The sequence below is a fragment of the Bos taurus genome, chromosome 3, assembly GCF_002263795.3.
Source record: "Bos taurus isolate L1 Dominette 01449 registration number 42190680 breed Hereford chromosome 3, ARS-UCD2.0, whole genome shotgun sequence".
Classification (NCBI taxonomy): Eukaryota; Metazoa; Chordata; class Mammalia; order Artiodactyla; family Bovidae; genus Bos; species Bos taurus.
Window position 1 is genome coordinate 66,405,891 of NC_037330.1, and position 72,089 is coordinate 66,477,979.

The window sequence follows — 72,089 nt, forward strand, 5'->3', positions numbered from 1 at the left end:
TGAGCAAAGATCTGAAGGACAAGTTGAATTGTTTTAAATGACACAGGGTAAGGTGGGATATGGTATGCACAAGTGCATGGGAGCACACAGCACAAAAGACCTGAGGAAAGAGGAAGTAAAAGCCATTTCAGAAATTGATGAAAACACATGTGACTGGAAGAGAGATGAAAGGAAGAGATTCAGGATGAGGTAGCAGAAAGAAGACATGTAGGACTTTGAAGCCCTGTTAATGATTTCAGTTGTTATTCTAAGAGCAGGAGGAAGCCATTAAATGGTTGTAAGCAGAAAAATAACATGATTAAATTTGTGGCTTTGAAATGATAGTTCTGGATGTAGCATGTAAAACAGACAGGACACAGGCAAGAGTTAATACAGGGAGACCCGTTGGAGACTATTGCAGTAACAGTGCAGGCAAGAGAACGTGCTGGCTTAGGCTTGATGACAGTAGTAAAGATGGAGAGATATATGAGGAAATTTTAGAGATATTCAGGCAGCAAGATCAAACAGGGCTTTAATCATAGACTAGAAACAGGGGTGAGGTGGTTTCCACAGCTGTTTGAATTGTGGTGCAATCTCTGGAACAATAAACACTGAGGAGGAAGCAGGCTTTGGAAGGAAGATCATAAATTTTGATTTGGATATGTTCAAATGTAAGCTCCTCCAGCATCTGAAACTTCAACAAAAGTCTAGGCTATAAACATTAATACGGGCAATGATTTATTTGCATTTTGGAAAAACCAGAACATCAGATAAGAAGAGGGTGCCTAGGATAAAGTCTTAACGAATTCCTACATTTAAAAACCAGGAGAAGGATGAGGTCAAGTAGGGTGAGCAGTTCGATTGTGCACTGGATTTAGAACAAGGAAGTGATTGGTAACGTTAGCAAAAGCTGTTTCAATGGAAGTATGGGAATGGCCAAAACAAAGATGACCTTAAAAAATGATCATATTCACTCCTTCATTATTTGTTAAAACCTATGATCTGGTCTGGAAATAAAAGGGTGAACGAAACCAAATGAGTCCTTGCCTCCATGGTGCTAACAGTCCAGTGAGACAAAATAATTGCAAGTTATTTGTTGTGTAGATTACAACAAACTGGAATATTCCTAAAGAGATGAGAATACCAGACCTCTTTACCTGCTTCCTGAGAAATCTGTATGCAGGACAAGAAGCAACAGTTAGAATCAGACATGGAACAACAGACTGGTTCAAATTTGGGAAAAGAATACATCAAGACTGTATTTTGTCACCCTGCTTATTTAACTTATATGCAGAGTACATCATGAGAAATGTCAGGCTGGATGAACCACAAGCTGGAATCAAGATTGCAGGGAGAAATATCAACAACCTCAGATATACAGATGATACCACTTTAATGGCAGAAAGTGAAGAGAAACAAAGAGTTTATTAATGAAGGTGAAAGAGAATGAAAAAGCTGTCTTAAAACTCAACATTCAAGAAACTAAGATCATGGCATCCAGTCCTACCACTTCATGGCAAATAGGGAAAATGTGGAAACAGTGTCAGATTTCATTTTCTTGGGCTCCAAAATCAATGCAGACAGTGACCGCAGCCACAAAATTAAAAGATGCTTGCTCCTTGGAAAAATAGCTATGTCAAACCTAGACAGTAAGCAGAGATGTCACTTTGCCGACAAAAGTCCATATAGTGAGAGCTATGGTTTTTCCAGTAGTCATGTATAGATGTGAGAGTTGGACCATAAAGAAACCTTAGTGCTGAAGAATTGACACTTTTGACTTTGGTGCTGGAGAAGATTCTTGAACTGCAAGGAGATCGAACCAGTCAATCCTAAAGGAAATCAACCGTGAATATTCATTGGAAAGATTGATGCTGAAGCTGAAGCTCTAATATTTGGGCCACCTGATGCAAGGAGCTGACTCATTGGAAAAGATCCTGATGCTGGGAAAAATTGAAGGCAAGAGAAGAAGGGGGTGACAGAGGATGAAATGGTTGGATAGCATCACTGACTCAATGGACATGAGTTTGAGCAAACTCGGGGAGATAGAGATGGACAGAGAAGCCTGGCATGCTGCAGTTCATGGGGTCACAAAGATTCAGACAAAACTTAGCAACTGAACAACAACAACAGCAATGTTATGTATTGGAGAGAAAACAAAAGTAAAATATATATGTAGGTACATACATAAATGGGAAGGAGGGTAAAGACAGCGGTAACAATTAAACTGAGCCATGAAGGATGAGAATGAGCTAGCTGTCCAAGGAGGTGAAAGTAGTAAGGGAAACACTGACTTCAGACACAGTGAACAATGAGCATGAAGACTCAATACATTAAAAAAGAAAAATGTCTTGTCATCAAGGAATTTCTAGAAGACGATGATGCCTAGAGTTTAAAGAGTAGCAGAAACTTAGGCTGGATCAAATCATGAGCTTTGTAAGACACAATAAAATGTTTGCATTTTACTTACTATATTGGTTTACTAGCACTGTCATAACAAAGTACCATAGACTCGATGGCTTAAAAAATAAAAGCAGAAATCTGGAACTTCCCTGGTGGTCCAGGGGTTAAGACTTTGCCTTCCAATGCAGGGGATGCAAGTTCAATTTCTGGTGAGGGAGATAAGACCCCACATGCGTCCGGGCCAAAAAACCAAAACATAAAACAGAAGCAGTATTGTAACAAATTCAATAAAGACTTTAAAAATGGTCCACATCAAAACAAGATTTATTTTCTCACAACTCTGGAAGCAAGATGTCCAAGATAAATGTTGTGGGCAAGGTTCTTCTGAGGCCTATCTTCTTGGCTTATAGATGACCAGGTTCTACTTGTATCTTTGTGGTCTTCCCTCTGTATCTGTCTCTGTTTTAATCTTTTCATATAAGGACACCAGTCATATTGTAAAAGGGCTCACTCTGGTGACTTCTCTTCATTTCGTAGATGTTCCCCAATTTATTCAACTAATACCATAACTGATGAATCCATTGACATGTGGATAATGCAATGATGAATATTGTTGCATGTGCATTTTTTCAATAATAAAATGATAGCTGAGGTATAACATAAAAACACAAAAATCATATGTGCATAGCTTGATAAACCATAAAAAAATCAATAGACTTAGGAAACATCTCCCAGCTGAAGAAAGAGAAGTATGTCAGCATCCCACAAGGCCCCCTTGAGTCCCTCCTAATCACTACCCTTTCCCTCTTCCCCAATCTTAACCATTATTTTGATTTCTAGCACCACAGGTTATTATTGTCTATTTTTGCACTTTGTATACATGGATTCCTATAATATGTATTATTTTATGTATAGATTCTTTCATTCAACATTATAAATGTGTGATTGATTCATATTGTTGTAGCATTGATTCACTAATATTTATTGCTGTATACTATTCCACTCTGTGAGAATACCATATTTTTTTCATCAATTGGAAGACCTTTTAATTTTATTTACTGAGGTATAGTTGATTTATAATATAATATGAGTTTCAGGTGATAACATAGTGATTCAAAATTTTTACCTATTATGCTCAATTTAAAGTTATAAAATATTGGCTATACTCTCTGTGCTATCCAATATATCATGTAGCTTATTTATTTTATACATAGTAGCTTTTACCTCTAATCCCTTGTCCCTATCTTGCCCCTCCTCTCTTTTCTCTCCCTAGTGATAACCACTGTTTGTTCTCTATATCTGTAAGTCTGTTTCTACCATTTGTCCAATTTTTTAGACTCCACATATAAGTGATACAACCTACAGTATTTGTCTCCCTATGGTTTATTTCACTGAGCATAATACCCTCCAGGTCCATCCTTCTTATTTCAAATAGCAAAATTTCATTCTTATTTATGGCTGAGCAGTATTATATTGTATATATATACTACATCTTCTTTATCCGTTCATCTATTGATGGACACTTAGGTTGCTTTCATATCTTGGGTATTATAAATAGTGCTGACATGAGCACTAGGGTGCATGTATCTTTTCAAATTAGTGTTTTCATTGTCTTCAAATATATACCTAGGATCACTAGACTACTATCATATGGTAGTCTATTCTTAGCTTTTTTGAGGAAATTTTACACCATTTTCCATAGTGACTGCACCAATTTACATTCCCACTAACAGTTTACAAGGATTCCCTTTTCTCCGTATCTTCTACAACATTTGTTAATTGTGGTCTTTTTAATGACAGTCATTCTGACAGTCATGAAGTGGTATTTTGTTGTGGTTTCAATTTACATTTCTCTTATTATTAGCAATGTTGAGCATCTTTTCATGTACCGTTGGCCATCTGTATGTCTCCTTTGGAGAAATGTCTATTTAGGTCTTCTACTCATTTTTAATCTGATTGGTTTTTTTGATAATGAGTTGTTTGAACTGTTTATACATTTTGGATATTAACTCCTTGTTGGTCATATCATTTGCAAAGCTTTTCTCCCATTCAGTAGTTTGTCTTTATTTTGCTGATACCTTCTTTTGTCATGAAAAAGCTTTTAAGTTTAATTAGGTCCTTATGCATGCACTTATGGTCAATTATTTGTTTATTTTTGCTTTTGTTTCCTTTGCCTTAGGAAACAGATCAAAAAAAAAGTTACTAGGCTTTATTTCAAAGACTATTCTATGTTTTATTCTCTGGGTTTTATGGTTTCAGGTCTTAGATTTAAATCTTTAATCCACTTCATGTTTATTTTTTAATATGGTATGAGTGAAAATGAAGTCACTCAGTCATGTCTGACTCTTTGCGACCCTATGGACTGTAGCCTACCAGGCTTCTCTGTCCATGGAATTTTCCAGGCAAGAATACTGGAGTGGGTTGCCATTTCCTTCTCCAGGAGATCTTCCCGACACAGGGATTGAACCTGGGTCTCCCACACTGTAGGCAGACGCTTTACCGTCTGAAAGTAGTCCAATTTGAATATTGTTCATGTGGCTCCAGGTTTCCCAACATCATTTATTGAAGAAGTTGTCTTTTCTCCATTGTATATCCTTGCCTCCTTTGTCATAGATTAACTGACCATAAGTGCATGCATTTGTTCCTGGGCCCTCTATTTTGTTTCACTGATCTATGTATCTGTTTCTGAGCCAGTTCCATACTGTTTTGATTACTGTAGCTTTGTAGTATAGTCTAAAGTCTGGAGTGTGATACCTCCAGCTTTGTTCTTTCTCAAGATTGCTTTGGTTCGCCCTAGTGACTTTATTTTAATTATCTCTCTAAAGACCCTATCCCCAAATACAGTCACATTCTGAGGTTTCAGGAGTGAGGGCTTCAACATATGGATTTTGGGGGGACACAATTCAGCCCATAAAACCTAAGCAAATAGGTATACCATTAAAGGGATTTAAGCAAGAAAATAACATAATCCAATTTATATTTTAAGAGCAGTGTGGCTACAGTATACAGAAGAGATTGGAGAAAAGAAAAGCGGTAATAGGAAGACAAGTTAGCAGATTATCTCTGTAATCCAGACCCCAAAATAGACATTGTTAACCTGGAGCCTATAGATAGGCTTGGGAGGGAGTGATCCAAAATTTCCTTGATGCTATATACAGAATCATATGAGGGTGCATATGTACCCATAACGTGATTTAGTCTCAAAGCTCTGTTACATCCAAGAATCACAGTGCAATGCCAAAAATAAATTTAAAAATTAAGAAACCCCATGTTTTACTCATATTACTTAAAGGGACTCAAACGCAATGCATAAAAGCACTTACTAAAATACCTTCCACTCTCCTGCCCATTTTAGTCCTCTTCTACAGTTAGCTATACCAAGATCTCTCTCCTCAAAACTCCCAGGGTAAAACATTCTTCCACCAACACTTCATTGCCCAGAGTGCTTTCTCTTCTCTACATCCCTGCTTCCCTTCCTCTTTAAGAACTTTATCAAGTAGATCAACATAGCTTCTATTCTGCAAAAAATTAATTTTTGAAGGAAGAGAAAGAAAAAATCACTTCACTTCACTTAAAGGCTGAGGAATCTATTTGCAAGGCAGGAAGGTGGTGAGAAAAATATCTGAACATTCCAATATTAATCATTTTTGTCTTATGCATTTTCTAACAGTCTTGGCGTTCATCATAATCTGAAAGGTTTTGTTGAATTTGTTAAGAATTATCAAAAGAACAAGGGAGAGAGCTGGAGGGGCAGGGGTAGGGAGAGCATTGTGATTCTCAGGAACTGAGCAAGGCCATGTGACTATTCTCTCACAGTCAGACTGGCCCATAAGGAGGCTACCACCATGACTATCCACTCTACCCATACTGCATCCCCAAACAACCAACTGGACCAACTGTGCACTGATAAGACTTCAAGCAAAGCTAACAGATTGGCTGAGTATTGCCTCAAAGGGCAAGTTTGTTGCAATTAAATGTATTCTGCTTTGAACATGATCCATTAGTAAACTCTGAGTAAACTGCCAATTTGGGTCATTCAAATCAGAAATAAGTGATCTTTTCATTCCAACCAATTAAAAAGTTAATAAAGATATGTAAACAGTGGTTCTATCAGACCACAAACCTGCTGTGTACACACCATAAAAAGACTCTGTGGTTAGACACAAAAGAAATGAAACACAGAGTATAAAAGATAGAAATAAAATGTGCCCTACCCTCACTTTCCTATCCCAGTTAATTTCTACCCAACCTTCAAGTCCCAGCTAAGGGTTTATCTCTTTTGTGAGCCCTTACTCCAGGCTCAAGTGAATGTCTTATCTGTTATTCCACAGAATCCTGTTAGCTCTGTCATTTTACTACCACAACATAATTAAGATTACCTGTCTTCTCTACTCAATTGTGAGCTTCTACAGATCAAGGACAAGATTTTCTTTTTTGTTTTATGAGCACCTAGCACAGTGCCTCGGAGAAGGCAATGGCACCCCACTCCAGCACTCTTGCCTGGAAAATCCCATGGATTGAGGAGCCTGGAAGGCTGTAGTGCATGGGGTCGCTAAGAGTCAAACACTACTGAGCGACTTCACTTTCACTTTTCACTTGCATGCATTGGAGAAGAAAATGGCAACCCACTCCAGTGTTCTTGCCTGGAGAATCCCAGGGATGGCAGAGCCTGGTGGGCTGCCGTCTATGGAGTCGCACAGAGTCGGACACGACTGAAGCGACTTAGCAGCAGCAGCAGCACAGTGCCTGGTACAAAGCAGGTAAATATTCACTGAGAAGGCTGGCTTCAAACTCTATGCTGTTTCTAAAAGAGAAGCAGACTGACAGTTACAAAGAACAAACTAGTGGTTACCGGTGTGGGGAGAGGCAATACAGGGACTGGGGACTTTTTTTAAAGGGGTTATTATGGGATTATATGAAATCGTGTATGTGAAACTTTGGAAAACTGTAAAGCACTATAGAATTTTTTAATCAATTAAATTAAGAAATAAAACTACACATACAAAACATTTGTGCTGTTTCTACTCTATTACTCTGCTTCCTGGAATAAAAAGATCTAAATTGTTTGCCTATCGTTTACCACCTGGGAAATTTTGCAGAGATGCTAGTTCTACACAGGAATTGGAGATATCCACAGCCCAAATTCCTGACTAAGGATTAAGTAGTTGAGCCCCATTTTCTTGAAAAGCAGTGGGAGACAAAAGCAGAAAGCTGATGGAAGCTAGTAGAGGAATTATGGAAGGGACTGTTCACCCATTCTTCAGTCATCTGTGGAAGCATGTTCTCATATTACTCAATCTTTTAAAGGGAACTTCCCAAACTGCTTCTAACCATATACCATCCAAAGTTTCCCTCTGAATCATTCAAGAGACATCCAGATGTGGGTTGAACAGCTCTAATTTATTGCAATAGTGTTTTTCTTAAGTATCACGTGTGTTACAACATCTCAATAAGGCTGTTTGCGGTTTGACCTTCTGAATCAGGATACAGAGAAGTTCCAACATCTGAGATTCATTTAATGGAAGCAAAAAAAAAAATTGAACCCTTCGATGAATCCACCTGCACTAGAATCACCTACCATGCTGTGCAAAATGCAGATTCTTGAGTCTGCCTCAGATCTCGTGAATAAGATTCTTTGAGGTTGGAGGTTAGAGATCTCCCTTCTTAATAAGCTCCTAGATAATTTCATCATCAAAACTCAGCTAAGAAATGGCATCATCAGGAAAGTCTCTTTTGGACCCTCACCCAGCTTACAAGTGACCCCAACACCTCTTATCATGCTTCCTACATTATCTGTCTCCCCTGCTACAATGGGTTCCAGGAGGGCAGAAGCTTCATCTTCAGGTTCACTGCTGATCCCCAGGGCTTTGAATAGTGTTGGTGAACTAAATAAAGGATTCTTATTTACTCTAAAATGAATAGACAGATGCTAGGGTTAAAGCTCCTATCCAGAGTATGTAAGGTTCTCTGGGATCTGGCCCCTGACTATCTCTCCAGGCTTCTCCTTCCCAACTCTTTGTTCACACTCAACACTCCAAAAACATTTGGTTTCTTTTTGTTCTTTGCACAACCCTTTTCTTCTCTATGCTTTTGCCCAATTTTTCTGTTCTTATCCTAAACCCCTATCACTATGTACAGTCTCCTCCATTCATACCATCCCCCATATGCAACTCCTTGGCACTATCTGGATTATTCCCATTCTTTCCTAAGTTTCTACTGAGGCTGCTCCCCCTTGCAGTAACTTTCCCAACATCCACAACAGTCTTTCTTCTCTGGGATCAGGGACAGCTATGCATATTTCCACCTTTACCCTTACCACACGGTTTAGTAATTACCTCTCTCTCTGTTGGTCTTCTACATGAGATTATGAATTTCTTGAGGATGTAGCCCATATCTCATTAATCTATCCATCCATTTTTATTCCAGTTCTTGGCATAGAGTAGCTGTTCTACAAATCACTGTTTAATGAAGGAATGAACAGATTGAGCAGACAGAGCCAAATCCTCAGACATAACCATTAACTGAAACAGGAACATGTGTATCTGAACACAGGCAAACTGGGAACTAGAATGGTTGATTCCATTAGGACACCAAGAGTTGAAGGCCTCTATGCAAAAAGTCATCTTATCAGATTGGCAAAAAATGTGAAAGATAGAAAGAGTCGATATGTATGGACCCTAAAAACCAGACAGAAGAAGTGGAGAATTCCAAGGTTTATTAAACAACTTACAGCCAGAAACTAACTCATAAGCCTGGATGCTGGTCAGAGCAAATTACTCGGCAAAATGGTGGCCAGGGAACACGGAGGGGGACTTCACTGGGTGGTACAGTGGTTAAGAATCCATCTTCCAATGCAGAAGACACAGGTTCAATCTCTGGTCCGGGAACTAAAATCCCACATGCCTTGAGGCAACTAAGTCTGCATCCCAAAAACCAAGCCTGCACATCACAACTAGGGAGAAACCCATGCACCACAATGAAGATCCCATGTGCCACAACTAAAATCTGATGCAGCCAAAAAGAAAGAGAGAGACAGGGGAAAAAAAAAAAAAAAACATGGAGGGAAGTAAAGAAGATGGGGTGAGAGTGGGTCCAAGAGAAAATCCATATGGTAATGAGTCAGTCATGATGCTTTCTGGGTGAGTTAGCTTTCCCCTGTGGCTCAGCTGGTAAAGAATCCACCTGCAATGCAGGAGACTGGGTTCGATCCCTGGGTTGGGAAGATCCCCTGGAGAAGGGAAAGGTATCCACTCCAGTATCCTGGCCTGGAGAATTCCATGACTGTATAGTTCATGGGGTCACAAAGAGTCAGACTTTCCAGCGACTTTCACTAGCCCTCAGCTGCTCTGGTGAGCCTGCAATAACATCTTAAAGTGACAGTGCTCCCCTAGATAGGGTCTGAAATGACTTGTCACTAAATACTAGTTTAAAGGAATGAAAATCATATTGTGGTTTTTACTAAAAGCCCAGGGTTTTCATTTCTCATTGCTGCTTCAACAAAGTACCACAAATTTAGTGGCTTAAAAATCAAAAATTCATTATCTTGCAGTTTGGGAAAAGTTTAAATGAGAGTCATACAGAGCTAAAAGTCGGGCACTAGCAGAGCTGCGCCTTCAGGAGGCTTCAGGGGATCATCTATTCCTCACTTTACCAGCTTCCAGAGGCTGCCCCCATTCTTTCGGGGCATGCTCTTTCTAGCAATGGTATCACTCTGACCTCTGCTTCCATTGTCACAGCTCCTTCTCCAACTCTTTCACTCTGACCCTCCTGCCTCCCTCTTTTAAGAACCCTTGTGGTTATACTGGGTCCATGCAGATAATCCAAGATAATTTCCCTACCCCAAGATCTTAAACCAGTTATGATCTTAACATTTGCAAAGTGTCTCCTGTCATGTAAGGGAACATATTCCCAGGATTAGGACATGAACACTTTGAGAGGACAATTATTCTACATACCACACTCATTCATAGAAAAAAAATTATTTTAAAGAATGAATCAGGTTTTGATTTTTTAAAGAAAAAACAGGAAATATACAGCTCTCAATTCCCTATCAGTGACAAGCAACAAAGAAAATGACACAAAAAACCTGTAAAGCAGAGGACAGAGGAAGGAAAATTATAATTGTGTAATAATGTAGTTTCAAAAGGTTTTTCTCAATTAAAAATTCAGATATAAATGTGACACTGTCATTCCTAAAAGAAGATAACAATTGGACACCACTCCCTGCTTTTTCATTGGTTAGCATCTTTCCTTTTCACGTCCCCTCTCTCTGTGCGCAAGGACATGCTCCTGATACAGATGGTAACTGCTAAACGTATTGATGCCAACAATACATGTAGCACAGAGAATCAATTGAAAGACATGTAAAGGTGAGATAGAAAAGGAGTCAACCCAAGGCATGAAAAGGAAAAGAGTCTTTTTTTTTCTCCACAAAGGAATGTTTTAAATGCTTTAAAAGGGACCTCTGAATTTGATTAAAATTATGAATACTCTAGGATTTTGTATTTATAAATTATTGAAAATAAAAAGTAAAATTTTTAATGTCATACATATATGATCATAATTTAAATGTACATTTCTGACCAGTTCAGACAAAGGCAAGTAACAAATTTTTTAGTAAATAGTGGCAGATGGTGCTAGTAGGAGCCAGTGCTAAGGAAATCAGGACTGCAAGGATTGTCACCAAAAGCAATGTAATTTACCCTCCTTCCAATCACAAGAAAAGGAAAGTTATTATCAGCAAATAGTTGGTAATGTTGACGGACACTCAGTATATGTCTTTAATTTGTCTAATTTTCCTCCTAGGATATAATAAAAGAGAAACAAAAGAAAAGTTCAGACTACTTGTCTAAGTCATAATTGAGGGTCCACTACAATTTTTTTAAGATAGCTTAATTTATTCCCACAAAACTATTCTCACAAAATTTTGAACATATTGAAGACTAAGTTTTGTTTAAATCAAGAAAGATGCCAGCATGTTTATCAGCACTAGAAAAGAGCTAAAAGTATAATAGAAGAGGAAGTAATACTAAGACTGGAGACACAGAGACCATGAGGGAAATGTCACTTCAACCCAAGACAAAGTTCTGAAACAGCAAAGGTAGTGTACTAGCTTCCTGTGGCTGCCACAACTAATTACCACAAACTAAATGACTAAAAACAACAGAAACATATTATTTCACAGTCTCACATTTCTGGAAGCCAGAGGTCCAAAATCAAGGTCTCCGGAGGTTCCAAAGGAGAATCCTCCCTTGTCTCTTCCAGCTCCCAGTGGCTGACATCATTTCTTGGCTTCTTTGGCTTGTGGCCACATCACACCAATCTCTGCTTCTGTGTCTACCTTTTATATTACCTTCTCCTCAGTGGATCTGTGTCCTCTCCTCTTCTGTCACAATTCTCCTTCTTCTCTCTTATAATCTCATCTTAAGATCCTTAGTTTAATTACATCTGCCATGGCTTTTTCCATATACAGTAACATTCAAAAGTTCCAGAGGTTTGGATGTGAACACATCTTTTGGGGACCACCACTCAACCCATCAACCCATCATAGGTAATAATTGTGAAGAGAGAGGTCTGAGAATTATTTGAGAGGTATAGTCAGCAGAACTTGATGATTAATTGTCTGCAGGGAATGAAGTGGAATAATGAGTTGAGAATAACTTTTAACTAAATACCGAGGAATAGAAAAGCTGGATGGAAGAACCCTTTTAAGGAAGAAGATGGCTTCTTTTTAAAATGTTGATTCTGAGGTGTCTAGATGTGCAACAGATAATAAGAGCTATGCATCTGAAACTCAAGAGAGAGAGCTGACTGGAGATAGAGATTTGGGAGCTTGTGAGCATATAAGCTGTCATTAAAAACCTCAGAGAGGATAATATTACTCAAGAAAGCAATAGGTAGCAAGAGTAATAGAAGATTGGCAATAGGCACTTAATGGTAAACAGGTATAAATAATTTCAGGAGAATATACAAGAAAAAAAATTCTGGAAATGGAGAAAAATAAGCAATGTCAAATGGAATAGAAAGAAAAAGTGAGATGAGTAAAGTACTGAAGCAGATGATAGAGGAAGATACCACGTGGGTCTCCAAATGAAAAACAGTCCAATCAGAAAAGGCCATGAACATAAAAAAGCCATGAACATTTCACGAATGCTCAGAGAACAGCAAGGTGGCCAGAGCGGTGTGGCCAGAGTGAACAAGAATATAAGTAAGAAAGAGGTTGAGAGCTAACAGGAGTCCTTTACCTTAACACAAGTAGAAATTTTCCAGCCATCTTAAGGACTATTCATTTTATTCTAAGTGAAAATGAAAAGATATCAGATGGTTTTCTGCAGAGGAAAGACATGATCTGACTTATATTTTAGCAAGATCACTTGAGAAACTGTGTGAGAACAAGAAACAAGGCTCAGGGGCTTCCCAGGTGGCTGAGTGGTAAAGAATTCACCTGCCAAGAGAAGCCTCTGCAATGAGAAGCCCACAGTGAAACCAGACAGTAGCCCCCACTCACCACAACTAGAGAAAAGCCCAAGCAGCAATGAAGACCCAGTGCAGCCAAAAATAAACAAATAAAATTATTCAAAAGAAACAAGGCTCAAAAGATATGTTGGAGACAGAATGTGAAAGCAAAGATATAAGTAGGGAAATCAGTTAGGAGGTTATTGCAAAATCTCAACAAGAGATGATGGTAGCTTGGAAAAAAAAAAAAAGTAGCTCTGAAGGTGAGATCAGTTCAGTTCAGTTCCTCAGTCATGTCTGACACTTTGCAATCCCATGGACTGCAGCATGCCAGGCTTCCCTGTCCATCACCAACTCCTGGAATTTACTCTAACTCATGTCCATAGAATCGGTGATGGCATCCAACCATCTCATCCTCATCCTCTGTCATCTCCTTCTCTTCCTGCCCTCAATCTTTTCCAGCACCAGTGTCTCTTCAAATGAGTCAGTTCTTCACATTAGGTGGCCAAAGTATTGGAGTTTCAGCTTCAGCATCAGTCCTTCCAATGAATATTCGGGACTGATTTCCTTTAGGATGGACTGGTTGGATCTCCTTGAAGTCCAAAGGACTCTCAAGAGTCTTCTCCAACACCACAGTTCAAAAGCATCAATTCTTCGGTGCTCAGCTTTCTTTATAGTACAACACTCACATCTATACAAGACTACTGGAAAAACCATAGCTTTGACTAGACGGAACTTTGTTAGCAAAGTAATGTCTCTGCTTTTTAATATGCTGTCTAGGTTGGTCGTCAGAGAAGGCAATGGCAACCCACTTCAGTACTCTTGCCTGGAAAATCCCATGGACGGAGGAGCCTGGAAGGCTGCAGTCCATGGGGTCGCTAAGAGTCAGACACGACTGAGTGACTTCACTTTCACTTTTCACTTTCATGCATTGGAGAAGGAAATGGCAACCCACTCCAGTGTTCTTGCCTGGAGAATCCCAGGGACGGGGGAGCCTGGTGGGCTGCCGTCTATGGGGTTGCACAGAGTCGGCCACAACTGAAGCAACTTAGCAGCAGCAGCAGCAGGTTGGTCATAACTTCTCTTTCAAGGACCAAGCATCTTTTAATTTCATGGCTGCAGTGACCATCTGAAGTGATTTTGGAGCCCCCCAAAATAAAGTCTCTCACTGTTTCCACTGTTTTCCCACCTATTTTCCATGAAGTGATGGGACTGGATGCCATGATCTTAGTTTTCTGAATGTTGAGTTTTAAGCCAACTTTTTCACTCTCTTCTTTCACTTTCATCAAGAGGCTCTTTAGTTCTCCTTTGCTTTGCCATAGGGGTGGTGCCATCTGCATATCTGAGGTTATTGATATTTCTCCCAGCAATCTTGATTCCAGCGTGTTTTTCCTCCAGTCCAGCATTTCTCATGATGTACTCTGCATGTAAGTTAAATAAGCAGAGTGACAGCCTTGACATACTCTTTTCCCGATTTGGAACTCATTAAGATGAAGGGATGTAATTACTGATATGCTTGAAAGTGGAGTCATAAAGATGGTTGAAAGATTAAACACAGAGTAAGAAAATGACAAACCAAAGATGATTTCAAGGATCTTAATCAAAGTTACTAGAAGCCTACTAGTCATCAGGAAGCAGTACCCCTTCTATGCATAAACATTGGTTTTACCATGCAAATGAAATCTCAAGGTAAGGTCCTTGATTCCTAGTCCGTTGATTCCTAGTCCTTTATTCCAACCAGATTGCCTATCCTAAACCTCTTCTATGTAGTAATGTTAGTGCAACCACTGTTATGATCCTTTGAGGGGCATATCAAACCGTATGTCACTGAAGTGCAAAGTGCAAAAGTGAGAGCAAGAAATAAGCCTCAAAACATATGATGAAGACAGACTGTAAAGAGCTAGAAAAGAAATTAAGCTACTTTGAAAAATCTCACTTGATTGTCTTACAGCCCACTGCACTGCACACTACAGACATGCAAATGCACACATGTTCCTCTCATAAGTAATCAGAAAACCCAGTGATTCACTCCTCAGCAAAAAAGGTCCTGGAAAACTTCTGTTACACTGAACCCACTCATGCCACATCATTGCTGAAAAATTCACACTTGGGAGGAAGGAAAATTAAGAGTGTTCTTCATGGAACTAGGAGCCAAGTGCACATGCTCAATATGCCCCCTATATCAGGAATCACAAGCTATTAATATCATGAAATAATACCAGCAAACTGAACAGGGCTGCTTCTTGAACTCTCTGGGAGTCCTATGAGACATTTTACAGGTCAGAGCTTGGCAACAGCTTGGTACTAAGGGGAAATGATGGAGGGGCAGACTCTACTTTCAGAGCCTCTCAGTCACTCAGGAAACTCCAAATTATGGGAATAAGCTATTGCATATGCAAATTGTATTCACTCTGAAATTTATTACTGTTGCTCCAACATCTTCTATTCAAAGGCAGCCAGATTATTTCCCATGGGCATATGACTCCCACCGAGTCCAGAAGAAACTGTGCCAATCTGAGAATAATACATTGGATCCTTCAGAATTTGAAAGTAGAACTAACATTTTAGTGCTGAGAATAAATATGAGCATCCCAGCATCCTTTCCCCTGGGAACACATTGTACCTGGAGGTTAGATGAGCCCACAAATGTTTGTTTAATCTACAGAGTTTCTAAAACACTATAAACAGTACTCTGGGACCTACCAACATGAGAACCTTGTTTCTGTTGATTTAAAGTGTATTTTTGGAACATTTGTTATGTACCAGGCATCTTGCTTTACTGGGGTTTCAGAGTTGCAGAACACAAAGAACAGGGTCCTTGCCCCTGAAATGCTCACAGGAATGGTACAAACAAGAAGAACATCAGATCCAGAAGAAAGCAGTCAGTGCTGTGACAATAGCATGGATAGGGTGGAGGAAGCATGGGTGTGGGTAATGGAGATGGGAAGGTGGGGACACCCAGTGCTGACATCTGAAGGAAGACAGGCTCTTTGAGGTAGATGAAAGGGCTGTGCAAAAGCATGGCAGCAAAGCCCGCTCGAAGCTTAAAGTTGGGTCATATTAATACATCTCCCCTAGAGTTGTTACCACCTCTTGCTCACATGGCCTGTAGCCCATGAGGCTTTGAGCTGTCTATGGAGGCTCTGCTGGGCTAAGGTGAGATTTCTAGCAGAAGAGGAACCACTTAGGAGGGTGAGGACTCAGAGCAACTGCCAGAAAGCATGGAGCAGGCAGGGAAGGGCTAAGAGAAATGCAACATCTCCAGGAAACAGGAATGAGACACTTTGGGAGAGAAAGTATCATCAGTTCAGTTCAGTTCAGTCGCTGAGTCATGTCTGACTCTTTGCGACCCCATGAATCACAGCACGCCAGGTCTCCCTGTCCATCACCAACTCCCGGAGTTCACCCAAACTCATGTGCATCGAGTCAGTGATGCCATCCAGCCATCTCATCCTCTGTCGTCCCCTTCTCCTCCTGCCCCTAATCCCTCCCAGCATCAGGGTCTTTTCCAATGAGTCAACTCTTTGCACGAGGTGGCCAAAGTATTGGAGTTTCAGCTTCAGCATCAATCCTTCCAATGAATACCCAGGACTGGTCTCCTTTAGGATGGACTGGTTGGATCTCCTTGCAGTCCAAGGGACTTGCAAGAGTCTTCTCCAGAACTGCAGTTCAAACGCATCAATTCTTCGGTGCTCAGCTTTCTTCACAGTCCAACTCTCACATCCATACATGACCACTGAAAAAACCATAGCCTTGAGAGTATCATAGATCCACCATTGTGGAGAAATTATTCTACTCCTCATGCTACGTAAGTCCTGGGAATATAAGGATCCATAAACTGTGTTCCAAGTGAAAAAAATTTTGAGATCTAATGGGTGGACCAATTTTAGTAATGTAAAATGGTGAACATGAGGGTATCTACTTCAGATGATTATACAAAAACTGCAGAATATAAGACATATACATAGTATTTGGCACATTCTCTATTAATATTATCAAATGCAAGTATTACTGATGTTCATGAACAGTGTACAGGATGCAAGACAAAATGGCTCATTCTAATGGGACAAAGACAGAAAGAGTTTGGAGGCTCCAATAATGAGGGTGCTTACCACACAGACTATAACAGAGTCTACAAGACATTCAGAGAGGCCTGAGACAGAGGCAAAACTGGCCTGCTGTGTGTTGGCCTCAAGCAGAAATTCAAAACCGCTCTCTGTCCCCACCTCCCAACATCCATTTTCAAAGGAGAAATACTAATACAAATCAGTTAAGTTCAATGTTTATTAAATGAAAATAATAATAGTCATTAGAATTAGTAGTAGTACTGTGTCCCAGATAAAGTGCTGAAATCTTGACAGATATTCATGTCAGTTAATCTTCACAGTTAGAACACAGGTGTGATAATGAGTCTCATTTTACACATGAGAGAGTTTCATCTTTGTAAGAGCCACACTCTTAACCTCTTCTCTGCTCTGGTACCACCTACTATAGATAACTGCTCCTTAAAAGCATCCTTGGATTAAAAGTCTCTTGCTCCTTGGAAGGAAAGCTATGACAAACCTAGACAGTATATTAAAAAGCAGAGATATCACTTTGCCAACAAAGGGCTGTATAGTCAAGTGAAAAGTATTAGTCTAAAGCTGTGGTTTTTCCAGTAGTCATGTACAGATGTGAGTTGGACCATAAAGAAGGTTGAGCACCAAAGAATTGATGCTTTTGAACTGTGGTGTTGGAGAAGACTCTTGAGAGTCCCTTGGACTGCAAAGAGATCAAACCAGTCAATCTTAAAGGAAATCAACCCTGGATATTCATCAGAAGGACTGATGCTGAAGCTGAAGGAACAATAATTTGGCTACTTGATGCAAAGAACTGACTCATTGGAAAAGACACTGATGTTGGGCAAGATTGAAGGCAGGAGGAGAAGGGGACAACAGAAGATGAGATGATTGGATGGCATCACTGATGATGAGCATGAGTTTGAGCAAACTCCAGGTAACAGTCAAAGACAGGAAAGCCTGGTGTGCTGCAGTGGGGTCATATGAGGTTGCAAAGAGTTGGACACGACTTAGCGACTGAACACCACCACCACCAAAAAAAGATATACAGGTGGCAAATAAAGCATATGAAAGAGGTTTCGTATCATATGTTACCAGGGATATATAAATTAAAATATTGATGCAATATCACTACACACCTATTAGAATGACCAACATCTGGAACAGTGACAACAACAAAGGCTGGTAAGGATGAAGAGCAACAGGAACTCTCGTGGGAATTGCTGGTGGGAAGGCAAAATGGTATAGCCATTTTGGAAGATAGCTTGGAGGTTTCTTACTAAACTAAGTATAGTCTTACCATAGAATCTGATAATTGTGCTCCTTAGTCTTATTCAAAGGAGTTAAAACCTTATGTCCACACAAAAATCTGCACAAGATATTTATAACATCTTTATTCATATTAATAATTGCCAAATTCTTGAAGCAAACAATATGTCCTTCAGTAACTGAATGGATAAATAAACTGCTACATCCAGACAGTGATTCAGTACTAAAAAATAAGTTATCAAGTCATGAAAAGGCACGAAAAAACCTTAAATGTATATTGTTAAGTGAAAGAAGTTGATCTGAAAAAGACTACCTAATTTATGATTTCAACCATATGACATCCTGGAAAAGGCAAATCTGTGGAGACAGTAAAATGATCAGAGGCTGCAAAGGACTGGGGGTGTGGAAGAACCAACAGGTGGAACACAGGAATTTTTAAGGCAGTGAAAACACTCTGCATGACATCATAATGATGGACACATCATTATACATTTGTCAAAACCTACAGAAAGTACAATACCAATAGTAAATCCTACATTAATTATGGACTTTGGGTGAATATGATGTGTAGGTCCACCAATTTTAACAAATCTACAATAACAGCAACAACCATTGTCATGAGAGATACTGATAATGGAGGTTATGCACATGTGGGGGAAGGCAGTAGAGGGAACGCTTTGCATCTCCACTCAGTTTTACTGTGAACCTAAAACAGTTCTAAAATAAATGCAATGTGATCAATAAATCTGTTTTAGTTCAAATTCACCAATAGTTTTTAAAGGCAAAGTCAAATAATAAGTCACTTTTGTCTCCCAGAGGATGAAAGGTAAGGGGAAATGAGCACTCCTATCCATTCTTAGTGAAAGTGTATATCGATGCAACATGGGGCAAGATAATTAAGCAAGTCAAATCAAAAACCTTCATAACTCCACACTTCTTGACCCAGTGATTTTATTTTTAAAAATTTATCCTAAGTAAATTATTATGCTTATGTACATAAATGCATATACAAGGATTTTAATAGTAGAAATATGTGTGCTCAGTTGCTTCAAATGAGTCTGACTCTTTGCAATCCTATGGACTGTAGCCAACCAGGCTCCTCTGTCCACAGGATTCTCCAGGCAAAAAATACTGGAGGGGGTTGCCATGCCCTTCTCCAGGGGATCTTCCTGACCCAGGAAGCAAAATGTGTACATACATACACCTGCACAATAAAATACTACGAAATCCTTAAAATTGCTGCACTGGAAGAAAATAATTGAAATGTACACTGAAGCCATAAGTGGGGAAAATATTACTAAAAGATTAACAGTGCTGTGATTATGAGGGGTTTATTTTCTTCTTTGCTTATATCTGTATTTCATAAATTTTCTACAATAAACATGTGCTGCTTTTGAATGAAAACATCCTCACTGTTTGACCCACTCTCACAAAAAAGAGTTAAAAGAATTCCTACCCTGTGTTAGGAAAGGAAAGGAAAGTGAAGGTGCTCAGTCGTGTCCAACTCTTTGCGACCCCATGAACTGTAGCCTACCAGGCTCCTCCGTCCATGAGATTTTCCAGGCAAGAATACTGGAGTGAGTTGCCATGCCCTTCTCCAGGAGATCTTCCCAACCCAGGGACTGAACCCGGGTGTCCCACACTGTAGGCGGACGCTTTACCATCTGAGCCACCAGGGAAGTCACTTGGTGGCTTCCTGACCCTGACACTTTCAGGAATCCTTGAAAGTGAAGTCAAGTGGGCCTTAGGAAGCATCACTATGAACAAAGCTAGTGGAGGTGATGGAATTCCAGTTGAGCTATTTCAAACCCTGAAAGATGATGCTGTGAAAGTGTTGCACTCAATATGCCAGCAAATTTGAAAACCTCAGCAGTGGCCACAGAACTGGAAAAGGTCAGTTTTCATTCCAATCCCAAAGAAAGGCAATGCCAAAGAATGCTCAAAGTTCCACACAATTGCACTCATCTCACATGTTAGCAAAGTAATGCTCAAAATTCTCCAAGCCAGGCTTTAACAGTATGTGAACCATGAACTTCCAGATGTTTAAGCTGGATTTAGAAAAGGCAGAGGAACCAGAGATCAAATTTCCAACATCCATTGGATCATCAAAGAAGCAAGAGAGTTCCAGAAAAACATCTATTTCTGCTTTATTAACTATGCCAAAGCCTTTGCCTGTGTGGATCACAATAAACTGGAAAATTCTTAAAGAGATAGGAATACCAGACCACATGACCTGCATCCTGAGAAATCCGTATGCAGGTCAAGAAGCAACAGTTAGAACTGGACATAGAACAACAGACTGGCTCCAAATTTTGGGGAAGGAGTACGTCAAAGCTGTATATTGTCACCCTGCTTATTTAACTTATATGCAGAGTACATCATGAGAAATGCCAGGCTGGATGAAGCATAAGCTGGAATCAAGATTGCTGGGATAAATATCAATTACCTGAGATATGCAGATGACACCACCCTTGTGACAGAAATTGAAGAAGGACTGAAGAGCCTCTTGATGAAAGTGAAAGAGGAGAGTGAAAAAGTTGGCTTAAAATTCAACATTCAGAAAACTAAAATCATGGCATCTGGTCCCATCACTTCATGGGAAATAGATGGGAAAACAATGGAAACAGTGAGAGACTTTATTTTGGGGGGCTCCAAAATCACTGCAGATGGTGGCTGCAGCCATGGAATTAAAAGACGCTTGCTCCTTGGAAGAAAAGTTATGACCAACCAAGACAGCATATTAAAAAGCAGAGACATTACTTTGCCAACAGAGGTCCATCTAGTTAAAGCTATGGTTTTTCCTGTGGTCATGTATGGACGTGAGAGTTGGACTGTAAAGAAAGCTACGTGGTGAAGAATTGATGTTTTTGAACTGTGGTGTTAGATAAGACTCTTGAGAGTCCCTTGGACTGCAAGGAGATCCAGCCAGTCCATCCTAATGGAAAGCAGTCCCGAATAATTCACTGGAAGGACTGATGCTGAAGCTGAAGCTTCAATACTATGGCCACCTGATTCAAAGAACTGACTCATTTGAAAAGACCCTGATGCTGGGAAAGACTGAAGGCAGAAGGAGAAGGGGACAACAGAGGATGAGATGGTTGGATAGCATCACCAACTCATAGGACATGAGTTTGAGTAGGCTCTGGGAGTTGGTGATGGACAGGGAAGCCTGCCATGCTGCAGTCCATGGGGTCACAAAGAGTCTGACATAACTGAGTGACTGAACTAAACTGAACTGATAAAATGGATTGCCCTCTCCCATGAGGGTAGATACAATCCAATTCCTTGCAGAGCTGAACAGAACAAAATGAGGAGGAAAGAAAGATTTGCCCCCTTCCTGCCTGCCTTCTTAAACTGGGACATCTGTCTTCCCCTTCCCTTGGACTGAGATTTTCACCACTGACTCCTCTCATTCTCAGTCCTTTGGACTCAGACTGGAATTATACCACCAGCTCTCCCGGGCCTCCAGCTTGCAGATGGCAGATCATGAGCCAATTCATGGTAATTAATCTCATAGGTGGATGATAGATAGACAGAAAGACAGACAGACAGATTGTACTAGTTATGTTTCTCAGGAGAACCTGACTAATACAAACACTAAGCAGCAAAGCAATATTTCAGCCCAGGACTGCTAGATCTCAGTCATTGCTCTTCTCACTACATCCAGCTGCCTTTAAGACTACTGCATCTGTGACCAGCCAACAACACTTGTCTACAGAAGTGAAAGCACTGGCTCCTAACCACTATTGGTTACACTCCTAACAATTTTTAGTGTCTAAAATCTAAAAGTTGCTGAAGCAAGGTAATAAAATAATAAATTTTTAGAAATATTCATATGAAAAATAGGCTTCTATGGGACCATTATGGAGTCACTATAAGCTGCACAGAATCAAGAGTTAAATGAGGTTTCTTCCTCTGAAAACTTCATTAACACAATCATTCAGAGACAGAAAAAATCCATCAAAATCCCATGATGTTAACTGTAATTTGGTACACTTGAGTGGAGAAAGAATCTATATGCTTCGGTTCTTCAAAAATGCTGATATACCGACAAGCATTCTACCCACTGCTTCACAGTCTTGTTTCCCACCTACACTTATAAGCATGCAAGTACCACAAGTCACAAAGTTGCTGTTTTTTAAAACTTCCTTGGTGCATAAGACCAGTGGTCTGTCCTGGAAGGCTTCAGCTGACAGTGATACCCTGTTATACTGTACAGATTGTCCTTCACATTACCAGTCTCAGAAGCTTTGGGACCCAAATCATTGGCCTCCCTCAATAACCTTATTAGGGCCTCTCTGCTATATTCATATATTCAATTTTGAAATAATGACTTTTACAATTTATCATTGAATGAGCAGCATTATCCCTAAATAATTTTTTCCAAGCTATATATAAAGGGTTTCTTTTTGTTAAGTGTCAAGAGTACTGGAGAAAAAGTCTGTATATTATGTTAACCATTACTTCAAACTTCAACCTTAGCTTTAATCTTCCTGGAGTCATCAACCAAAAGAAATTATCATTATAATATACCCTGCCAGGCACATCTATGTTGCTTCTTAAACTGCTTACAGCAAATGGCATAAGATACATTATCTAGTCAACTTTATATTGGAATTCTAAAACTTATTACAGAAAAATTTATAAATGGGAAAGAAGAGCAAAAAAACAAGTATTCTTTATTAATTTACCAAAAATCACTCATGTTGTTCCAAATCTTTACAAAAACCTTTCTCAAAAATGTCTACCAAATCAAACTATGAAAGACTCTTTGTTTTTTTTTAATTAATTTATTTATTTTACTTTACAATATTGAATTGGTTTTGCCATACATTGACTTGAATCCACCATGAGTGTACATGTGTTCCCCATCCTGAACCCCCCTCCCACCTCCCTGCCCATACCATCCCTCTGGTGGTGCCATACCACCAGTGCAGCAGCCCCGAGCACCCTGTATCATACATTAAACCTGGACTGATTCATTTCACATATGATATTATACATGTTTCAATGCCATTCTCCCAAATCATCCTGCGCTCGCCCTCTTCCACAGAGTCCAAAAGACTGTTCTATACATCTGTGTCTCTTTTGCTGTCTCGCATACAGGGTTACCATTACCTTCTTTCTAAACTCCATATATAGGCGTTAGTATACTGTATTGGTGTTTTCGTTTCTGCTTACTTCACTCTTTATAATAGGCTCCAGTTTCATCCACCTCATTAGAACTGATTCAAATGTATTCTTTTTAATGGCTGAGTAATATTCCATTGTGTATATGTACCACAGCTTTCTTATCCATTCATCTGCTGATGGACATCTAGGTTGCTTCCATGTCCTGGCTATTACAAACAGTGCTGCGATGAACATTGGGGTACACGTGTCTCTTTCGATTCTGGTGTCCTCAGTGTGTATGCCCAGCAATGGGATTGCTGGGTCATATGGCAGTTCTAGTTCCAGATTTTTAAGGAATCCCCACACTGTTCTCTGTAGTGGCTGTACTAGTTTGCATTTCCACCAACGGTGTAAGAGGGTTCCCTTTTATCCACACCCTCTCCAGCATTTATTGCTTATAGACTTTTAGATAGCAGCCATTCTGACTGCCATGAAATGGTACCTCATTGTGGTTTTGATTTGCATTTCTCTGATTATGAGTGATGTTGAGCATCTTTTCCTGTGTTTGTTAGCCATCTGTATGTCTTCTTTGCAGAAATGTCTGTTTAGTTCTTTGGCCCACTTTTTGACTGGGTCATTTATTTTTCTGGAATTGAGCTGCAGGAGTTGCTTATATATTTTTGAGATTAATTCTTTGTCCGTTGCTTCGTTTGCTATTATTTTCTCCCGTTCTGAATGCAGTCTTTTCACCTGGCTTATAGTTTCCTTTGTTGTGCAGAAACTTTTAATTAGGTCCCATTTGTTTATTTTCGCTTTTATTTCCAATATTCTTGGACGTGGGTCATAGAGGATCTTGCTGTGGTTTATGTCAGAGAGTGTTTTGCCTATGTTTTCCTCTAGGAGTTTAATTGTTTCTGGTCTTACATTTAGCTCTTTAATCCATTTTGAGTTTATCTTTGTGTATGGTGTTAGAAAGTGTTCTAGTTTCATCCTTTTACAAGTGGTTGACCAGTTTTCCCAGCATCACTTGTTAAAGAGATTATCTTTTCTCCATTGTATATTCTTGCCTCTTTTGTCAAAGATAAGGTGTCCATAGGTGCATGGATTTATCTCTGGGCTTTCTATTTTGTTCCATTGATCTATATTTCTGTCTTTGTGCCAGTATACTGTCTTGATGACTGTGGCTTTGTAGTAGAGACTGAAGTCAGGCAGGTTGATTCTTCCAGTTCCATTCTTCTTTCTCAAGATTGCTTTGGCTATTCGAGGTTTTCTGTATTTCCATACAAATTGTGAAATTATTTTTTCTAGTTCTCTGAAAAATACGATTGGTAGCTTGATAGGGATTGCATTGAATCTATAGATTGTTTTGGGTAGTACACTCATTTTCACTATATTGATTCTTCCAATCCATGAACACGGTATATTTCTCCATCTATTTGTGTCCTCTTTGATTTCTTTCACCAGTGTTTTATAGTTTATATATATATATATATATATATATATATATATATATAGAGATAGAGAGAGAGAGAGAGAGAGAGAGGGAGGGAGGGAGAGAGAGAGAGAGAGGGAGAGAGACAGAGAGAGAGACAGAGAGAGACAGAAGGCAATGGCACCTCACTCCAGTACTCTTGCCTGGAAAATCCCATAGACGGAGGAGCCTGGTGGGCTGCAGTCCATGGGGTCACTAAGAGTCGGACACGACTGAGCGACTTCACTTTCACTTTTCACTTTCATGCATTGGAGAAGGAAATGGCAACCCACTCCAGTGTTCTTGCCTGGAGAATCCCAGGGACGGGGGAGCCTGGTGGGCTGCCGTCTATGGGGTCTCACAGAGTCGGACACGACTGAAGCGACTTAGCAGCAGCATATATAGGTATTTTGTTTTTTTAAGTAGGTATAATCCTAAGTATTTTATTCTTTTTGGTGCAATGGTGAATGGAATTGTTTCCTTAATTTCTCTTTCTGTTTTCTCATTGTTAGTATATAGGAATCCAAGGATTTCTGTGTGTTAATTTTATATCCTGCAACTTTACTATATTCATTGATTAACTCTAGTAATTTTCTGGTAGAGTCTTTAGGGTTTTCTGTATAGAGGATCATGTCATCTGCAAACAGTGAGAGTTTTACTTCCTCTTTTCCAATCTGGATTCCTTTTACTTCTTTTTCTGCTCTGATTGCTATGGCCAAAACTTCCAAAACTATGTTGAATAGTAGTGGTGAGAGTGGGCACCCTTGTCTTGTTCCTGACTTTAGGGGAAATGATTTCAATTTTTCACCATTGAGGATAATGTTTGCTGAGGGTTTGTCATATATAGCTTTTATTATGTTGAGGTGTGTTCCTTCTATTTCTGTTTTCTGGAGGGTTTTTATCATAAATGGACGTTGAATTTTGTCAAAGGCTTTCTCTGCATCTATTGAGATAATCATATGGCTTTTATTTTTCAATTTGTTAATGTGGTGTATTACATTGATTGATTTGTGGATATTGAAGAATCCTTGCATCCCTGGGATAAAACCCACTTGGTCATAATGTATGATCTTTTTAATATGTTGTTGGATTCTGTTTACTAGAATTTTGTTAAGGATTTTTGCATCTATGTCCATCAGTCATATTGGCCTATAGTGTTCTTTTTTTGTGGCATCTTTGTCAGGTTTTGGTATTAGGGTGATGGTGACCTCATAGAATGAGTTTGGAAGTTTACCTTCCTCTGAAATTTTCTGGAAGACTTTGAGTAGGATAGGTGTTAGTTCTTCTCTAAATTTTTGGTAGAATTCAGCTATGAAGCCGTTTGGTCCTGGGCTTTTGTTTGTTGGAAGATTTCTAATTACATTTTCAATTTCTATGCTTGTGATGGGTCTGTTAAGATTTTCTATTTCTTCCTGGTTCAATTTTGGAAAGTTGTACTTTTCTATGAATTTGTCCATTTCTTCCAGTTTGTCCATTTTATTTGCATACAGTTGCTGATAATAGTCTCTTATGATCCTTTGTATTTCTGTGTTGTCTGTTGTGATCTCTCCATTTTCATTTATAATTTTGTTGATTTGATTTTTCTCCCTTTGTTTCTTGATGAGTCTGGCTAATGGTTTGTCAATTTTATTTATCTTCTCAAAGAACCAGCTTTTGGTTTTGTTGATTTTTGCTATGGTCTCTTTTGTTTCTTTTGCATTTATTTCTGTCCTAATTTTTAAGATTTCTTTCCTTCTACTAACCCTGGGGTTCATAATTTCTTCCTTTTCAAGTTGCTTTCAGTGTAGAGTTAGGTTATTTATTTGACTTTTTTCTTGTTTCTTGAGGTAAGCCTGTATTGCTATGAACCTTCCCCTTAGTACTGCTTTTACAGTGTCCCATAGGTTTTGGGTTGTTGTGTTTTCACTTTCATTTGTTTCTATGCATATTTTGATTTCTTTTTTGATTTCTTCTGTGATTTGTTGGTTATTCAGCAGCGTGTTGTTCAGCCTCCATATGTTGGGATTTTTAATAGTTTTTCTCCTGTAATTGACATCTAATCTTACTGCATTGTGGTCAGAAAAGATGCTTGGAATGATTTCAAATTTTTTGAATTTACCAAGGCTAGATTGATGGCCCAGGATGTGATCTATCCTGGAGAAAGTTCTGTGTGCACTTGAGAAAAAGGTGAAATTCATTGTTTTGGGGTGAAATGTCCCTGACAGAATGTGGTCCACTGAAGAAGGGAATGGCAAACCACTTCAGTATTCTTGTCTTGAGAACCCCATGAACAGTATGAAAAGACAAAATGATAGGGTACTGAAAGAGGAACTCCCCAGGTCGGTAGGTGCCCAATATGCTACTGGAGATCAGTGGAGAAATAACTCCAGAAAGAATGAAGGGATGGAGCCAAAGCAAAAACAATACCCGGTTGTGGATGTGACTGGTTATAGAAACAAGGTCCGATGCTGTAAAGAGCAATATTGCATAGGAACCTTGAATGTTAGGTCCATGAATCAAGGCAAATTGGAAGCAGTCAAACAGGAGATGGCAAGCATGAACGTCGACATTCTAGGAATCAGCGAACTAAATTGGACTGGAATGTGTGAACTCAGAACACCATTGTATCTACTACTGTGGGCAGGAATCCCTCAGAAGAAATGGAGTAGCCATCATGGTCAACAAAAGAGTCTGAAATGCAGTACTTGGATGCAATCTCAAAAAATGACAGAATGATCTCTGTTCGTTTCCAAGGCAAACCATTCAATATCACAGTAATCCAAGTCTATGCCCCAACCAGTAATGCTGAAGAAGCTGAAGTTGAACAGTTCTATGAAGACCTATAAGACCTTTTAGAACTAACACCCCAAACAGATGTCCTTTTCATTATAGGGGACTGGAATGCAAAAGTAGGAAGTCAAGAAACACCTGGGGTAACAGGCAAATTTGGCCTTGGAGTATGGAATGAAGCAGAGCAAAGGCTAATAGAGTTTTGCCAAGAGAATGCACTGGTCATGGCAAACACCCTCTTCCAACAACACAAGAGAAGACTCTACACATGGACATCACCAGACAGTCAACACCAAAATCAGATTGATTATATTCTTTGCAGCCAAAGATGGAGAAGCTCTATACAGTCAACAAAAACAAGACTGGGAGCTGACTGTGGCTCAGATCATGAACTCCTTATTGCCAAATTCACACTTAAATTGAAGAAAGTAGGGAAAACCACTACACCATTCAGGTATGACATAAATCAAATTCCTTATGATTATACAGTGGAAGTGAGAAATAGATTTAAGGGACTAGATCTGATAGAGTGCCTGATGAACTGTGGTCGGAGGTTCGTGACATTGTACAGGAGGCAGGGATCAAGACCATCCCCATGGAAAAGAAATGCAAAAAAGCAAAATGGCTGTCTGTGGAGGCCTTACAAATAGCTGTGAAAAGAAGAGAAGTGAAAAACAAAGGAGAACGGGAAAGATATAAGGATCTGAATGCAGAGTTCCAAAGAATAGCAAGAAGAGATAAGAAAGTCTTCCTCAGTGATCAATGCAAAGAAATAGAGGAAAACAACAGAATGGGAAAGACTAGAGATCTCTTCAAGAAAATTAGAGATACCAAGGGAACATTTCATGCAAAGATGGGCACAATAAAGGACATAAATGGTATGGACCTAACAGAAGGAGAAGATATTAAGAAGAGGTGGCAAGAATACACAGAGGAATTGTACAAAAAAGATCTTCACAACCAAGATAATCATGATGATGTGATCATTCACCTAGAGCCAAATATCCTGGAATGTGAAGTCAAGTGGGCCTTAGAAAGCATTACTACGAACAAAGCTAGTGGAGGTGATGAAATTCCAGTTGAGCTATTTCAAATCCTGGAAGATGATGCCGTGAAAGTGCTGCACTCAATATGCCAGCAAATTTGGAAAACTCAGCAGTGGCCACAAGACTGAAAAATGTCAGTTTTTATTCCAATCCCAAAGAAAGGCAATGCCAAAGAATGCTCAAACTACTACACAATTGCACTCATCTCACACACTAGTAAAGTAATGCTCAAAATTCTCCAAGCCAGGCTTCAGCAATACATGAACTGTGAACTTTCAGATGTTCAAGCTAGTTTTAGAAAAGGCAGAGGAACCAGAGATCAAATTGCCAACATCCTCTGGATCATCAAAAAAGCAAGAGAGTTCCAGAAAAACATCTATTTCTGCTTTATTGACTATGCCAAAGCCTTTGCCTGTGTGGATCACAATAAACTGTGGAAAATTCTGAAAGAGATGGGAATACCAGACCACCTGACCTGCCTCTTGAGAAACCTATATGCAGGTCAGGAAGCAACAGTTAGAACTGGACTTGGAACAACAGACTGTTTCCAAATAGGAAAAGAAGTATGTCAAGGCTGTCATTGTCACCCTGCTTATTTAACTCATATGCAGAGTACATCATGAGAAACGCTGGGCTGGAAGAAGCACAAGCTGGAATCAAGATTGTGGGGAGAAATATCAATAACCTCAGATATGCAGATGACACCACCCTTATGGCAGAAAGTGAAGAGGAACTAAAAAGCCTCTTGTTGAAAGTGAAAGAGGAGAGTGAAAAAGTTGGCTTAAAGGTCAACATTGAGAAAACGAAGATCATGGCATCTGGTCCCATCACTTCATGGGAAATAGATGGGCAAACAGTGGAAACAGTGTCAGACTTTATTTTTGGGGGGCCCCAAAATCACTGTAGATGGTGATTGCAGCCATGAAATTAAAAGACGCTTACTCCTTGGAAGGAAAGTTATGACCAACCTAGATAGCATATTCAAAAGCAGAGACATTACTTTGCCAACAAAGGTCCATCTCATTAAGGCTATGGTTTTTCCAGTGTTCATGTATGGATGTGAGAGTTGGACTGTGAAGAAAGCTGAGCACTGAAGAATTGATGCTTTTGAACTGTGGGGTTGGAGAAGACTCTTGAGAGTCCCTTGGACTGCAAGGAGATCCAACCAGTCCATTCTAAAGGAGATCAGCCCTGGGTGTTCATTGGAAGTACTGATGCTAAAGCTGATACTCCAATACTTTGGCCACCTCATGTGAAGAGATGACTCATTGGAAAAGACCCTGATGCTGGGAGGGATTGGGGGCAGGAGGAGAAGGGGATGACAGAGGATGAGATGGCTGGATGGCATCACCGACTCAATGGACATGAGTTTGCGTGATCTCTGGGAGTTGTTGATGGACAGGGAGGCCTGGTGTGCTGCACTTCATGGGGTGCTGCAATTCATGGGGTTGCAAAGAGTCAGACACGACTGAGAGATTGAACTGAACTGAACTGATGATCCCGTTGCCATTTACTGTTTGGGGCTCAAGTTTATACACCCTTTCTGTGTTTCCTGTCTAGAGAAGATCCTTTAGCATTTGTTGGAGAGCTGGTTTGGTGGTGCTGAATTCTCTCAGCTTTTGCTTGTCTGTAAAGCTTTTGATTTCTCCTTCATATTTGAATGAGATCCTTGCTGAGTACAGTAATCTGGGCTGTAGGTTATTTTCTTTCATCACTTTAAGTATGTCCTGCCAGTCCCTTCTGGCCTGAAGAGTTTCCACTGAAAGATCAGCTGTTATCCTTATGGGAATCCCCTTGTGTGTTATTTGTTGTTTTTCCCTTGATGCTTTTAGTATTTGTTCTCTGTGTTTGATCTTTGTTAATTTGATTAATACGTGTCTTGGGGTGTTTCACCTTAGGTTTATCCTGTTTGGGACTCTGGGTTTCTTGGACTTGAGTGATTATTTCCTTCCCCATTTTAGGGAAGTTTTCAACTATTATCTCCTCGAGTATTTTCTCATGGTATTTCTTTTTGTCTTCTTCTTCTGGGACTCCTATAGTTCGAATGTTGGGGCATTTAACATTGTCCCAGAGGTCTCTGAGGTTGTCCTCATTTCTTTTAATTCTTTTTTCTTTTTTTCTCTCTGTTTCATTTATTTCTACCATTCTATCTTCTGCCTCACTTATCCTATCTTCTGCCTCCGTTATTCTACTGTTAGTTCCCTCCAGAGTGTTTTTGATCTCAGTTATTGCAGTATTCATTATTGATTGACTCTTTTTTATTTCTTCTAGGTCCTTGTTAAACCTTTCTTGCACCTACCTTCTCAGTCTTTGTCTCCAGGCTATTTATCTGTAACTCCATTTTGTTTTCAAGATTTTGGATCATTTTCACTATCATTATTTGGGATTCTTTATCAGGTAGATTCCCTATCTCTTCCTCTTTTGTTTGGTTTGGTGGGCATTTATCCTGTTCCTTTACCTGCTGGGTATTCCTCTGCCTTTTCATCTTGTTTATATTGCTGTGTTTGGGGTGGACATTCTGTATTCTGGCAGTTGGTGGTCCTCTTTATTGTGGAGGTTCCTCACTGTGGGTGAGGCTGGACGGGTGGCTTGTCAAGGTTTTCTGGTTAGGGAAGCTTGTGTCGGTGTTCTGGTGGGTGGAGCTGTATTTCTTCTTTCTGGAGTGTAATGAAGTGTCCAGTAATGAGATGTCAATGGGTTTGGTGTGACTTTGGTCAGCCTGTACATTGAGGCTCAGGGTTATGTTCCTGTGTTGCTGGAGAATTTGCATGGTATGTCTTGCTCTGGAGCTTGTTGGCCCTTGGGTAGTGCTTGGTTTCAGTGTAGGTATGGAGGAATTTGATGTGAGCTCCTTTCTATTAATGTTCCCTGGATTCAGGAGTTCTCTTGTGTTCAGAATTTGGACTTAAGCCTCCTGCCTCTGGTTTTCAGTCTTACTCTTACAGTGGCCTCAAGACTTCTCCATCTATACAGCACTGATGATAAAACATCTAGGTTAATGATGAAAAGTTTCTCCACAGTGAGGGACACTCGGAGAGGTACACAGAGTTACATGGAGAAGAGAAGAGGGAGGAGGGAGATAAAGGTGACCAGGGGGAATCAAAAGGGGCTAGAGCAAGCTAGCCAGTAATCACTTCCCTATGTGCTCTCCACAGTCTGGATCCCTCAGAGATGTTTACAGAGTTACACGGAGAAGAGAAGAGGAAGGAAGGAGACAGAGGTGGCCAGGAGGATAAAAGGGGGAATCAAAAGGAGAGAGATAGATCCAGCCAGTAATCAGTTCCCTAAGTGTTCTCCACAGCCCAGAACACACAAAGAGATTCACCGAGTTGGGTAGAAAAGAAAATGGGGAGGGGGGAGATAGAGGTGACCTGGTAGAGAAAAAGGAGAGTCAAAAGGGGGAGAGAGCAATCAGGCCAGTGATCTCGCTCCCAAGTAAAAATGGGTATTGAAGATTGGGTTCTTAAAGGTACAAAGTTGAAAACAAATACCAAAAAGCAAAGATTAAAAATCTTGAGTAGAGGTTAGATTCTCAAAAATACAATATTAAGGGGAAAAAAAAAAAAAACACCACAAAGTCACAGAAATTATAAAATATATATATACAAAGTTTGCTTTAAAAATAGGGTCTTTCCTTCTTTTTTTCTTTTTTTACAAGGTAATAGTAGGTTATAAGGAGAAGGCAATGGCACCCCACTCCAGTACTCTTGCCTGGAAAATCCCAAGGATGGAGGAGCCTGGAAGGCTGAAGTCCATGGGGTTGCTGAGGGTCGGACATGACTGAACAACTTCCCTTTCACTTTCCACTTTCATGCATTGGAGAAGGAAATGGCAACCCACTCCAGTGTTCTTGCCTGGAGAATCCCTGGGATGGGGGAGCCTGGTGGGCTGCCGTCTATGGGGTCGCACAGAGTCAGACACGACTGAAATGACTTAGCAGTAGGTTATAAAAATGAAAAAGGAGTAATGGGGACTTTTTTAAGTTATAAAAAATGATAATAGTAAAAATAAATCTAAGACTTTCTCTGGAGCTGTTGTGGACAGTGTGGGGTCTGTTCATTTTCAGATAGTTCCTTGGTCTGGCTTGTACTTCTCACGGTCTATAGGCCCCTTCCTATGCAGTCAGTGCTACCTACAGGGTTTTAATCTATTGCACCTGTCACCTCCAAACCAGTTCCCTCTGTTTATTTTAGCTTCTTCTGTTTGCTTGTCTCTTCACTGTCTAATTTCCGCCCTGACACAAGGGGAGCAGTGGTGGTCATTTTTTTTTTAGGCTCACTTGTTCAGTCGTGCTTTGGGGAGGGAGGAGCACTGCAAACAAATATCACTGGCATGTGTTCACAGTGATTCAGCCGCACTGGGTTTGCCCCCGTTCACGGCATGTGTGCTTTTCCAGTCTACACTGCTCAGATTCTAGGTTGCTTTGCCGGAAACTGTCTGATGCGGGCCCTGGTTTGCATGCACTTCCCAGGTCTAAGCCACTCAGGTTCAGGTTCTCAGGTACTTCACAAAGGCGCAGATTTGGTTGGGCCTGCATTTTGCGCCCATCCCAGGTCCAAGCAGCTCAGGTGACCAGGTCCCTGGCGTGCATAGTTGCCCCCAGTTGAAGGCTGCAACTTATCCCCTCCCTTGTCCCAGCTGCTAGGTTTTCTGGGTGTACAATGGGTATGCCTTCTCAGGTGTCCTGTGTGTCTCTTCTGGGAAGCTGATCTCTGGCTGTGACTCTCCTGGCGGATGTTGACCATCCAGAATCCCAAGAAGTCTTGGTTAGCAACGAAGTCTGCTTGGAGTTTGGTATAGGATGCCTCTCTGGGGCCACGATTGCCCCCTTCCAGCTCTGGCTGCCCTCGCCTGCCTGTCTCTGGTGGAGGATGGGCTAGTCCTTAGCCAGCTAGCTCTGCTCAGTCCTTTGTTCTGTGAGCGTGCCTGGCGGTGGTGATAGCTATCCCACAGTCTGGGTTGCTATCTCAAGCTAGGTCCCTCAGATTGCCCTCAGGGCATTCAGGCCTTATCCTTATCCTAAGCAATGCGGCCCGCTCCTCCCTGTCCCTCCCCCCGCTTGCTAGTGGGGAATGGGAGCCTCTGGGCTGTTGCACCGCTGGGAGTTGCTGTTAAGCACGTAATCTGTGGGTTTTAATTATTTATTTATTTTTCCTCCCAGTTATTTTGCCTTCTGAGATTCCAAGGCTCGCCACAGACCCACCGAAGAGAGTGCTTCCTGGTGTTTGGAAACTTCTCTCTTTTTTAAGACTCCCTTCCTGGGACGGATCTCCGTCCCTACCTCTTTTGTCTCTCTTTTTATCTTTTATATTTTGTCCTACCTTCTTTCGAAGACAATGGGCTGCTTTTCTGGGTGCCTGATGTCCTCTGCCAGCATTCAGAAGTTGTTCTGTGGAATTTGTTTGGCGTTCAAATGTTCTTTTGATGAATTTGTGGGGGAGAAAGTGGTCTCCCCATCCTATTCCTCCACCATCTTAGGACCGCCTCCAAGACTCTGACTTTGAAACAGACATCTTTCTCTCATTCTAGCTTTATGCAAAGAGAGAAATGGATGAATTATAATGTAAGAATATCTATGAACTATACTTTCTTGTTGTTGTTTAGTCGCTAAGTCATGTCTGACTCTTTTGTGACCCCATGGACTGCAGCCCACCAGGCTCCTCTGCCCATGGGATTTCCCAGGCAAGAATACTGGAGTGGGTTGCCATTTCCTTCTCCACATTGCTAGGTGAATTCTTTAATAAATGCTTTAAGGTGTGCCAGTGGTAAAGAATTCTCTTGTCATTGCAGGAGATGCAGGTTCCAACCCTGGGTCAGGAAGATCCCCTGGAAAAAGAAATGGCAACCCACTCCAGTACTCTTGCCTGGAAAATTCCCTGGACAGAGGGGCCTGGTGGGCTACAATCCATGGGGTCACAAAGAGTCGGACATGACTGAGCACATGCCCACAGAGCATGCAGTTTACTGATTTACCTTGAGTTTAGAAAATGATACATAGTAAGGAGTATAATTGTGTCCCATTTATTGTGGATTAGATATGGTTTTTTAAAAAAATAGTCATCTGATACTGGAAACTAGGCCCATTGTCAGGAGTCTAACATGCTCTTTACTGTAAAATAAGGAAAATTCATTATTTCAATTTTCTTCTTCCCTTTATCATAATAGCAATCTATATTCAGCCATATTGCCTATACTAGTTCTATTTTCTTTTTCCGGGATCCCAGCCCATAGGAGTTAACTGGGTTCCCCTCAAAAAGAGGATATTCTAACAATAAAACAAAATTATCTCACCTCTGTAGAAACTCTTTTTTTAAAGTTATAGTCAGTAATATTGCATTAACTTTGTATGATGACTAATGATAATACGACATGGTGGTGATCATTTTGCAATGTATACAAATATCAAATCACTATGCTGTACACCTGAAACTAATACAACACAGTATATCAATTATACCTCAATAAAAACTATTTTTAAAAGGTTGAAGAATTTTCCAATAAGTATAAAAGATACCAGCAGCTGCTCTATTTCATAAGACAATATTCTTATGACAAAACTTGGGTAACAACAGCCCGGGAAACGTCTACAGTGATTGTCTCTCTGAAATAAACATCTGTGTCGATGGGAAATGAAGACACACACACATCTGTATTCAGAATTCAAACACAATTCCCAAGTGAAGTGTAAGAATTTCACTGATTTTTATGGGAAAGAAAAGAAAAATCTTCTACACTTTGTAAAAATTTTATATAACAGCAACCAAATTCAACTACACAAGACCATATCCTTCATCTGTGTTTGGGGGAACAATTAGGAAAATTAAAACTGTGTTGTTGTTTTTTTTAATAAGCTGAGTATGTCCAACAGTCTCTACCTCAACCCTATGATCCTCCTGTCCCGTTGATGCTAGCCTGCTATTTGTCTATGATGACGGTTTCTTTCCTAGTCTAGTCATTGATTTTTCCATTCTACAAAACACTTAGTCATGAATGTTATGTTTACAGGCTCTGTTGCAGAAGCATTTCTGTAGACCACAGGCAGCAGGGGCTGTCAGTCATGTGCCACTACCTTGAAAAAATACATGTTCCTCCCTTGTATTCCCATTCTCCCTTCCAAGCGTAGCTCACAATGGAAAGATTACTTCACTGGTCTTAAAAACACACTAGAGCAATCCCACTTGCTAAAGGAACCACACCCTGCTTGTCACAAAAGAGAGAATACTAGGGAAACACAAACATGAGAAAATGATATATGTGAGCTCATCCTGTCTCCTTTTGAATGTCAGCCCCCTGAGGGCAGGAAACATTTCTTCTTGGGGCTCCTTATGGAACCAAGTGTCCTCTATAGACAAGTGAATTTATAAAAGAAACTGAGGATGAAACCCAAGAGGCTTTTCTTACTGTTTACTCTCCATTGTTTATTTTTTGTCTCTATGTAAAACCAAATTTTTAAAAAGAAAAGGATAAAGGAGTAAGGATAAGTGAAGGAGAAAGCCTAAAGGAGTAGTGTAGCACTTTATATACACATCTGCCAACTTCAGAGACAGCCCACAAGATGGGCACTATTACACCCATCTCAAACGAAGAACTTGAGGTTCATAAGGTGGTATGTAACTTGCCATACCACACAACTAATAGTTGGCAGAGCCACGTTTCAAGCTCTGATGAGTACCCAGAACTCAGGGTTTGTGTACTGCCAGGTAAGCGCAGAACGTTTGACAATCAGCTGAGCTAATAGTCTGAATGAGAAAAACACACTACCATGATCCTAAAATCTGACAAAAAAAAAAAAAACAGTAAAGTTAAAAAATTTATCTTGGGGACTTCCCTGGTAGTCCAATAGGTAAGACTCTGCATTCCCAATGCAGAGAGCTTGGGATCAATGCCTGGTTAGGGAATTAGATCCCCCATGTCCAACTAAGAGTCTAAATGCTGCAACTAAGAAGCCCATTTAGAAAACTAAAGAAACTTAGAAAACTAAGATCATGGCATCTGGTCCCATCACTTCATGGCAAATAGATGGGGAAACAATGGAACAGTGTCAGACTGTATTTTGGGGAGCTCCAAAATCACTGCAGATGGTGACTACAGCCATGAAATTAAAAGATGCTTACTCCTTGAAAGAAAAGTTATGACCAACCCAGACAGAATATTAAAAAGCAGAGACATTACTTTGCCAACAAAGGTCTGTTTAGTCAAAGCTATGGTTTTTCCAGTAGTTATGTATGGATGTAAGAGTTGGACTATAAAGAAAGCTGAGAGCCAAAGAATTGATGCTTTTGAACTGTGGTGTTGGATAAGACTCTTGAGAGTCCTTTGGACTTCAAGGAGATCCAACCAGTCCATCCTAAAGGAAATCAGTCCTGAATATTCATCAGAAGGACTGATGCTGAAGCTGAATCTCCAATACTTTGCCCAGCTGATGCAAAGAGCTGACTCATTTGAAGAGACCCTGATGCTGGGAAAGACTGAAGGCGGAAAGAGAAGGGGACAACAGAGGATGAGATGGTTGGATGGCATCACCGACTTGATGGACATGAGTTTGAGTAAACTCCAGGAGTTGGACAGGGAACCCTGGCATGCTGCAGTCCATGGGGTCGCAAAGGGTTGGACACTACTGAGCAACTGAACTGAACTAAACTGAATAACCAAAACAGATACATATTAAAACAACAAAAATATATCTCCACCAGAAAGCAAGCTTAGGAAAGCATCTATAAAATTTCTACTTTTAAGAAACATAACTTCATGATGAGTCCTCTGTAACAAAGTAGCTACAGAACGCTTACATAATGAGGCAACTTGTCTTATGGGATTACTACCTACAAAGGAGCTAAGAGTTGGGTACCACACTCTCAATACTTTCCTATAGCTAAGTAGCAAACTGCTACAAATTCAGCAGCTTTAAAAAAATACCACTTATATGAGGGAGGGGATATGTGTATACATACAGCTGATTCACTTTGTTGTACAGCAGAAACACATTTTTTCAATTAAAAAATAAGAGTAATTTTTCAGAAGTACCACTTACTAGCACACAGTTTCGTAAAAATCCAGCATGGCATGGCTAGGTTTTCTATTTTCAGTGTTACAAGGCTGTGATTAAGATGTTGGCCACCTTTTCCGGGAGCAAATCCGGTTCCAAACCCATTGTTGTTGCCAGAATTCAGTTCCTTGCAGTTGTAGGACTGAAGTCCCTATTTTCTAGGTAGCGGATGCAAACCTGGGAAGATTCTGCATTTAAAGTGGCTACATGCGGTGGTTTTCAGCTGGGAGGGGGCGGGGGGGAGGCGTTGGGGTGCGCCGATGCTGGCCTGGGACACTGGACCCCAGCCCTTCTCCCCTTGAGTAAGAGTCCAAGCAAGCCCCCAGCGAGCCTAGGGCCTTCAGCCATGGGTTCTCTGCTTGCAAAGGATGCCTACCTGCAGAGCCTGGCCAGAAAGGTCTGCTCCCAGTTCAACCCAAGCCACAGAAGCACAAGTCTGCTGGCAAAACTCGAGTCTCAGAAACCGTTAGGCCCCCCAGAAAGGAAGAAAGAACAGGAGAAAGCATGGGAGGAGAAGGCTGCGGAGCCAACGACACGGGCCCCTGCAGAAAAGTCTCAGACCAGGAAGACGGCCTCAGCCACTGCAGACGGCCTGGCCCAAGAGCCGGACTCAGTCTGCCTTGGATGTCCTGTGACAGCGCCTGTGTGAGAAAATACAGAAGGCCGGGGCAGCGCCAAAGAGCTGGCTCCCCGGCTTTGAAGAAAAGATGGCGGAGAAAGCAGGAGCAGGACCCAAAGAGGAGCAGAAGGAAGGAGAGCAAAGGCGAAGGCAGCCCAGGCCTAGGTGGGAACTGAGGCCACAGAGACACCCGTGCCTGGGTTGCTCTTCAATAAGGTGGAGGTGACCGAGGAGTAGCCCGCCAGCAAGAAGCAGGGCTGGAAGTAGAGGCAAAAACCGAAGGGGAACCTCACGCCGCTGATGAGCAGGAACTACTGGCAGCGCCCGCAGGCGCCACGGGCCAGGCTGGAAGGGCTGTGGGACCTGGACACGGGCAAGGCCGGGGAATTAAAGGGGAAAAGCGGTAAAAAGATCCATGATGCCAAACGCCTGTTACTGGAGGCCCCAAGACATCAGGTGCATGTGGGCGAAGCGCCCTGGAGAAGATGCCCAGTAGCCAGGACGGGCCAAGGCGGGGCAACGCCTAGACAAGGCCCCCAAGAAAGGCCGATTCTGTCCTGGAGCAGACCGGCCTGGCTTGAGGGCCAGGCAGCCAGATCCAGTCCCTCCACGACCCCAGCCTTGACCCAGGCCGAAAGTGGGCATTTGCCCTGCTTGCCTCTCCCACTTGTGGAGAGGGCTCAGGCTGCACGTGTAAAAGCACCTTCAGATCTGGGGGAGGGGTGACCCAGATCCGGCTTCCAGCCTCCTCTGGTGAGGTAGAAGGCTCCCTGAAAGTTGCGGGGTGGAGGATAGGAAGCAGTGAGGAGAGAGTGGGCACGTGGGAGGCACTTCCCTGGCCCAGTTTTCCTCTCCCGTGTCCATAGGATCAGCAGCCTTTGTGACTGCTCTGTCAGTCCAAAATTCGGTTGGAAAGGACAAAAATCAACTCCTATAAGGCAGAGCTGAAGATGGAATTGACCGGTGGGTAACTGTGAGTAGGTAGGATCATCCTCAGGTGTGCCTGGAAGTGAATTATTCTATTTGTGGGCTTTCCTAGTGGCTCAGTGGTAAAGAATCCACCTGCCAATACAGGAGCCAATGCAGGAAGCCTGGTTTCCACCCCTGGGTTGGGAAGATCCCCTGGAGAAGGTAATGGCTACCCACTCCAGTATTTTCGCCTAGAGAATTCCAGGGACAGAGGAGTCTGATGGGCCACAGTCCGTGGCATCACAAAAGAGATGAGCAATTTAGTGAGTAAAACACAACATACAACAGAACCACATTTATCTGTAAGTTGGGTAAAAATTAAAATTTAAGACAAGCATACACATTAAAAATATCCTAAGATAACTACTACAAGACAGAAACAATGTTACCAAACAATGAAGAAAAATGGAGTGGGATGGACGATATCAGTCTAGAAGAGAGGAAGAGTAGAACCTAGAACTAACTGAGGATTAGTTCTAAGAGGATGCAGAGTATGAGGGCAGAGTTAAGTCCAATCCCACAGGCAATCAGAATGAATGCAGGACAAAACTCGGATGAATTTTATGGTATGTGGATTATATTTCAATAAAACTGTTAATCAAGAAAATAAAATAAAATGGTTATGTGATTAGGTCAGGGCTACCTGAATAATCTCTTTCCAGTCACATGCATCATATAGCATGACCTAACATGCACAGAGTTGGACACAACTGAAGCGACTTAGCAGCAGCAGCAACATGACCTAAGCACAGGAGTAAAATCCATCAAACTCCCAGTCTGGGGAACTAAGCAGAGGAGGAGGTAGGAAATCTTGGAGGCTTTCCTAGCACTCTGGTAGGAAGTGATATAGACTGAAAATATATGGCACACGTGATACATTGAACAAAAGAAACTAACACGAAAGAGTAAATGCTGTTTGATTCCATTTTTATGAAGTTCATAATAGGCAAAACTAGTCTGTGCTGCCAGAAATCAAGATAGTGGTGACCCTATTGGTCAAGGAGGGATGGAAATAATAGCGCAGGGGAAGAAAGACTTACTCATTCAATAACTACACATTGAACACACCTACCAGAGGCTAAGTTAAGGGGATTCCATGGCAATCAAAATAAGCCTCTGTCTTCATGGAGCTTTAAAAATCTATCAGGGAAGACAGAGACCATTAGAAAAATATCTACCATAACTTGTGATAAGCATCACACTGGGGGAAGTGGGAGGTCCTCTGAAAGCGTATGGCAAGGGGACCTAAATAGTTTAAGGGCTCCAAAAATGACTTTTAAATGGAGACCTGAATTAAGCAGGCAAATAAGGGAGTAATGGTTAACATGGTGACTTTGGTTGACTGTGAACTGATTACTTACCTGTAAGATGTGACTAAGAAAGGCCACGTGGTCTGCCTCTCCATCGTTGTGAGAATGGTCTCAAGGCGAGTAGAAACACCAGTCCTGCTCTAAACTGCACTGGTCAAGCAGTTCCCTTCTTGCTATGACATTTTGTGCTCTGGATATTCTTCCATAAAATGAACATTGACAAGATAGAGTTACTTGAAAAATAACCACCACATTGACACAGGAGCCTGAGTCCCTGTGAAAAGGAATACAGAAGAATACACAGTGGCTTCTGGCTCAGGCTCTGGAATCAGACTGCCTGAATTGTCATCCTGTCTTCACCACCAGCCACATGTCCATGGTCATTTACTGTCTGTAAGCCTCCACTTCATCAACTCTAAAGTAGGGGCAGTATTGCTACAGTGCTAAGAAATCTTTAGAGGATAGCTTTTTTAAAGAAAACAGAGGGACTATACAGATGTCTTAAGGTGGAAGAAGCATAGTTGTACAGCACAGTGCTGATAGATTGTAAATGCATGCAAGAAAGAACTCTCTGGCCACACTTTCAGACTCACTAGCCATACGTACTTGTCGCAGCCCAAACACAGAGAGCTCTTAAATGCTGTGCATTTGCACATCTCAGTCCTTTCTTCTGGCACATTTTACCCACCTTTGTTTGCCTGAAGAGCTTCTTTTCATCCTTCAAGTCTCAATTCACATGTTGCCCCATGGGGGAAGATTATCTTGACTGCACAAGCCAGAAATGAATGATCACTTGTCCATGCTCTCATAGCACTCTGAATATCTCTAAAGTAACATATATCAGGTTATACCAAAATTGCTTATTCATATATTTATCTCCTCTTTATGAGCCTCTTGAGAGATGAGACCATACACAGAACTTGGCACATAATAGACAGCAAAAAGAGAACTGTTCTCTGAATGAATTGAATGAATGAATACTGATACCTTAAGAGGCAGCGAATTCCTGCCACCAGGTATATTTAAGCAAAGAAGAGACATTTGTTTAGCAAAAATGTACAGAAATGATTGAAGCATCTGATACTGAACCAGCTAACCACTAAGCAGGACCCTCGAGTCCTTGGGGTTAGGTAAAGAAAACTGAGAATCACAAAAGCACAGAGAAGGAGCAGATGTATATTTGAGGAACAGCAAGAGGCTCAGTTTGGGTGAAAGAGAACAGGATGGAGATAGGACTGTAGTAAAAAAAAAAAAAAAAAAACCAAGGTGATACACCCCAAATGGCAAAGGAACATCATTTAATAGGGGTACTGTCTAAGAGGAGTGGGGAGACTTCCCTGGTGGTCCAGAGGTTAAGAATTCACCTGTCAATGCAGAAGACACAGCTTCAATTCTGGGTAGAGTAAGATCCCACATGCCACAGGGCAATTAATTACTGAACTGAGCTGAACAATTAACACCACAACTACTGAAGCCCGTGTGCCCTAGAGCCCGTGCTCCACAACAAGAGACACCATTGCAATGAGAAGTGCAAGCAATGCAGCTAAAGAGTGGCCCCCGCTCACTGCAATTGGAGGGAACCCATACACAGTAATGAAGACCCAGTGAAGCCTTAAATAAATATCTTTTTAAAAAGAGGAGTAGGCAAGGTAAGGTATCCCTCATGGAATGATAACGCCTACAGGGCCTAACAAGAGCAGGCTGCAGTTCCACAAGCACAACAGAAAAAGAAGAGGAGCTAACAGAACCCTGTGAAAGGGAGGTGTTGGGGTGCCTCCATTTGAGTCTTGGCCTAAGTAGAGGAATGGGATTTAGTCACTGTCAAAATCAGGGATGTACAGGAAGAGCGGGGAGGAATAAATATCCAGGCACTTCATCTCCCTCTGCTGTCACCCTCCAGCACCCTGCCAGTGCCTGTCAATGGCCACATCCAATGACAAGCCAGACAGCAAGGGAACTGGGGAAGGTAATCCACAGAAGGCAGCCTCCTGAATCCCAGAGCAGGACAGAGAGAGAAGCAGACTAGTGATTTTGGTGGGTAAAGCCAGAGGGGTCACCAGGTGATGCATTTTACCCAGTGAATAGGAAATAGCTCCACCCTATTTCTTGTTTTCTGTTCAGAATGAGACTTTTTTTAATTAATATTTTCCTGAAATAAAAGAGTTGTGACTGTCTGAGTCCTTCACTGTTTCCTGATACACAATGCAACAAAGCTTATTAGGTTGAGATTTACTTTTTTCTCCACTGCCTAATTAGAAGCTTAGCACCTCTAAGAGGACTATTTACAAAGCATTATCGCTGAACACATGGAGCCTTTAAAGATTTTTGACTCTCACAAACTCCTTGCCAGACTTTTCAAAATTAAGGTGTAGAAGGAAAGAATATCTGAGAAAGGAAAAGGCTGAGTCACCACATACCTTCACTTGCTTATGGCATTATGTACATCATCAGCAACAGGATTCAGCAAACCCTGACACTTCCTATTTTCAGACTGAAGGAGCAAATGATACAAAGCAGCAACACCATGTGTGTGAGAGTATGCTCCCCCCACCCACCTGTGCTTACACACACACACACACACACACTTATTCTTTCTAACCTGTCATAAAGCAATCCTCTTTTCATGATTAGAGGCTGCATTCATGTTTAACTTCTGAAAATGAATCAAGTGTTCTTGAAAGTCTTGCCTGATTCTCCCACTCCACCAATACATCCACTCCCAAGGACAGCAGGAATACCAATTGGTCAACACATGGGCTTTTGCTTAGACTCAGGGCTGTGGTGCAGACAGATGCCCTCTGTGGAAAACAGCGAGGCCAATAAAGGCCAATGAGGTAAGAAACCACATGTACCCCTCAAACAGTAAATAACATTGTGTGGGTTTAATAAATCATTCTGTTATGAATCCAGTACACAGTATTTATCTTGCTACAAATATGTTTTGTTTCCTGACATCTTTTAAAAGAACAGTTTGATGACAGCAAACACTTTCTTTAATCTTCCTGATAGTTGCACCCAGAGCTGTTTTTGATACTGAGAACTGCACAAATAAATTGCCCACATCATATCCTGGTGCAATCTAAATCTCTGATTTAACTATGCTGTTTTCTTGTCTTTCAAATAGACACGCTACAGCCGCTTTCCCAGTGAAGTCCAGTGCAAAGAGGGAGAGGTGTGCCAAAGAGGCCTGAGAGATGGACGTTTCCTCAGTGTGGGTAAGAGAACAGGCTGGAGGCAGGGGAGGGCGGCTGGAGCCCTGTGGATCCACACGCTGTGACCATCATTCAGGTAACTGCTCTTTCTTCGTCTTCTGAGGGGGTGGTTCTTGGCTGCTGGCTTAACTTTCAGAAAGTACCCTCCTTCTCCAGGCTTCCTGGATCAACTTCTACTTTTGCATCTTCTTTTCATTAGTAAAAGGGAAAGGAGTCACCACTGGAAAGCTCTGAGATTCAGAGGAAGTGAGTAAACAGCATTTTTATTTTTCCTTCAATGGAATATAAGTTCCTCAAGAGGAGAAGAAGAGTACAGGTAATTATATATAATTATATCTTATCAGTGTATTACCAATCAGAGGAGTGTAAGGTTTCTTATCAAATCAGATTTGCTGAGAAAAAAGATATGAGGGGTCTGGACTTTTTTGTTTTTCCAACAGAACCTTGTTTTGGTTTGGTTTTGTGTGTGTGTGTGTGTGTGTGTTTATTTCAAGGAGACATGATTTTCCTGGCTGTGACATGTAATGCTCCATTTTACCAGACTGCATTAAGCAGTTCAGCTTATGACTATAAACAGTCTCTGGCTTTTGTCATTAGGATGAGTTGTTCAAATGTAAGGTACTCAAAGATAATGTCCTCAAGCCATTTAAGCCAAGTTCTTTTATTCTTCATTCGAGTAAACATGTCTTGGATAACTTCTACGAGTTCTGGCATGGACAAGAGTCATTTGAGTCATATTCCAAGTCGAGATGGGTACTAATCCCCTCTTATTACCCTACCAATTAATAATGTCACAGGCTAGAGACACAGCTGGCCAGGGTCTCACCTATATGATCTGTATCAGGGAAAGCTAACTGGCATTAAGGCATGTGGGAGAAACCATAAAGCACAGCATTTATACACAGTGATGCTGAACCTGGTCCGGGTTCAGTTCCCACATCTGCCACCTTTTAGGTCAAATAGGATAAACAATTTAACCTGAGAGTAATAAATACAAAGGACTTAGATGAAGACTTAGCATGTGGTAAATACTATACTAAATGTTAGTTACTTTTAGGACCCTGGCTTTAACCAGGCTCTGTCACCATCAAGAGGCATCATTAGGGATCAAGGCCTAGCCTTCCTCCTACTGAAGTGGCCGAGTCATTCCCTACCTTTTGCACCAGTCCCTGCTGATGCTGCTCTTGACAGCAGTGCCACCGCCGTGACATGAATGTCCTTCACCACCGTCCTCTCCAGCCTCTCAGTGCTGTCCCACCACTCTCCTGGGCTGACCCTGTTGCTCTCACAAATATAAGGAAAGATTCTCTCTCCACTCTTGTTACATCCCTGCTGCTGCTGCTGCTAAGTCACTTCAGTCGTGTCCAACTCTGTGCGACCCCAAAGACGGCAGCCCACCAGGCTCCCCCGTCCCTGAGATTCTCCAGGCAAGAACACTAGATTGCTAAATGTGACCCTGCTCTCTTTTTTTAGTAAATCTCCTGTAAAGGGTAGTTTCACCTTTTTAGTCTCCTGTAGGACAGTCTTTCAAATAACATGATAAAAGCTACCCCCTGAGTTGTCAGAAAACATTTGGGTGACAACTCCAATAACCTATTCAAAAAGTTCTTTCCCAGTGATTATAAAGCACTGTTCCAAGCAAGGAGTTAAATCATCTTGGTCTGTGCCTATATGTCAGTATCATTACACTTTATGTTTGCTGCCCCACAGCAACACACACACACACACAGTCTTGCATCATACCTTACTGGATATTTTTAGGACTTCCCTGGTGGCTCAGAGGTTAAAGCGTCTGCCTGCAATGCGGGAGACCTAGGTTTGATCCCTGGGTCGGCAAGATCCCCTGAAGGAAATGGCAACCCACTCTAGTATTCTGGCTGGGAGAATCCCATGGATGGAGGAGCCTGGTAGGCTACAGTCCATGGGGTCGCAGAGTCGGACACGACTGATCTACTTCACTTTCACTTTCTAAGGACTGATCAACAAATTATCTTTACAATATTCTCAGGGAACCTATCAAGTTCACATGCAAAAGAGATCTGAAGCATGTTTGGGACATGCTGAGGCTCTTGATATTATAGATTGGTTGGTATTATATATTAGCCCCTTTCTGAGGCTATATATTAGGTTTCCTCAACTCTATTTTTCTTTCCTGATGTTTCCATATTAGTGTTTCTTAAACTGTGATCAAGGGACCATTGACATCAAAGTCATCTGACTTATTAAAAACTTAATTTCCCCACATCAGCTGAGCCAGGGTCTCTGGGAGGAAGGCTCAAATGCTTGAAGTTCTACAAGCTGTTCCTTCTATGCACTCTAAATAAAGTTTGAGAACTTCTGTTCTACATCATTTTGAAATACACATTGTTTTGAAACAAGCATTATGTATCTATCTTACCAGTTACATTGCTGGAAGTATTACAGTGATCTTTAACATAAAACCTTATATTCCATCCTTTGTTATTTAAAATATGCTCTTGCTATTGCCAAGGTAAAGAATATCTGCAAGGCAGGACAGCCACTGGTCTCAGGAATCAATGAAATCAAATCAGTTTGCTTTCTTTAAGATAAAAAAATTGGCATAAATATAAAACAAAGCCCGTAATAGGAACTCCAAACAGCCTAGGGGTAGCCTAGTTGTTGGTGGATAAGCTTTTCAGTCAGTGAGACTAGGGTTCAAATTCCAGTAAGGATACTAACTAGCTGTGTGACCTTTACTTTTCTTAATCAGTCTGTTTTGATTTTCTCACCTGTAAAATTTTAGATAATACTGATAATATTAGATTTATTACTGGTAATATTTATTATCTGATAATATTTATTTACTGATAATATTTATTACTGATAATATTACTATTATTACGATAATAATAGATTTGTTGTAAGAATGAAGTGAGAAAAAGGTAGGTAAGGCACTTGGTATAGTACATAATAAACGTGTTAGAGCAGTTATCATTTCCAAATGAGAATTATTCCTGATGGATTCTGAAATAAAGCAGACAGCTCTCATCTGAATAAAATCTTCAAGATGGTTAGTGAACTACTGGCCAGATGCTATCTTTCCTCTTTTCCAGATATCTAGAAACCTCAAAAGTGTCTTTTGCAAAGCACCAAAGAGCAGGACAAACAAGGCAAAAGAGTCAGATATCCTACCAGACAACTCCAGCCCTAGAGAAGAGTCTAAGGAAAGCATGGCAAAACCAGAGTATAAGATGGAGCTTTCAAAGGTGGGGCAGATTCACTCAACAAAATAGTTCTAGGACACGTGTCAGGCTCAGTTCCAAGCTGAGAATACAGCATAAAACAAAACAGACAAAAGCTTTTCCCTTGTGGGGTTCATACTCTAGTGAAGGGAAGCACACAATAAACAACTCAATTAATAAAATATACAATATGTCTGATAGTGAAATGTGCTTTGAGAAAAATCAAGCAAAAAATGGGAATAGGGACTTCCCTAAGGATCCAGTGGTTAGGACTCTGCACTTGCACTGCTGAGAGAGAACTAAGATCCCACAAGCCTCACAGTGTGGCCAAAATAAACTAAATGTGGCACTACAAAAAACAGGAATAAGCAGAACCAGGGTAGATAATAGTTAGTCATGGTAAAGCAGAAAGACCTATGTATTACCCCCTCAATGTCATCTCCCTTTGCCCTAAATCCACACGTGAAAGGTGACCACTTCATTAATTAATACTCAGCAACTATTTTCTGAAAAAAGGATATGCCTCAAGAGGAAACCAAAATCTTTGAAAATAAAGCAACCTTTACATACCTGTTTCAGCTGGGTAGAATTAGTATCTGGCACATTTAAACACTCAATAAATCATTGTTGCAGAAATCAGTGGCTCAGCAAATAAGTGGAAGGATTACCACCTTTCAGGAAGGATGATTCCAGCTCCATCCACAGAGCCAGGCTGCTCTCTGTAATGATCACAACCTCCATAATAAGCAACAAAAACATGAACCTGATTGCTCACTAATCCTTGGTATTCTCCCAAGCACTTTATATGGATTATCTCATTGGAACCTTTCAACAATACTGGAGATTCAGGGGAGGAATTGCCCAGTACAGGCCTGTGGACACCATCTCTGTTGAGTAGTGTCCTTCCTGTTGAGAAGTGCAAATCCTTCTCAGTCAGTAAGTCAGGTCCTAAGTAGACTTCAGAGCAATGATTATGATTATCAATCAATAAGGATTATCAAATTATCAAACACAGGTGTTCCCATTTTCCAACCCAGCTGCCAGTGTCTTCTCAGCAAATCACTGTTTCTGATAACCATCCAGTCCAGACTAGAACTTTTTAATGTCTTTTCTCTTTCAGTCATTCTACTGGTATTATCCAGCATTCACTATATACAAAGCTCGAGATGCAGTCAGAGGTCCCTGCCCTCCAGAAATCTACAATCAGATCCTGAAAGAAGGCTCAACCCCGTAGAGCAGTGGTCCCCAACCTCCGGGATCTAATGCCTGAAGATGTGAGATGGAGCTGATATAATAATAATAGAAATAAAGTACACAATAAATGTAATGCACTTGAATCACCCCAAAACTATCCCCCCCACCTGCAGTCAGAGGAAACCAGTTCCTGGTATCAAAATAATTGGGGCCACTGCTTTAGTAGAAGGAAACAAAGCAAAGTAATGTGTTTGCCCTGGGGTGCATACAACAGGTGTAAGAGGGGACTGAAGACTTTGATTTATACCTTCGGAGGCTAATTCAGATTTGTGGTATGGAGAACCATTGGAAGAACCAAGGACAGAGATATCTGTGAGTCAGAAAGTGTGGTCACATGCCTCAGAGAGACAAGCTAGGTATGCTTTGGATACACCAAAGACCCAAAACAGGGCCACAGCTTGAACACATGGGCAGCTTCTTTCCAAGGAAAGCCAGTCACTGACAAGGCCAGAAGAGTCTGTGCCTGCCCTGCTGGACCCCACTGTGAAGATTTAAAGCTGAAAATCAGTGCTGAATTACAGGTCACAGCAACCAAACACCCAAACCATAATTAAGAAAGGGAGAATTGGATTTACCAGGAAAAACAAATTGCCTACGAAGGTAGTGCTGTAAGCAGTTCTGGGAACAAACAGTGCCCAGTTTATTTTTTTCAGTGTTTTAAAAGGAAAGAGACAACAATTAGAGAGGAAGTAGAGGTAACAGTGCAGAGGCACAGAGGAGCAGGGCTAAAAGGAGGGCCCTTAGGACCCTGCGCCACACGTGGTCCAAGTTGGATGCCAATCTAGTTCTCTTGCTTCTCTGCTTAAACCCACCAGAAGCCTCCCTGCTGCTGCTGCTGCTAAGTCACTTCAGTCGTGTCCGACTCTGTGCGACCCCAGAGACGGCAGCCCACCAGGCTCCCCCCGTCCCTGGGATTCTCCAGGCAAGAACACTGGAGTGAGTTGCCATTTCCTTCTCCAATGCATGAAAGTGAAAAGTCAAAGTGAAGTTGCTCAGTCGAGTCCGACTCTTAGTGACCCCATGGACTGCAGCCTGCCAGGCTCCTCCATCCATGGGATTTTCCAGGCAAGAGTACTGGAGTGGGTTGCCACTGCCTTCTGACTAAGCGACTATAAAAGTATTAGAGGGAACAATTGCGAGAGTTCACACCAGGCCATGAATACTGCCCACTCTCATTAGTCTTTATCACCACTGGGAAGAACAAGCAGGAGAAGGTGAAATGGTGAAAACAACAAGTTGGGAGGTTCTAATAAAAGTAGCTTCCTAGTCTAATAGTAGTGACAGATGAACTGAAAAGTGAAAGTGAAGTCGCTCAGTCGTGTCCGACTCTGCGATACCATGGACTATAGTCTACCAGGCTTCTCTGTCCATGGGATTTTCCAGGCAAGAGTACTGGAGTCGGGTGGCATTGCCTTCTCCGAGAAGCCTCCCACTCTCCTTTAAACAGAGCCCCAACTCCTTCACTTGACCTTCCTCCACCAACTCCTTCAAAGACTTGCAAAACGTAGTGCTTCCCTTGGCTTTATCTCACCATTCCCGTCTCCCCTTCATCTATTCTGAACTGCCCTCAAGTCTTCCCTTGTGTTTCTATCCCAGCTTTCATTAGGTCATCACATGGAACACATTTCCCCTGTCCATCTTCATCTGACTGCCACCTACTTATTCTTCAGATCTCGGCTTAAATATCATTTACACAAAGAAGCTTTCCTTACCCTGGTTGAGGTTAGGTCCCTTTGCTCTGTTCGCGTAATTCCCAATATTTCCTCTCTCATAATATTCATCAACTTTGTAATCATTATTGATTATGAGTCTTTGCTACTAAATAGTAAACTTCATGAGTGCAGAGATTGTTGCAAGAACCATAAAACACCCATTAAATTAATCAATAGACTCAATTGAAGCAAAATTTATTAGGGGACTTTAGGTCCTTCTTTCTCCCTGAATTGTAAATTGCAAGGGAAAAAAAGAACATAACATTAAGCAACATCTCAAAGGAGAAGAGAAAGGATAGTTCTTGCCTGTTGTGGCCCAGCAGCTTAGCTTTATGATCTCGCATACCTTTCTTCATTAGCATGTGCCCCCTACCAAGAAAAGTAATTCTATAAAATAATTTTACCCGCTTCCCAGTCCAAAAAATATTATCTTTTCTTTTAATTTATTCTCACTTCATTCATTCAACATTTATAAAGCAACTTCAGTGTGCCAAGCACTGATTCTTCCTACATTTTTGTTGTTTTCAAATTTTCACGGGTAGAGATTTAGGAGTTGGCTATAATAAAAATTCAGAAATGAGCAAGATTTTAATTTCAGGGGGTAAAAAGCTTAATAGTCAGGAATACATTTAGTATTGAGTTGCTGGCAACAGAAAAACTAGTGTGAATTGGCTTAAATCCATGACTTCATTGGCTCACAAGTCTTTTAAAGGCCAGAAGTTTAAGGCAGGTTTTTTCTCCAGAACTTCACAGAGTCCCTAGGCTTTGGCTCCTTTAGGATTCTCTGGGCCCTACCCTCTGAATGACAGCTTGCCCTTCTCAGTTTCCCTTGTAATAGCAGTTATCCCACATCTCACCTCTTCCACCTTGCCAAAAGAAAAGGAGTTCTTCACCTATTTCCCACAAATGAAAATGGAAGCCTGCTTCCCAGGATCCTCCAGCAAACAGGGGAATTTCCTCCCCATCACTGTCTTGAATCTGGCCATATAACCATCCTGGAACCAATTGCTTCACCCAGGGAATGAGATACACTGGTTGGTTTCAGCCCTACAGGATCTACCAAATATGTTGTCCATTCCACACCAGATGTGTAGCTGAGCAAAGGAAAACATATCCCTAAAGGGAAAAAAGTTTGAAGACTGTTAGAGAAATGAAGAAATAGACATTGATGAAGCAGTCAACAAGTGTTCGTTACACAGGTATGTGGTCAGGCCACCCAAGATGGCTGTTCTCTTGCTCGCTGTACATCCCCTGATCAACCAGTGCCTGCTTCACCTACACCCTACTCACCTGATCAACCTTCCCTCTTAATCATAGAGCCTAATAGGTAACTGCCTATGTGCTTGCCCCCTGCCCTGGCTGCTGATTTCCCTAGTAACTGAGGAACCAACCTGACAACTGGTAGCCTCCTTCTCCCCATAGTAGTGAAAACTGCTGCTATGTCCTGCCTGCCATCTGCTGTACATGGTGGGATACTCCAGAACCTTTTGCTTCAGATGCATAAGATTCCCTGTCCAGTAAACCATTGATGTCTCTGCTGTTGTTCTGAGTTCTTTCCTAGGTCTAACAGCCAGGGAATTACAAGGTTTACAGAGTTTTCCAGAGCAGCATTCCAGTTTCTCTATATAACACTCAAACGCTCAGAAATGTTTGACCCTTTGCGACCGCATGGACTGTAGCCTCCCAGGCTCCTCTGTCCATGGGATTTTCCAGGCAAGAATACTGGAGTGGGTAGCCATTTCCTTCCCCACCCAGGGATCGAACCTAGATCTCCTGCATTGCAGGCATATTCTTTACCAACTGAGCCACCAGGGAAGCCGGTTTCTCCACCTCACATAAAGAAATATGTCATCACTGCTGGGTAGCTTATAGAATCCTTGATTCTTAGGATTAAAAGGAATTACACATAAGAGTCCAATCTAACCCTTCATGTTATAGTAATTAAGGCTGGGAAGATTGAAGTAATTTGCCCCCAAGTTACACAATTTAGTGAGCACCATCAAAAAGAACATAACTCAGATGTTTTTATTTTTGATCTAACATTCTTCTTGAGTGTCATTACAACACAACAAAATCATACCATATGATAAGTCATTTCTGTTATTCTATAAACACTGAGTTTATTGGCAGAGAATATTTTTTGTTGGGTTTGTGTAAGGGTAGGTAGGAAAAAGTGAAAGAATGGAAAAAGAGAACAGTTTTGATGTCTTTTTAATTTTAATTCACACAAATTTCTAACACATTTATTGACTGAGAAAATATGACGCTAGGACTTTGATAATAAGAATCTTCACGGTAAGACTTCTAAGTCCTGATCCCAGGGCTGTACACCATTTGGTGAAAAGACAAATTCCAGGCTCTGCTCTCAACAATTGGTGTGTTTGAGACCTACGAAATAATGCACATTTATAATGCTTTTGATCTGAGGAAGAACTCTTCAGAGTAGAGAAAATGTTCATGCTAGTCAATAGATAAACATCACAGACCCACCTGTGCTCTGGGACCTGTGAACTTTCCTCCAGGTCACAGAACTGCATTGCATTTTCAGGGCAGACCAGCTAGCAAGGGCCAGCTGTGGGTGAGGGAAGAATAGACAAGAGAAAACCAAAAGTGCCCTCCCTGAGCCTGGAGAATCTCTTCATTAGTATTCACACACCTTCTGGATATGGAGAGCCTACTCAAAGGCAAAGAGTTTACTCAGATGGTACTTATCTTAAACCCTTATTTATCACTAGTATCTCTGCAGCAATTAGTTGTTTGTTTTTTTTTTTATTAATTGGAGGATAATTGCTTTACAACGTACAACAACATGAATCAGCCATAAATATATTACACATATATCCCCTCCCTCTTGACTCTCCCTCCAAACCCCTGCCCCCATCCCACCACTCTAGGGCATCACAGAGCACTGGGTTGAGCTCCCTGTTACACAGCAACTCCCCACTACCTATCTGTCTCACGTATGGTAATGTATATATTTCAATGCCACTCTCTCAATTCACCCCACCCTCTCCTTCCCTGGGTGTGTCCACAAGTCCGTTCTCTACATCTACATCTCTTTTCCTGCCCTGAAGATAGATTCATCAGTATGCTTTTTCTAGATTCCACACAAATGCATTAATATACAATATTTGTTTTTCTCTTTCTGGCACACTCCACTCTGTATAACAGGCTCTGGGTTCATCCACCTCAGTTCAACTGACTCAGACTCATTCCGGAGTAATATTCTATTGCATATATGTATGTCAACTACAAGTTGGCACTAGCCAAGGGCATTTGCCATCTGCTTCTGTGGAGATTGAATCCTGTGCTGCTGCAGCTGTTGACCTTTAACACCCCTAAAAGGAATTCAGTATCCTCTGTAACACTATATTTTGGTCCTTTCTTATCTCTTAGTCTCTTCCAGCACAAGGACTATATTTTACTCACAATTGAATTTTCATCCATTGCACAGAGTAGATGCCAAATTAATGTTTAGTGAGTTGGATTGAACTGAGTCATATGATGTCTGTCTTGCCTTCAAAGCATATTCAAATCACACTTTTCTTCCAGAATACATCCTAAACTATCCTAACTGTAGGTTCAGTCTATGTCTTGAGTCAACATAGTTGCTTCCTCTATCCAACTCCAAAACTTCAAGTGCAGCCCCACCTCAACTCCCAGGACCATGTATAAACTGAGCCAGGAGACTGAGTAACTAGTCCACATTCCAGAGCTCAGCATTAAATCGTCTTTGCCACTAGTCCAATCGTCCATTTATTTGTTTCTTTAATAAACATTTAAAAGCCAACTTGGTGCCAGGCCCTATGCTGTCATTGTTGTTTAATCCCAAAGTCACGTCTGACTCTTTTGTGACACTATGGACTATAACCTGCCAGCCTCCTCTGTCCATGGGATTTCCCAGGCAAGAATATTGGAGTGGATTGCCACTTTCTTCTTCAGAGGATCTTCCCAACCCACAGATGGAACCTGCATCTCCTGAATTTCAGGCAGATTATTCACCACTGAGCCACCTAGGAAGCTCAGGCCCTATATCAAGTGCAAAAGAAATAAGGATGAAGATGTTATGAGCTGGGCCCTCAGGGAGCCCACAGCTAGTTAGTTGAGGGGCAGGGGGGACATTAAACAGGCAACCCTGTGTCAGACCCTGTATCATATTTTGCCCAATCTCCAGTCTCTGTGCTCTATTTCGTTTTCTTGGTATTCTCTGTCTTCTTTCTTGTTGCAGAAACCCCAACTCTCCAGACTGGAAATTGAAATCCTACTTGCAATCCTACTGTCAGGACAAAAGACTTGTGCAGTTTTCTTTTCCATATAACCAGCCCTTCTGCACACCGCTTTCCATTGAGTGAGAAAAGTCTGACTTCTTCACAGGGTCTCTGATTCTTTGTTTCAGGACTCTCTGACCTGCTCTCAAGTTTGGCATCTAATATGAATTATCCAGTACTCTTTAGAATTAAAGTACATAATTCTCTGTATATCCTATTTAGAATGGATATCCTCAGGATCCATTCCCCCAGATGTTCCAAATATCTGTATTTATTACAAGCCTCCCAGGCAATTTTAAAACAGATGGTCCAGAGACTTTAAGAAGCACTGTCCTAAGATTCACATATTCACTTAAATTTTAGAATTATCTACACTGTCTCTATCTCACCCCACCATCACAATTTGGACCCTGAAAACCTTCAAGGATTGGGATAATTCCCCAATTCTCCTGCTGAAGGAAGTGGAATTCAGTCAGCAGAAGACTTACTGTGCATGACTATGTTCTTTGACTTTTGAATATTATCTTCCCCAAAGTCCCCATCACTGGGCAGCGTACCTATTGGGACAGCTTAAATGCTTAATCTTGACCTCCTGGCCAGTTATGTGCTTGAATTCTGATCTATTTCTATTACCCCTGAAACATCATGGTTTGTCCATCAATACCTGAAAGTCAGTCAATCTCTCATCTCTCTATCTGCTGTCACTACCTAGCCAGGTTTGGCTCCAGATTCCAGAATTCCCCACCTGGCCTATCCAAGTGATAATTATTGACTGTCTGTGCAAGTTCTCAGAAATCCCAGGCCACGGTCATATTTTCTTAGAAATCCCATGCTCTTTGAGGAAGCCTCAGACACCGCTGTAGCAGAGCCCTGTGCCACCCACTCCTGCTCCTGCCTCCCCAGTGCTCGCTCTCACTGAGGAACAAGTTGGTCAGGAAACCACACCACAGCCATGCCCTTTAAAGACACTGGTAATCCTCCACTGGAGCCAAAGGTGGAGGATCACCCTCACCAGCCGCAATGTGAAGTCTCTGAAGAAGGTATGTGCTGACCTGATGAGAGGTAGGAAGGAAAAGAATCTGATAGTGAAAGGACCTGATCAGACTCTGAGGCCCACCAAGACAGAATAACTATGAGAAAAAATTCCTTGAGGTGAAAGTTCTAAGACTTGGGATCAATTTCAGATGAGGATCCACAAGCGACTCATTGACCTGCACAGTCCTGAGATTGTCAAGCAGATCACTTCCATCAGTAATGAGCCAGGAGTCGAGGTGGAAGTCACCACTGCCTATGCCTAAGTCAACCTTTTTAATAAACTGATGATCAGTTGTTAAAAAGAAAAATGAAACCCCATAGCACCAATTGTCTGCATCACTCAGTTCACCTGTTATGCCTAGATCTGTTACCAACATCCTATCTCACCAGCAAGATTGTAAATTAATATTACTGAGTACTCATGGATTAAATAATCACATAGGCCCTAACTATGGAAGACACAAAATAAGATATTTATAGTAAAAGTAAAGGACTAGAGGAACTGACATTACCAGAAAAGTCAGGCTTAGAAGAGATGCTGGAGTTCACACTGAGTTACCAGGGAAAAAAGTGATTTTTAACCATCGTAGTAATATTTTCCATTCATTGAGGACCAATCATGTGTACCAGGCACTGTACTAGATATATTAAATGTCATTCTTCTAATCCTTACAACTATCATTTGAAGAAACCTTTGACGCTCAAGGAAGTCTATAAACTTTCCCATGATGACACAGCTAGAAAGTGAAGGAGTTGAGATAATTTAGGTTGACTCCAAAGCCCATGGTATATCTGCACACGTGTGTGCTAAGTTGCTTCAGCTATGTCTGACTCTTTGTGACCCTATGGACTGTAGCCTGCCAGTCTCCTCTGCCCATGGGATTCTGCACGCAAGAATACTGGAGTGGGTTGCCACCCCCTCTTCCATAGTATGTCTACTACACTACAAACCAAGGAAATAATTATCACCAACTCCTCAATTTTGCCAGAGCTATTGCTAGAGCACATTATTCCTGTAAAACTCTAATATCACTTGAAAATTTTCAATGAGTTCAAAAGATTGTAAGAAAGAAATTTTTCCAGAATAATCAGGGAATAGTGTATAGGTGGAAATACAGAGCATTAAGGGAAAATGTCCTGCCCAGCAGCTGTGTTCATTCCTCCATTCAACTCAGTGGTACTAAACATAAAGCCAAATGAACTCTGGGCATTTTAATATTGTTTTCTCTTTGGGGAACCTAACTTCTCCTTAATAGGACAGGAAAAAAGCCCACCTAGCTGACTGTTGCTTGGTGCCTCATTCTACTAAGGCTTTATGGCTGAGCTTCTGTAGTTTGTGTCTGCTTGAAAGAGCCTCTGGCCTCTTTCCTAGTTTTAAAGGCTGTCCTCAGCTGGAACACTGGATTACTAGCCCTAGTTAAAGAGCACTTAGAGCCATGCTGGTTAAAACACTTGCATGACTTCCAGGCAACTGCAATAGAGGCCAAGAATTAATTAATTGATGCCAGTGGGAGTTGAAAGCTTGGGATAAGGGCACTGCAAAGCCTGGGAGCATCTGCCTCACACCACAAAGCTCACATTCCCAGCACTCCAGCTGCTGTGAGGAGTAGTGCTGAGAGCATTGCACTGAAGGAGTTACAAGCCCGGGTCTGGGTCTATGGGAACTTGAGTCTTGCTGATCTTTCTGAGGCTAATTCCTCATCTGTAAATAAGAAGAGTAATCCCTGTACTACTCATTGCAGAAGATTTTGTGAGGCTCAGATGAACTATCTGTATGTGAAGCCTCCATAAAGACTGTGACTGGAGTAAATGCCTCCCTCGAGTGCTCCCAGAACAATCCGTGCTTCCCCAACAAGCACTTGTTGTATTTCACAGTTATTACTTCTTTGTCTTGTCTTTCTCTTATGTACTGTACAATTCCATAAGGACAGGGATGGTATCGATATTGCTCAACACTGGCTCCTAGAATCTACCACAGTGCAGACTGCTTGGTTGTTGCTCAAGAAATGCCTGTGAGATGAATGAATAGTGCACAATGAATAATTGTAGTCCTATGTAGTGTTCTTTATTTTGTGGAAGCTTCATGCCACATGGTAAAACAAATCCCATGTCACCATCACTGTCAGCTACAGGCAACTTTTTTTTTTTTTTTCACTTTATAACTGTTGTTTCATACTCAGAAGCAGTCCTCAAGAAGTGTACAGTCCAAAGAGAATAATACATGTAGAAATGAAAAATCATATTAAAAAAACACAGTAAATGCCATTTCTAATAAGTTCTCACTTTCAATTCAACTTTTTCAAAGAACTAACCTCTGGGGTAATTCCAAACATCTTAAAATTACAAGTTTCTCTAGGACTAAAACTACCATATGACCCAGCAATCTCAATATTAGGCATATACCTTGAGGAAACCAAAACTGAAAAAGATATATGTACCCCAATGTTTGGGCTTCCCTTGTGGCTCAGCTGGTAAAAAATCTGCCTGCAATGCAGGAGACTTGGGTCCAATCCCTGGGTTGGGAAAATCCCATGGAGAAGGGAAAGGCTATCCAATTCAGTATTCTGGCCTACAGAAGTCCAGGACTGTATAGGCACAACTGAGTGACTTCCACTTTCACCCCAATGTTCACTGCAGCACTATTTATGATAGCTAGGACATAGAAGCAACCCAATGGCAGCCCACTCCAGTACTCTTGCCTGGAAAATCCCATGGACGGAGGAGCCTGGTAGGCTGCAGTTCATGGGGTCGCTAAGAGTCGGACACGACTGAGCGACTTCACTTTCACTTTTTACTTTGATGCATAGGAGAAGGAAATGGCAACCCACTCCAGTGTTCTTGCCTGGAGAATCCCAGGGACGGGGGAGCCTGGTGGGCTGCCGTCTATGGGGTTGCACAGAGTCAGACACGACTGAAGCGACTTAGCAGCAGCAGCAGCAGATGTCCATCAACAAATGAATGGATAAAGAAGCTGTGGTGCATATATACAATGGAATATTACTCAGCCATAAAACAGAATGCATTTGAGTTGGTTCTAATGAGGTGGATGAACATAGAGACCGTCATACAGAGTGAAGTCAGAAAGAGAAAAGTGAATATCACATATTAGTACATATATATGGAATCTAGAAAGATTATACTGATGAACCTATGTGAAGGGCTGAAGTGGAGACACAGACATAGAGAACAGACTTATGGACAGGGGCGGCGGGAGGATGGAAACATACACACTACCTTATGTAAAATAGATAGCCAGTGGGAATTTGCTGTATGTCTCAAGGAAATCAAACCAGGGCTCTGTGACAATCTAGAGGGGTGGGAGGAGGTGGGAGGCGGTTCAAGAGGGAGGGGACATATGTATACCTATGGCTGATTCATTTTGCCGTATGGCAGAAATCAACACAATATTGTAAAAGAATTATCCTTCAATTAAAAATAAATGTTTTAAAGATAATCTTTTTTTAAAAAAAACTACAAGTTTTTATATTTAAAGACCATAGACTGCTTTGTGTGTCCAGATGGAGCATTTTAAGTATAAATTCAATTGTGTAAAAATCCCAGATATTTTTGTGGAGGAGTGACTATTTTCTGAAAGCACTAATCACCAGAAGTAAACATGTGTAGGAAGGTGTGGAGGAGCGGGGCAGAAGTGTGTCAGAGGATGTTTCTGTAGATTCCAGTGAAACCTTTTTGGAGATAAATATGCAAAGACTCAAAACACAAAGGTAGGCACTATCATTTGCAAAGACCTACACGCAGTGAGAAGAAATTGGAAAACCAATGTACATTGCTTCAAAGCCCCAATATTTTTAGTACCTTGAAATTATTAAATTTCTATCTGCTTTTATGTGAAACAAATATGCAAACTAACCTAACAACTTGAGCAGAATGTCAAGGGATTCTTCTGAAGGTTATTTTCTCTGTGATAGGACTACAGAAGAGACTTGGGTACAAGAGCATCACATTATACCAGGAAGCCTGGCAACACTTTTGGCAAGGAAGTGTTTGGTGAAGTCTTTATCACCACTGGGAAGAGCAAGCAGGAGAAGGTGAAATGGTGAAAACAACAAGTTGGGAGGTTCTAATAAAAGTAGTTTCCTAGTCTAATAGCAGTGACAGATGAACTGAAAAGTGAAAAGTGAAAGTGAAGTCGCTCAGTCATGTCCGACTCTGCAACCCCAGGGACTGTAGTCTACCAGGCTCCTCCGTCCATGGGATTTTCCAAGCAAGAGTACTGGAGTGGGTTGCCATTGCCTTCTCCAAGAGATCTTCCCAACCCAGGGATTGAACCCAGTCTCCCGCATTGTAGGCAGACACTTTACCGTCTGAGCCACCAGGGAAGTCCCTACAGGTGAACTGGTGAGCCCCAAAACAATTAAGTTTGAAAAGACAGATTGTAGAGTTTCCTTTGTTGTTCAGTTCCTAACTCATGTCCAACTCTTTATGACCCCATGAACTACAGCACTCCTGGCTTCCTTATCCTTCACTTTCTCCCAGAGTTTGCTTAAATTCATGTCCATTGAGTCAGTGATTTCTTAAACATTTTTAATACCTCCCTTAGAGAAAGCAAATTTTTGATGAGTAAAAGTCCCCCTGAATTCATTATACAACAAATAATTCTGAGATGGGATCTCAGTATTTTTTGTTGTTATTCAGTCACCAAGTTGTGTCCAACTATTGGCAACTCCATGGACTGCAGCACACAAGCCTTCCCTGTCCTTCACTGTCTCAGTATTACTTACTTGCAGGAAGTTCATTTTAAGCTTTTACCTGGAATTGTGCCTATGGGAGACACTTTGGGGAGTATCACAGACACAGAGTTGTTCCCCAATATCTGTGCTCCCTTCTAGCTATGGCTGAGCACAAGAGCACCAAAAACAAAGACTTCATTTCCACCCTCCCCTGCAGCTAGGCATGCACATGACTAAACTCTACAAAGCGGTTTCCAGGAACCTTCCTTAAGGACTGGTGCTTATTGTTCGTTATCTCATCTTTGCCTCTTTCTCCTTTCTTCCTCCTGAGAGAGATGCTGCCATTTGGAGGCTGAGGACCACATTCTTGGTTGAAGCCTGCAATCTGAAGACTTTTAGAGCATAAGTCACTACTCCAGCCCTGGATGGCCTATGTTTTGACTTAAATGAGAAACAATGCATTTTTATCCTGATGAAACCACTATTATTTAGAGGTTTTCTGTTATTGCTGAACTTAAGCCTTGTTGATACAGGGAAGGTTTGTATTCAAAGTAGGTAAGAAGCAGTCCCCAACTTTAAGAAGTTTCATAAACCTAAGAAGAACATGAGTGGTATACACTAAACTGCAAATTTGTACAAAGCATAAAATTATTATAAAATTTAGAGTGTCACAAGTTCAAAATATTATCGTTGAGCCTGGGAACAAAAAAAGGAAGACAAGTCACCTCTGTTAGAAGATAAAGAGGGAAGGAATAGTGTGGCTCAAGTGGCATTTGAAATGGGCCTTAAAGAAGAATAGAATTTTGATAGATAAAAGTGGAGAGAAAGACAAAACAGGCAGAAAGAACAGCATTTCAAAGGCTAGAAGGAGAAAAGCATGGATTGTGTTCAAAAAAGTTTAAGTGATTCAGAGCACAGGTTGTAGACAGTGATCCTTACCGATCACCCAATTGACCTATTTCCTTTCCTTGCTGCATTTTTTTCATGACCTTTGTCATGATCTGATTGTGTCAACTCTGATATCTGTTTATTTTCTAGAATAACCAGAATTTCAGTTCTCCAACCTTTTGGTTTCAGCAACTCCTTTACATCCTTAAAAATTATTTAAGGCCCCAAAAAGCTTTGGTTTATGAAGGATATATCTATAAATACAAACTGTATTAGAATGAGTATAGAGTTTTAGTTATGTAAGATAAATAAGTTAAGAGATATGCTGTATAACATGTCTACTATTAAGAACACTACACTGTGCACTTAAAATTTTTTCAGAGTATAGATTTAATGTTAAGTATTCTTTCACTCTTCTTTTTCATGCATTGGAGAAGGAAATGGCAACCCACTCCACTGTTCTTGCCTGGGGAATCCCCGGGACGGCAGAGCCTGGTGGGCTGCCGTCTATGGGGTCTCACGGAGTTGGACACGACTGAAGCGACTTAGCATAGCATAGCATTCTTACCACAAGACAGGTGCCGAGAAAACTTTTGGTGGTCACAGATATATTTATTACCTTGATTGTGGTGATGGTTTTATGGGTGTATGCATATATCCAAGCTCATAAAATTATATACATGAAATATATGTGATATTTTGTATATCGATTACACCCTAATAAAGATGTTTTAATTTTTTTAACTGATAAAATTTTTAACATTTATGTAATCACTTTAAAATAACAAAAATAAACCCATTCCATGTTAATGTAAAGAACATTTTTATGGAAAAAAATGTTCACAAAAAGTCATTAAAATATAGCATTGTTTCACATTTTTGCAATTTTCCTTAATATCTGGCCTAATGAAAGACAGCTAGACTCCCACATCTGCTTCTACATTCAATCTGTTGTGATATCACATATCAGATAGCCTCTGGGAGACTTCACTATATACACATAAGAAAAGAAAATGAGAGTGAAAGTGACAAATAACATCTTAGTATTATTATGGAAACAATCTTTACTTTGCAGACACTCTGAGAGAGTTCCCGAAGCCCCTTAAGTTCCCTGACTAACTTTGAGAACCACTGAACTGGAATATAAACTCAGTGATGACAGAGATTATATTTAGTTCACTGTTACATTCCCAGCATCTGGACCTGGCAGATAGTATGCACTCAATAATGCTCATTGAGTAAACGCATGAACGTGAGGCTTTATTATGAAAGACACTGAATGCCAGGCTAATGAGTTTGCTATAAACTTAGTAGAAAAGGGGGAGCCAGAAGTGAGAAATCACTGGATGTGGTGTATTATCCCCCAACTGGAAATCCATGAATCTATTCCTGACTTAACTGTCTGTGTGATCTTCCTCAAGACAATCAACTCCTGTTCAATTATATTTTTTTCATCAGAAAAATAAAGTATTGCAATAAATATGGATTGTCACTTTCAACTCTCTTAATCTGCAGATTGTAGAATTATGTCACAAAAATATTAATTTTAAAGGTCACAAAATCAAAATTCCTTACTGATAACTATTCTCACATTTATTGATGCTAAGACTGGTCACTATGACTTCCCTGGCAGTCTAATGGTTAAGACTCTGAGCTTCCATTGCAGGAAAAACAGATTCGATCCCTAGTCAGGAAAGTAAGATCCTACATGCCTCACAGTATGGCCACCCCACTCCCCCCAAAAAGAAGACTAATCATTAACTAGGGTCTTTAAAAGTAAGATTAGAGAATCAACATTAAACTTCAGTATAGCTAAAAGTGTTTACTTGGAAGAAAATATTTACTAAGGGAGGTCTCTTAACTTATTTAAATCTCAAATAATTCCTGTGATGTAGCAGTTTCTTTCCTACATTTTGCTAAATCAGGAGATACTAAAAAAGACATTCCTAGCCCCACACCTTGGAGTAACTAACAAAGTTAGGAGTTAAGTCTCCTGTGTGATTATGACTGCGTCTAAAACTTACTGTCTTAAAAAGGTATAACACTACCTCCTAGAAATTGAGATACTGCTCAAATTGGATATGTTGCTTCAATTTGGAAGAATGGATTGACAAAAACAAAAATATGGCACTTATGGAATCCAACTAATTACCACATTAGTTAATCTAGAATTATCCAAGAGAATTAGACTTTATCAGGTTAACATGGCAGGGAAAAGTGACTATATCCAGTTAATTAAAATGTATGAGACACTACGGACAAAGGTGGAGAAAAGAGGACAGAGCTTGGAAAATTTTGAGGCAAACATAGAAGAAAAAAAAAAAAGACATCATCTCATTTTATTTTCAAACCTGAGCGTACCACTGAGAAAGAAACAGGCTCTGTTCTTCATCATTTCTTTGTTCATTTTTGGCTGAAACAAATTAAGGTCATCCACCCTGGGAATAAATGAGATTTGCTCTGAGGTCGTTACCAAATCATCAGTGGCACAAGTAGTCCTGCTAATGAAAATTATCCCAACCGTCTGACTCAGACATCATCTCAGTTTCAATTCCCTGCAGCCATTTGGTTGAAAAGATTTCATAATGATTTTTGAGAGACCATTTCAAGTTTGTATTTTATCTTAAGGAAAGAGGGGATGTGTTTGTTCTCTGTTTCGAATAAGAAATAAGCTTGACTTCATAAAGACTACATAGTGAGAACATTCACCCGTAGTTCCTTTCTTTCTCTTTTCTTTCTCTCTTTTTTCTTTCTTTCTTTTTTAGGTAAGAAGTAAGTTGACTGAGAGAGATACACAGTCCATAGACGGAGTGTGGACCATCTCAGAAAGGGAGAGGTCACACCTGTGGCTTCTTAAAAATTATTCCTCATTGCATCTTTCTTCCATTCAATTTCCCAGTAATTGGAAAACCAACCCGTCAGCCTTTCCTTACCTACGTCTATGGTACGCTACTCTTCAATTATAACATCAGAGCTTATTATTCTTTTGCAGTGTGGTAAGACACATCAGTAAACCTCTAGTTATTATTGATTTATTTGGTACAGTTTGCTTCAGAACTTCTATGTGCCAGGTACTGTGTTGATACTAGGGATCCAAAAATGGATGAAATAGATCCTTACCTTCAAAGTGGTCACTGTCTAGTGGGAGTTGGACAGATAAGTAGATAAATATTTCTTTGGTGTGTTCATATTATCAACAATATGAGCAGCTATTGCATTCTAGGTGTTCATGGTAGGTGCTGGGCATCTGTTCTTCACCAAAAAAAAAAAAAGTATTATGACCCAAGTTAAGCAAAGATAAATTCAGAAAAAGAAGTAATTTAAAAAGTAGGAAATGAGCATTCTGATATGAGCTATGTGAAAATGAGACAGACTTTGTCTGAGATAGTCCTAAGCCTTTGAAAATGAGACAAAAGAACATGAAAAGGGCAGTCAGGAAGAAAGAATGAGAAAGAAAAGTCAATACCCCAGAAGCTCTGCCTGGTGAATTAGTAGCCTGACAAGGTGCCCCCATCTGGCTTTAAGGAGGCAGGCCAACCTAGGTTCTCCTTTGAGATTTTTCCATCAGTTGCATTAATGCAGCAAATTAGCATATTATTTACACTACAATCAAACCTGGGTATTGAGGGGTGCGGATGGAGGGAATTGGTGGTTAGTAGTTGAGTGTAAAATTATCCTAACACTACTATTCTGGTGAGAATTATCAACTGCTTTTTAGACACATCCTATTACCCATTTACTTTGATTCCAATCCAGCACCATTCTTTATGTTTACTAAGCTTTGGGGCTTATATTGACTTCCAGTTATTTCACTTGAGTAATACCCTTAATTAGTATAAGCATGAGTCCTTTATTTTCTCTGAAACACTGCCAAATTCAGTTTTCCCCTCAGCAAGGGGAAACTTAATTAACATTTTGTTAATTTCTAGAACCATTTCAATTTTCCCTTCTCTGGGGTTTCCACCTGCTTAGAGAAGGAGGAAATGTTCATAGATAAAGAAAACAGTAGATGAGGCATAAAAATTAACATGGAACTAATCCAATTCTCAAGATGATTCAGAAAACCTAGACTGTTTTGAGAACTATTGTGTATATGAAGTATTAATTCATATATAACAGGGAAAGGGGAGCCTTGAGACACCCTTGCAATCCCTTTGTTTACCCTATAGCTCCCACCACCTCTTTAAACTAATCCTGGCCTCTGCTGCCCTAGGAAATCTTAGACCATCATTGAAATTCAAATAGGAACAAAAGAAGTTAATTTTTAGCTCTTAAACTTACAGAGTTGAGGTCCTGCCATAAGCAATAGATTTGGAAAACTATTTAACCATCCACCTCTTCCATCCCTTCCCCATTCACCAATGAGGAGAACAAATAAACCTTTGCGGATTGCAGAGGGTGGCAAGAGTTTGGAGAAAAGGCAAAAAAATAAAAAATTAGAAATTATATGAGAGTTCTGTTCTTTGTCCTGCCCAGCCAGGGACCTGTGGGATAAAAGGGAGGTGGTTCTTCCTTTAAGACTAAGGATATGAGACAGACCTCAGTAAGAAACTCCCCTGCTGCTGCTGCTGCTGCTAAGTTGCTTCAGTCGTGTCAGACTCTGTGCGACCCCAGAGACGGCAGCCCACCAGGCTCTGCGGTCCCTGGGATTCTCCAGGCAAGAACACTGGAGTGGGTTGCCATTTCCTTCTCCAATGCATGAAAGTGAAAAGTCAAAAGGGAAGTCGCTCAGTCGTGTCCGACTCTTAGCGACCCCATGGACTGCAGCCCACCAGACTTCTCCATCCATGGGATTTTCCAGGCAAGAGTGCTGGAGTGGGGTGCCATTGCCTTCTCCAAGAAACCCGCCAGGTAAAATTGTGGGCTGTCTGGAAAGCCTGGAAAGAGCCCTAAGTTTCCTCCCAGTCCTTGAGTGGCATAGCAAAGCATCTGAACTTCCTATGCCTCAGATGCCAAGAGACACAGAAGTTAGCACAGAGAATTACAGCCCTGAGGGTCCCACAGTGTACCTGGCAGAATTCTGATTAATCCCAAGATTCACACCCCCTTGTGTCTGCCCTGTATTCTCTCCTTCCCTTGAGTGTCGGGAACATTTGTGAATATAATGAAATTTTACAACTGGAATTATGCTATCTCGTATCATAAAAGTGAAGGTAATTTGAAGATGTAATTAAGGTGCCTAATCTGTTGACTTTGAGTTAATCAAGAAGGAGATTAACCTGCATGGCCTTGGCATAACCAGGTGAGCCCTTTAAAAGGCCTTCCCTGTAGGGAGAGATTGGAAGTGAGAGCTTCTTCTATTCACCTTGAAGAAGAAAACAGCCATGTTTGAGGAGGACCTGTGAGAGGGCCACATGGCAAGGACACCCAGGGCAGCACTAGATGCTGAGAGTGGCCCCTGGCCAGCAGCTAGCAAGAAAATGAAGACCTCAGTCATAACACCACAAGAAAATGAATTCTGCGAACAGCCTGAATGAGCATAGAAGCAAATGTTTCCCCAGAACCTCCAGGTGAGAATATAGCCTGGCTGACCTCTTGAGTTCAGCCTTGGAAGACATAGAAAAGCGGACCCAACTAAACTGTGCCTGGACTTCTGAGTCATAGATATTGTTGGATAATACATGGATCTTGTACAAACAGGCCACTCAAGATGGCTATTCTCTTGCCCTCTGTACACCCCATGCTCAACCAGTTCCTGCTTCACCTACACCCTACCCTCCTAGCTGACCTTCCTTCTTAATTATAGAGCCGCATCAGTAACTCCCCTCCACCATCTGCCCCTGCTGGTGGTTGTTCTAATCTTTGATCAGAACGTCTCCACCATGATAGTTAATCAAAGCGGAAGTGAGGGACATGCCCCTCTGCTGATTTCCCTGGTAATCAATGAGCCAGAAAGTGTTACATCACTCAGTCATGTCCAACTCTTTCCGACCCCAGGGACAGAGCCTGCCAGGATCCTCTGGCCGTGGGATTTACCAGGCAAGGATACTGGAGAGGGTTACCATTTCCTTCTCCAGGAGATCTTCCTGACCCAGGGGTCAAACCTGCATCTCCTGTATTACAGGTAGATTCTTTACCATCTGAGCCACCCGGGAAGCCCCATCCTAATGTCAGTCCTACCTGTAAGTGGTAACCTCTCTTTCCCCCAGCTAGAGAAGACTGAGACTGCTGCCGTGACCTGCCTGTAATCTGCTATAGATGGTGGAGTGTTGCTTCAGGAACTTACTTCAGACATGTAAGAGCCCCATCCAATAAACCATGATGTCTCCATTGCTAACTCCCGGCTCTTTTTTCAGTCTTACAGCTGGGCAGTTCTAGGGCTTGCGGGCTTGCAGGGTGCAGTCCATATGCCACTAGATGTGTGGTCATTTGTTATCCAGCAATAAAAAGCTAATTCACATAGCCAGGTATGAGAGAATACAGGCTTGTACCATGAGGCTAAAGACTGGATGGGTAACAACTGGGTAACAATTCTGTGGATGCTGGCCAGGATGGGAGAGCCAGAGGCTCCACAGGAAAAGCCCTTTCTCGGGGGATAGCAACAAAGACCTAGACACGCAGAACTCTCCTACCTATTTGGGATGGAATTTGAACCTCTCCACAAGTAAACCTTAGTGGTAACTCCAGGGACAATAAAGTTGTGGAAGGTGCTGTTAAAAATCCTAAATTTTCAGGTTAACAAGGAAATCAAAAGAAGAACTCTAAGTTGTGTGTACCTAAATGACAAATTCAATATAAAACCCTGAAAATTATATCCAAATTTATAACACTCATATTAAGAAAATTGTAAGAATAAAAATAAACATAAATATTTTAAAATAAATAAAATTGTTTTAATTTTTAAATAAATTTTAAAAATAAAAATCCTAAATTTTACTGAAATGTGTAAGAAAAATGTCAGAAGTATCTGAATTTATTCCTAAATGTTGGGAGTAAGATATCTGCCTTATAGTAGGGATTCAGGCTAGAAATTCTCAGTTGTGGGGGAGGGAAAAGTTTCATTTTTGTGGCATATGCTAAATCCATTTCCAGCAAGGCTCATCTTGCTACAATGGGCCCTCCTAGAGAAACACAGAGTCAAGGGTAGATAAATCTTTTCTCCAACATTGTTACCCTGAGAAAATCAGTTTAAAATGAATGCAAGGGCAGCCTTTAAAAGTTGCCTTGAAACTCCCAGGGTAAAATGGCAGAATGAAGCCAGAACACAGGCCCTTGCCCACTCCAAACTTAACAAGGAGAATAGCAGACACAGATTAAGAACCAGCAGCCCTCAAAGGAAGGAACACAGCTTCAATGCAACATTTGAAATAGTGACTGGACGACAGAGAAATAGAAGATTCCAGGGATCAAGGTATGGAGTGTGCCTCTCCCTGCACACTCTCACCCTCAGCCATCCCCTACCTCCACTCTTCAAGCAACCTATGGGACACATGGTGAGGTGAGAGTCCTGGGCAAAGTTCACCAGTTTTCAATGATGCAAGAGGTTCATGGAGAGGGAAAATAGCAGCCAGAGAAATATCCAGGGGACCCCTTGATATGAGAATCTTCTTCACATAAGCTCACCATTTTCCTTCTAGCCAAAAGAAAGCAAGCAAAGGAGGGTTCTACCGAAAATACAGAAATAGCATCAAAAGAGCTTTAAGAAAAATGTAAAAACCCAACAGAAAGATGTATAATATTCAGACACAAATGTCTCAAAAGAGAGGAAACAAAAATTATAAATACGTAAAAAAGTTTAACCTCATTAGTAATTAGTAAAATTGCATTAACATCATAGTGAGATTTTCTTTTATATCTAGCTGACTGGTAAACACTAAAATGTGTGGCAATAATGAGCATAGGTATGGATGTAAAGGAATGAGGATTCTCATAAACTTCCTGTGGGGATAGAAATTATAAGCCCTGGAAAGCAGTTCAGCTTTGTTTTGGATTGGAAGAACTCATACCACATTTGGGTGTGTGCTCTGATCCATTGACCAAATAACCCTTAGGCTACCAGTTTTGAGGGGAGCCCAGAATTAAAGAAGTCTCTGCAGCAACTGCTATGGAAAATAGTATGATGTTTCATCCAAAAAATTAAAAACAGAACTACTCTATGAACCTGTAATTCCACTTCTGGGTATTTATCCAAAGAAAACAAGAACACTAATCAAAAATATTTATGTATCCCCATGTTCACTGCAGCATTATTCATAGTAGCCAAGCTATGGAAGCAATCTAATTGCCTATGGATAGATGAATGAATAAAGATGTGAGATACATGTATACATATGAATACTACTCAGGAGTGAAAAAAGAATGAAATCTTGTTGTTTGTGACAACATGAATGGATTTACGCTAAGTGAAATAAATCAGACAGAAAAAAATATTGCATGATCTAACTTATATGTGGAGTGTAAAAAACAAACAAACTCATAGGTACAAACAGGTGGTTGCCAGAGAAATTGTGTACAAAAGGTTCAAATTTTCAGTTATAAAATAAATTGTGTACGAAAGGTTCAAACTTTCAGTTATAAAATAAGTAAGTCTTGGGACATTAATGTTCAACATGGTGACTACAGCTAAATGAAAAGACCTCCTCTCTGCAGGAGGTCCAGGTTTCTATGCACTGCCACCTTCCACTCACTGCTCATCATCAGTAAATTCAGGGAGCTCCAGGATTAATAGAGAAATGGTATGGAGTCACTGGTAAGCCCTAATAAAAGAATGACAGCAAAGACCCTTAGGGTCCTCATCTGTTGCTAACTACTCACCTTTTTAAAAATAACATCTCCCAGCTTACTCCTGGGCCAGTTGAGACTAAATGCTCAACAAGACCCCATTGCCCATCATCATCTGTTAGATCCACTGTTAATGGTACCTATTGCTGCAAAACAAATCACCCCAAAACATACTGGCTTACAACAAGAACCCAGATTAACAGAGTTTACCATGCAACAATCAGAAACGAGAAATGTGCTCAAATGATTCTTAAATCCCCTGATGATTTTTAAGACAGTCACAGATTTTAGTAACTTTTGAACTGTGGTGTTGGAGAAGACTCTTGAGAGTTCCTTGGACAGCAAGGAGATCCAACATGTCCATTCTAAAGGAGATCAGTCCTGGGTGTTCTTTGGAAGGAATGATGCTAAAGCTGAAACTCCAGTACTTTGGCCACCTCATAAGAAGAGTTGACTTATTGGAAAAGACTCTGATGCTGGGAGGGATTGAGGGCAGAAGAAGAAGGGGACGACAGAGGATGAGATGGCTGGATGGCATCACTGACTTGATGGACGTGAGTTTGAGTGAACTCCGGGAGTTGGTGATGGACAGGGAGGCCTGGCATGCTGCAATTCTTGGGGTCACAAAAAGTCGGACATGATTGAGCAACTGAACTGAACTGAACTGAACCAGTGAGAACTTTCTGCCTCACTCTGCAAATAATTTCCAGACTTTCATTGACTTAAACAGTTATGTCTATGAACTGTAGGAATAGGAAACTGTAGGAACAATAGGTAGTGTGAAGTAGGTAAAATATGTCCTATATAAATCCTCACTTTCCCATAGTACAGTGCTTGAGAAAATTTTGGAACATCATTACTCTGAAATCATAATGTCAACAAAAGACACTGTTGCTGCTTATTCTCAAATGAGTCCTTCCTAGGAAATCAATCTTGGCTTGCAAACCTTGGCTGCAGAAAAAGATGGCAAATACTTCTAGTCTCTCCAGCATAACTCTCTCAGCTGCATCTTTTTCCAGACAGTCACAGAAATGGGTCTTCTGAGAGTGCATTTTAAAGAAAAGGGAATTAATACAACGCCAATAATCAGGGCTTCCCAGTGGCACTAGTGGTAAAGACTCTGCCTGCAAATCCAGGAGACACAAGAGATGTTGGTTCAATCTCTGGGTTAGGAACTCTGGGTTAGGAAGATCCCCTGGAGTAGGCAATAGCAACTCACTCCAGTATTCTTGCCTGGAAAATTCCATGGACAGAGGAGCCTGGCAGGCTACAGCACACGGAGCCACAAAGAGTTGGACACAACTGAGCACACAGACACAAACACACAAAACACAATAAGCAGAACTGAACAAATGACTGTCTCCAGCTCCTTAGATGAGCTATGTGCTCTCTGACAGACATATCAGCATCTGGAGGCACATTCATGCTATATCTGTACTGTTAGAAATTGCCAGACACGGTGAACAGAAGAACCCAATCTGTATAACTTCTGAGACCCCAGAACTACCACAAAAAAATCTTTGGTGAGATTTCCAGCTAAGATTTAGAATACTTAGCCAACTTTCAAAACTATTCCCAAGCACAGCAGTCCACTGGAATTTCTGGGGTAAAAAATAAGTGGCTCACTGCCATTTCTCCTGTTCCATAAAATCAGCAAAAATTTTGATTAAAAGGTAAATCTTATCCTGCTTGGGGCCACATCCAACAGAAATTACATATGAACCATTTCAGGTCACTAGAGTCATTCATATCATTTCTACTTCAAGTTAATGAAACAAGGTCAAGTTTTCAGCCCCCTGTGGATCAGGCAGCATCTCTGTTCTCTGAGCAGTGTTCAGCCCTCTAGACGGCATCCCACAGATATTATCAGAACCAACCTAAGTATCTTGTTTCCTTGCTTCCTTGCAAGGTCCCTTTAAGAACCAGAAACATCATTTGAAACTATTTCTCACTGTCTGACCTGCAACTTACCTTCCCATCATCCATTACTGTTAAACTACTGATTTAATTCTTGGCTCAGGTGTGAGTTTCTTAAATTCTGTGCTTCCTATACCTCTCCAGGAAGTATAACTGGTCCTATCTCCTTCAAACTCCCAGACCCTTGCACACTTTTCCTGCTTAGCAACATTATGCTAGCACTTACCTCACTGCAGTATCATTGTGGGGCTCCCCTGTACACCAGAAGACCCTGAAACTGTGTTTGGATCACTGCAGTGAATTCACTGCTTAGCACAGGGCCCAACACATGGCAGTTTCTAGTCAGTGTTTTTTGAATGAATGATCTGGTTTCTTGATTATAACCCTGAATTGCACTTTTGAATTTAGCGTCCAACCACAATTTCTTCCCCATGGTTTGGACCTTTTACTTAAATTCTGGCCTGGCGTTCAGTTAGGAGCCCAACCAGTTGTAGAGCATTCTGATCAAAACAGTCTGCTGCTCTCTCCTGGCCACAGCCAGCCTTGTGCCACCAGCAACTTTTTCTCTATCCCAAGTGAGAAATCTAACATGGTGGCTCAGATGGTAAAGAATCTGCCTACAATGCAGATTCAGGAAGATCCCCTGGAGAAGGGAATGGCTACCCACTCCTGTATTCTTGCCTGG

At 41.1% G+C, this 72,089-nt stretch overlaps 1 long non-coding RNA gene and 2 pseudogenes across 1 annotated transcript; all 3 read left to right on the forward strand.

Moving 5' to 3' along the window:
- Positions 1-37,858: 37,858 nt before the first annotated feature.
- Positions 37,859-38,950, forward strand: LOC112445907 (surfeit locus protein 6-like; annotated as a pseudogene).
- A 4,515-nt stretch (positions 38,951-43,465) lies between these two features.
- LOC112445883 (uncharacterized) lies at positions 43,466-48,642 on the forward strand. The gene is made up of 3 exons (XR_003033887.2): positions 43,466-43,791; positions 43,915-44,031; positions 48,039-48,642. It is a non-coding gene; the product is annotated as an uncharacterized lncRNA (long non-coding RNA).
- A 6,368-nt stretch (positions 48,643-55,010) lies between these two features.
- LOC107132318 (small ribosomal subunit protein uS10-like) lies at positions 55,011-55,530 on the forward strand (annotated as a pseudogene).
- The last annotated feature ends 16,559 nt before the right edge of the window (positions 55,531-72,089 follow it).